Here is a 71210-nt window from a genome sequence, read left to right on the forward strand (position 1 = left end):
CTTAACTAGGGTGACCAGACGTCCTCTTTTACCCGGACATGTCCTCTTTTTTAGACTTGAAAAAATGTCCGGCCGGAATTTCACAAACGTCCGGGATTTTGTTTTTCTAGATCTTACATAGAACTTCGAGAAGTTTCGTTCACAAACTAGTCCCGCTCTCCCCTACTCCGATTGGTTCGCTTGAATGAGAAGGGGGGGCGTGGTGAAGTAGCCTAAAATCTTCTGATTGGACGGTCTGACTGTAGAGCTACCGTTATTGGTTGATAACCTTCTCTGTAAACATTTAATTGGTCAGTCTGCACGTCAGTAGTCCTTGTTTACCTCAGGCAAAGCTCATGTACCTACCCTCATCTCGAGCAGCTATGCCGAAACGTAAATGTAAGTTCTCGGATGAATTAAAAAAAGAAATTCCCATTTTTGTGTAGCACATAAAAGTGTAAAGGACCTAAAAGCACACAAAGGGGCACTGCATAATATATATTTTCTCAACTTATCTGGCTTTTAAAAACCATAACAAAATAGTCAGGAAAGCATCACATTATGCAGGGCACCCCCTACGATGTCAGTGTCACTGCTGAGCTGAAAATGATTACCACCCAAATGAGATCTGCTCATAGGTGGCCCTCGAACCTTCCACTGATTAGCTCCTATATTTAGCTTAACAAAGTACAATATGGTTGGTTTCCTCTGTGCTCTTCAAACGTGGGGGACCTCAGTAACTTTATTATGATGCAAGCTCACTGCAATCAGAGATTTTAAACAGCAAATATTCATCATTCATGCATAGTATGATCATACAGTTGATTATATATTTATAGCATGATGGCTGTCACGTTTTTATTTACAAACTTAAATAAAATTCTAACTAATATTTACATGAACATGGACTGCGTTCAGTACGTTGCCTCAAATGCGTAAACACTCTTAAAACACTGAAGTTTAGAGACTGAGGAAGATACAGCTGTTGCCACGTCATAAAATCAGTTCATTCAAATTGGGGTATTTTTGTTTTAATGGCAGCTTAGGTTATATAAACGTACTGTATGGTTATATAAATGTACTACATTCTGAAACTCAACATTTACTAAGCTATGTTCAGAGGAATAATCTGAAGTATCTGTATAAATAAAATAATGAAAACTAAATTATTTACAAAGAATAGTTCAAATATATTAATCTTTCCTTTCAGATATTTTCCTTCCAATGTTAAGACTGACTGCTGAAAAATGACTCATTTAAGTGGCTGCTTCTATCATTTAGAACAAGAAATGCCCCGATTATATTATAGATGCTCAATTAAAAGGTATGATCGTCTTTCTTTTCGGTTCCTTGTTCCATTGAATCTGACTCTCTGCATCTATGGCTTCCTGGCTTAGCTCTTTTCTTCATCTCCATCCATGCCTCCTCCCTCCCTCACGTACAGTGCAGTTTGTGTGTGAGTGTGTGTGTGTGTGTGAGGTCGTGGTGCGGTCAGTGCACACAGCCGGGTCGCATTGTGACTCGGAGCTGCAGAATGTGCCAGGGTGCATTAGTGTAGGGTTGAGTAGAAAGAGAGAGAGAGAGAGAGAGAGGGGGGGGGGGGGCAAACAAATTTAAAAGAAATTGAGATAAACCGAAAGAAAAATAGATGAATAAACAAAGATAAAGCGAGAAATCTAGAAAGGAAAACAAGCATAGGAGTTGAAGAAAAGGAGAGAGAAGTAAGAGGAAAGGAGAGAGAATGAGCTAAATAAGAGAGAGCAAGCAAGAGAGAGAGAGAGAGAGAGAGAGAGATATCAGCGCACTTACACTAACACAGCTTAGGAGTCTCCAGAGCCTGAGGTCCTCATGAGGTAGCTCATCAAATATGAAAGAGCTATGAGGATTGTACGCCTCTCCTGCTCTCTTTCTCTGTGTCTCTCTCTCTTACTCTCTCTCTCTCTCTTCTCTTTTTTTCCTTGGGTTCACAGAACAGTCATCCTTCAGCTTGGGTTTAGCTTTAGAACACAAATGGGTTTGCCATTAGGAAAGAGAATATTTCGCCTGGTTTCTCCTCTGCCTCGTGTGACCTTATTCATGGAGATCATCTGCTCATGTGACTGTGCTTACAGCACATACAAAGGGATGGAACATGAGATTATTTGAGCATATGAGGGCATGAAGTATGTATGTGGATATGTGCATATGTAGAGAGAGAGAGAGAGAGAGAGAGAGAGAGTGACGTCAGGCATGCCTCGTGTTTGTTACCATTGTTTTTATATTCAATGTGACTTTCTGACTGGTCACTCATGAAGTGACTCTAATAATAACTCCGCCCCCACTCTCCACATTGGTCCTTTGCTCAGCCAATGGACAGACACTTGGCCACCATGATCTCATTTTCATGCCTGCCTTGAGCAAGCTTCACAAGCCATTGTCAGCTCTTTTGTAATCCTACATTCCACTGCCCACTGGTTTAATCCCTTTGCTTTTTGACCTGGGGTCAGCTTAATGTTTCTTTTGGGTTTCAAATTCATCAGAAAGTGCGGAAATCAGGACAGTGGGGGCAGAGGGAAGGCCTTGACCCAGAGCTAGTCTTGGAGCTTATGCTGGAACCACACATGTCCTCATAGTTACAATCAAGGGCAGAGAAAGTTCAGAGATGGGACATAGTCGGGTGGAGGGGGGCGTTGTTGTGCACTTATGCAAACAAATACTGATCTCATGACAGGTTTTCCTGGTATTAGTGGCCCACAGGCAGCATTTCTAGTTGAAACTTTCAGTGTGCTCTCTGAGTCGAGGTTATAGGAGACATTAAAAGGAGACGTTATACATTTCAGTTTAAGTTTATGATTTAAAAATAAACACTCATTTTCACTGTCAAACTAATAATTGATTGGGCATAAACAGTTTTGAAAATTACCCCATCAATGTGGCTCAGTCTCTCCCAGTTCAAGAGTTCACACAGTCAATGTCCGCCATTTGATACTTCCCAACTAATTAACGTATTGACTGTTCACGCTTGACAGAGACATTGAGAAAATAACCATGATCCATATCATCTCCAGTCATGCTTTCTGCCCATCTAGAAAGGCGCCACTACCAATGGGTGAGTGATCGATTATTATTGATCACACTCCAGTATGCCCTCAGGCTTGTGATGCATTGGTGCACAGTAACGGGAGTCAGATGCAGTAAGCGTGCAAAGCCAGTAAGGAAGTACACCTAAAAATGGCTTGAAATAGTACGTTAATATTAGGGCAAATTTGTTTTGATAGTCTATACCCTTATACGGTCTTTACCTGTGTCCTTTTCAGATTCTTTAGTAAAGGCATTTAAATAAGTCAAAGAATCATAATGAATTTCACAGGAAATAATACATAATAAAGTTGGAGGTCCACTAGTGTTTTACACAGTGTTTTCTGGGCGGACCGCTGGTGATTAAACAGAGTTTTAGACAAAATGCCACACTTTAGCACTTTTCCATTCACAGTCCAATTTACATTTTTTTCCTTCATTAGGTTCTTTTTGTTATTCTTTATAAATAAGATAAATAAGTAAAAAATTTTAATCAGCACAGTGTCAACTTTTTCAGCATTTAATCATTTTATATCAGGTTTATACTCATTATTATATCTCTCATAGTTGTTGCTAATATTTGTATTAGGTTGTTTTTCAGAATAAAAGTCTCTATGAATGTAAAATCTGTTTGAGGAGATTATATATGAGCTATATCCTGTACAGGACAGTAATCTGAGTGGTCCGATGGTGGCCAGTGGACATATATATATAAATGCTCGCTGTCTGGGTGAGTAAAGGTATATTTTCAATTTGGACAAATCTATCAGTTCCTGCTCATTCTTTAACTAAGAAAGAGTCTGTGAATTAAGTGACTTTTTGGATTCGAGCAGTGACCACAAAAATTAACAGGGCGTGGGTCTCTTAAAGTGTATCTGAATTGTGTTATTTCGGAACCATTAATGTGCACTAAATCACTACTAACAGTGTTTTAAATTATATTTATTATGCTACATCTAATGAGTGTACTAGACATGTTATTTTGGCCACCCTTCTAATACAATTTAAATATATTTACATGGTTAGTAGCATAAGTCATATGTCACTGTCATTTTATTAGTGACTATTTAGGCATGTTCTGTTCATTTGTGTTAGTGAAATGTATTTTTTATTTATATTTTAGTAGTACTTTTCACACAATGTACAGTTCAGTCAGGCAGCTCAGAGAGACTTCAATTGTATGAGTGGTGAAAACAGCATATGAATATTATACATAGTAGTGTATATTAAGTGTAAGTTAATACCATTTCATTTATATATTAATAGGGACTTAGTACAAATTAATGGTTTCAAAATTACATATTTTAAGCACCCGTTTTTCTATGAGGGGCACAAGTGTCTGCGACCACTGCGACTGAGGTACTGCAGATTCCTGATGGCGCCATCTACAGGCCGAGGAGTTAACGAGCTGTACACCCAACATTCAAATCAAGGCTTTGGATTATCTGAGTAACTGTGGACCAGAAAGGTGGGTAATGACATGTACTATACGTCTGAGGATCTGTTTACAATGTATTTACTTGTGTTTTTGACAGCATCTTGCTTTGATACTGGGCACTTATTTGCATATGAGTTTATATGGTTTAATCTATGTGGTAAATACAAGTTTACAAACGTAATTTCCTACCTTTATTTTACCTTTTAACCGGTTTTGGGTACTTAATATTTGTTATTTTGCAGAGGCGACACTTTTGAGGATATCTGCAGTGTTATATTTTTATATATATTTAATCTAGGTTCGTGTATTAATGGGAGTCGTCATGACAACAGTGCAATCCGTCAACAAACGCTGGTCATGGCAGGCGTGAGGTGAGCCTCGGGAAATGTTCAACTTATTTTAGCGTGACTTTTAAAGTTGGTTTAAAATATGAATGACCTCACAGCTGATGGGGACTGGTTCTCAAAATGTCAGCATAAAGTTGTTGTTAAGAGCTAAAGAATGTATTCCAGAGTGTTACGGAATGAGTTTTAAAGACATTTAGGCTGAGTGCTAAATACATAGCGATAGCTATATAGTGTACACTACACCGAGGGTTTCATGACTTCCTTAAAATGCAGCGACCGTTAACCAGTTAGCAGTGAAGTGTTCTCAACACTAGCTAACGTCACCGGACAAATGTTTTAACGGTAATACTCAAACAGAGAAATGCTTTTAAATTTAAATACATGTAGCTGAATAATTATTTAAAGGAAGATGTCACATTAAAAACACAGGAGGAACATTTAGAAGAAAGTTCAGGGGAAAACACACACACACACTTCCCACTTAAACACAGCAGATATTCCCAGGATGTTTTAGAGCTAAACGTTTCTAGCCGGGGAGTTCGGGACACATGGCCAAATAAAAAACAACTTTTATTAGAAATTTAATGCATGATTCGTGTATGAGGTCGTTACTGCACGTGCCCTGCGTAGGGAGTAGTTGGCTATTTGAGATACAGCCTTTTATCTATTTATACATCATCCTTATATTTCTGTGGTGCTTTAGGTGGCCAGAGAAGTGATTAATGACAGTGACATATGACTTATGATACTAACCATGTAAATATATTTAAATTGTATTAGAAGGGTGGCCAAAATAACATATGCCTAGAACACTTATTATATATGAAGCATAATAAATATCATTTAAAATATTTATTAGTAGTGATTAAGTGTACATTAGTGGTTCAGAAATAACACACATTTGATCTCCTACCCTATGTTTGTGAAGTGTGGCTGTGCGTAAGGGCCGGTGTCTGCAGAGAGCTCCACCAGAAGGTGATATCTTTCAGGCTGCTGTGTGTGGGGATGAGGAATGGTTGCGTTTCAGTCTAAAGAGAACACGGTCTCCTTTACAGCCAAACAAACAGGTGAGCTGCTCTTTCACACACACGACTTTAGGTCTTGGCTAAAATGGCAAGTTAATTCATTTGTGTATTTTAAGACAGTGTGACTGGAGTCTATTGGCCCATAATACTTGAGTTTGCTCTGCTTGAACATAGAGGAACACAGGCGTTGGAGGTTATACAGAGAGTTTGTTTTGGTTTGTAAATATTTAAAACAGGTTTAATACATAACCTCTGACGCATCCAAGCCTCTAGGTGTCAGTGTAATGGTGATTTCATAACATGAATATGACTGAGTGGTCCTTTTAAACTTTTTACATTTGTGTCTGTGTGTGTGTGTGTGTGTGTGTGTGTGTCAGGGTCTCACTGTATTTCATGTCGCTGCTCAGCATGGCCAGCTGGACTGCATGAAGCTGCTTTTGGCATCCTGTTGTGTTGATGTGAACGCTGGTTGTCCGCATGGGTGGAGACCCCTGCACATGCTGCTCAGTCCGATGAGCAAACCTCACACACACATCTGTCTCACGTACCTGCTAAAAAACGGAGCCCAGCACAATGTGTACAACCCATTTTCTGCTTTTCTGTAGAAAAAACAAACAAACTGCTGTTATGTCATTATAGTTAGAGTTAGTAAAACTTGATAAGCATGTGTTTTCCTTTTTAAATCCCATGATACATTAGTTACATAAACAAATGTACAGGAAGTTGTTCATTATGGTTATGATTACTGTACTTAGATCCACAGATGAAGGACTTACCCCTCTGCATATGGCTGCAGCTGAAGGATTGAAAGAATGTGTGGAAACACTGGTTGAGGTTGGAGCAGACGCACGTGCATGTGACAACAGAGGACACACACCTCTTGACCTTGCTCGCATCTGGGGTCACAGGGTCATTGCCAGGTAAAGCCCTTTAATAGCTGTTTTTAATACAGCATTGGTTTGGGGATATTGTATTATTATATAAATATTAATAGATGTTTGGAAAGGTTTACCTTAATTCTTACAGATGTAACAGGTTGGTATAGCATGGGCTGGGTCTAGCAGGATGTCATAATACAGTGATGATATGAGATGCAGATGTGGACAGATTTATCAGGGGTTGCAGAGTTGCCACAGATGCAGAAGTTGGGTAGTTGTCGCTGCCAGGGAAAATGTCAGAAAGATGTCAAGTGCACAGAGCAGCGGGTTGTGAGTGGCAGGTGGGCAGAGGCCAGTAGAGTAGCAAGTGGTCTTTGTGAATCGTGATACACGGGCACTCTAAAACAAAGTTTCCCAAAGATATCCATATGTAAATATTTTCTTAATACTACATTTACATTTTCTTTCCAAATGTGTGTAGGCATTCACTAATCAGTGAGATCAGATATTGCATGTATTAAATAAAATGATCATTGTGATTGGCAAGTTTCTGCCTATTTCCCAAAATACACTGTTTGTGGATTTATGCTGATATTATTAAACATTAAAATGTGTATTTGTATATTTCTCAGGTATCTAAGACATATCATTTGGCAAGAGGACAAGAAGAATTATGTGGAGGGAAAAAAGCACTGCAGAATCTCAGACAGAAACTGATCTGCATGCAGAGGAATGCAGAGGACAAGGAGAAGGTACATTAGATAATTTCACACTGTTTTCACTAAGGGTGGCACGGTGGCGCAGCAGGTAGTGTCGCAGTCACACAGCTCCAGCTTCCAGCTTGTGGGTTCGGTTCCCGCGCCGGGTGTCTGTGAGAAGTGTGGTGTGTTCTCCCTGTGTCTGCGTGGGTTTCCTCCGGGTGACTGTCTGTGAGAAGTGTGGTGTGTTCTCCCTGTGTCTGCGTGGTTTTCCTCCGGGTGACTGTCTGTGAGGTGTGTGGTCTGTTCTCTCTGTGTCTGCGTGGGTTTCCTCCGGGTGACTGTCTGTGAGGAGTATGGTGCGTTCTCCGTGTCTACGTGGGTTTCCTCCGGGTGACTGTCTTTGAGGAGTGTGGTGTGTTCTCCCTGTGTCTGCGTGGGTTTCCTCCGGGTGACTGTCTGTGAGGAGTGTGGTGTGTTCTCTCTGTGTCTGCGTGGGTTTCCTCCGGGTGACTGTTTGTGAGGAGTATGGTGTGTTCTCTCTGTGCCTGCATGGGTTTCCTCCGGGTGACTGTCTGTGAGGAGTGTGGTGTGTTCTCCCCATGTCTGCGTGGGTTTCCTCCGGGTGACTGTCTGTGAGGAGTATGGTGTGTTCTCCGTGTCTGCGTGGGTTTCCTCCGGGTGACTGTCTTTGAGGAGTGTGGTGTGTTCTCCCTGTGTCTGCGTGGGTTCCCTCCGGGTGACTGTCTGTGAGGAGTGTGGTGTGTTCTCTCTGTGTCTGCGTGGGTTTCCTCCGGGTGACTGTCTGTGAGGAGTGTGGTGTGTTCTCTCTGTGTCTGCGTGGGTTTCCTCCGGGTGACTGTTTGTGAGGAGTATGGTGTGTTCTCTCTGTGCCTGTGTGGGTTTCCTCCGGGTGACTGTCTGTGAGGAGTGTGGTGTGTTCTCCCCATGTCTGCGTGGGTTTCCTCCGGGTGACTGTTTGTGAGGAGTATGGTGTGTTCTCTCTGTGTCTGCGTGGGTTTCCTCCGGGTGCTCCGTTTTCCTCTTACAGTCCAAAAACACACGTTGGTAGGTGGATTGGAGACTCAAAAGTGTCAGTAGGTGTGAGTGTGCGAATGTTTGTAGCCCTTTGAATGACTGATGCCCCCTCCAGGGTGTATTCCTGCCTTGTGCCCAATGATTCCAGGTAGGCTCTGGACCCACCGTGACCCTGAACTCGATAAGGGTTACAGATAATTAATGAACTTAACATTATGTGGTTCTTAAAACAATTCCAAAACTCTTTGAACTCACACTGGAATTAAAAAATGGTTCTTCTGTACTATATGTGCACAGAACACTTTTTGTTGCCTTTCTTGTACATCAAAATGTACTTTTTATACATCATCCTTATATTTCTGTGGTGCTTTAGGAGGCCAGAGAAGTGATTAACGAGCAGAAAATTTCTGAGTGGGCTGAGAAGAAGCGTCTTCCTTTGCTCTTGACTCCTCTGAGGGCCTCATGGACATCGAGTCATGATTGCTGCCAGCCAACGGAGCCTACTAAAACCAAGAGCAGAAAGAAATGCAAGCCAAGTCCAACAACAGAACTGTGGAACATCTCGTCAAACCCCTGCAAACCTCCTCCGGCTAGTGTCAGCAGGCCACAAGAGGCGAGAATGGGAATTCATCCAGAGGAAGCTCCAGTAGAGCCAGATCTGCATCAGTGTGTGACACTGGGGTGTTTTGAGGATGGGCGCCCGTGCTACACAGCATCATGGGATGGTATTCCACATCAAGTTCCTACCCTGCCACCTGATGTCATCCAGAGGGGCCTGTTTCCGGCCTGTTTTCCCTCCCGTATCTCTTCTCCACTTCACTTCCAGACCAAAAGTGTGCTGGACCTGCCACACCGAGGCTGCACTGCTGGACCAGGAGCCTCACCATGGACTGAAGTGGCCATGCACCTGGCAGAGGAACTGAAACCAGGCCATTATTAAACAATAAAGGAAAGTAAAATGGCAATGCAGCTTTAATTTAGATAAGTCTCCTCACTCTACAAATAACCTTAACCTCTGCATCAAATGCAACTACCCCAAAGGTACCTGATGTACCTGTCATACTCCCTTGCTTCACAGCCCAGTGCTGAAAGGCTTTATAACATTTCAGCCAACTTCTAAAATGTCAAATAATTTTTATAGAGATTAAACAAGCTGTGTGTCCACAAGGGGTGCACTTTAAAATATGAATGTATATAAAAAAGGTACTCAGTGACAGCAATGGAGAGTGAAAAATAGACATTTGGCTCAAAATTTAAAAAACCTGAATGTATTCATCCATCCAAATCATTAAATTCAGGTGTTCCAATCACTTCCATGACCCCAGGTGTTTTAGAAACCAAGCACTTAGGCATTCAGACTCCTCCTACAAACATTTGTGAAAGAATGGTTCACTCATTATATTCTAGCATGGTACTGTGAAAGGATGCCACCTGTGCTAAATACTACTAAATATTCCAGTCAACTGTCCTTGGTATTATAACAACGTAGAACTGACTGGGAACGACAGCAACTCGGCCACAAATTGGTAGGTCACAAAAAATGACAGAAAGGGGTCAGCGGATGCTGAGGCGCATATTGCGCAGGGGTTGCCAATCAGTACAGACTTCTAAACTTAATGTGGCCTTCAAATTAGCCCAAGAAAAGTGCACAGCTTCATTAAATGGGTTTCCATGGCCATGCAGCTGCATCCAAGCATTACACCACCAAGCACATTTCAAAGTGCTGGATGCTTTGGTGTAAAGCACGGTGCCTCTGGACTCTAAAGCAGTGGAGACATGTTCTCTGGAGTGAGGAATCACACTTCTGAGTGAGAATGACATTTGTCTTACTGCATTATGCCAAGTGTAAGGTTTTGTGAAGGGAGGGATTATGGTGTGGGGTTGTGAAGAGTTGGGCTTGGCCCTTTTTTTCAAGTGTAAGGAACTCTTACAGCTACATTCCTATCTTTGTGGGGACAGTTTGGAGTTGCTATTTCCTGTTCCAACATGACTGTACTCCAGTGCACAAAGCAAGGTCCAGAAAGACAGGGATGAGCAAGTTGGCTGTGGAAGAACTTGCCTGTCCTGCACAGAGCCCTGACCTCAACCTGATAGAACACCTTTGGGATGAATTAGAGCTGAGATTGCAAGCCAGGCCTTCTCACAAAAGTAGCTCAGAAATGTGTTTCTGAAAGAATGGTCATGAATTCCTATAAATAGACTCCTAAACCTTGTGGAAAGCTTTCCCAGAAGAGTTGAAGTTGTTGTAGCTGCAAAAGATGGGCCAACATCTTATTAAACCCTATGGATTAAGAATGGAATGTCACTCAAATTCATATATGTGCGAAGGTAGTAGTATTTTCATAGTTTGTCCATTCTCCAATATCCAATCTAACAGATGAAACAGTAACATCTTTGTGGCTGGATCTTCGCTGTATTAAGTGGATAAGACTGAACCTTTTTAATCCCATTAATGGTAGAGGTGCACCCACTGTTAAAACACATTCATTTGCAGACATACAGCTTGTGTAATCTCAATAGAAAACTGCGAAAAAAATGGAATGCTCTGTAGAATCTTAAATTCATCATCCCCAGTGCTGAGCAACGGTTTAAAAGGTTTAAACACCTCAGTATTTGGCTGTGAAAGGCGTTTATGAATAGTTAGTGTCTTTTTTGATCCAACATCAATAGTCAACCCATGGCACTCTTAAATGTGATCATGTACTCACAGAAAATATTCCAAAATCTAGTGTAAATTCTTCCCATAAAATCAAAAGCTGATACTGCAGCTGAATAGGGGCAAAGTCTTTGTTAACACCTTTGATTTTGAAAGGAACCTTGGTTGAGCAGATGTCTACAGAGATGTAGATAAACGAGCAATTACGAAATATGATATGTCCAAAACATTCATTTTTAATTAGCTTTGAACACTGTGTCTGTAATGTGTGGTGGTGGTTGGGGCGAGGGGTGCAAACTCACGGATGAGTGTTTTATACGCTGTTGACACCTTACTTGTGTTACTGAGGGACACTGACTGAAGACATGGGGGATGAATTTTGTGATAATGCAAAGAAAAATACAATAAGTATCTGTTTGACCAAATTAAAACCTGACATCGGCAGCTCATCTCCCTGCCTCTGCTCATGTCCCAGATTATAGAAACACTGGAGACTACAGGAAATGGAGAAGATACTAAGGGAAAAAGTCAAACTGTGCCTAGTACATATACTTGTACTGCACATAAGAGGAACTAATATAGCGTATTACCGTCCTGCTCCAGAAAACAAACACCCCTTTGTTGGATTACTGATTAGGTTACTTTCGTTTTAGAGTGGCAAAGGCTAATATTGGAATATGTCCCTTTGGACTATACGAATGCCAATATGATTTTATATGTGTGTGTATATATATATATATATATGTATATGTGTGTGTTGGGAGGGGGTGCAGCAGGTAGTGTTGCAGTCACACAAGCATTACTTAGTTACAGCCAAAAGTTTACTTATAGGTTTACTGTGGAACAAGTATTTTAATTCACTTGTACCTTTTTTTTTTTTTAGAGGAGGAGTTGGTGTGTTCTCCCTGTGTCCGCGTGGGTTTCCTCCGGGTGCTCCAGTTTCCTCCCACAGTCCAAAAACACACGTTGGTAGGTGGATTGGTGATTCAAAATTGTTCATGTGTGTCTGTGTTGCCCTGTGAAGGACTGGCGCCCCCTCCAGGGTGTATTCCTGCCTTGCGCCCAATGATTCCAGGTAGATCTTGTATTGATTGCAGGAGCATTGAACAACTTTGTAATTTCTTACACAGCACATCCCAAAGGACACTGTCATTCTGGAATGTGCCGTCAGTTGAGGTTTCTACGTTACGCAAAAGTCTTTTGATTCAAAGAACAGATTATTGGTTCCAACAATTCCTCAAACCAATCACTTTAACACACTGTCTGATGTCTCCACATTGTACACGCCCACAAGAGACATCAGCCATGAGCACACCCACAAAACACAAACATGGGGGACAACGAGCAACTTGGCACCATCTACTGTGAACATAGAGTAAGAAATAAAACGCTAGTCACTGCACTGGGGTGAAAAGAACTGATTACATATTCATCACTGCACTAATTTGCCAATCACAGGCTCTTAAGTGATTGCTAATTTAAATCTAAAGCGTGATTATTTTGGGGGATGGGGCAGGCAGTGCAGTTTCACTGAAGCAAGATTGTGTACAAGTGTTTTTGTCTGTTGAGCATTTACGAAATGCTCCTATCCCAAGTCAAGAGGAACAGTGAAGATGTTTGCATAAAATATTAAACCATGCTAAAAGCTTTGATAAATGCTGCCTATCGAGTGCAAACATAAGAACACAGCTGACCATGCCCTCTCTACAGATCATCGCTGAAGTAAATAATAAAAAAATAAATAAACGTTGGGGGGGCAATAAAAGCAAAAGCAGACTTTGCCTCTTTGGGGACACTATATTTTAGTTACAGCAGTGATGTTGTGTGGTTGGCTGTCAGGGGCATGACCACGGTGACCTAGGTCACTGTGCACGTAACAGCCCTGCTGTTGTCTCTCCTCCCCCGAGAATCCCTTGCTTCTGCTCATACTCTGAAAAAAGCTTAGCATTTTACACTGCTCTCAGACCAGCTACAGCAACCTTGACAGAGCTCTTATCCTTGATAAGAAACCAAGCAAAAACAGATTCCAACTCAGCTGCACTGAGGTTATATTACCAACACGTTCCCTCTCGCTCCCAAAAGTGACTTATTCCCCAGGTGAAGGCTTGCTAAAGTGAGTGTATGTGTTAGAGAGTGTTGGAGAGTGTTAGAGAGATTGTGCTGACCCCTCAGCAACCTCACACTTCAAGAGATAACCTCCAGGTGCCCCCACATAAAGGGCAACCAATCACAGACGTGAGGGTGAGTTCATCACACCTCAGAATGAAATAAAACAACCATCAGGAAATGATCATTTCAGCCATTGGAAACTGGACGTATATTTTTTGGAGAATCAATAACGATTTACTTCCGTTTTATTAGAAATTCTGCACATGAGCCGTATGTGTGAAAAATGGCTAAAGAAAAAGCATTGTGGTCAGTGTCAGTTTAGTTTTAAAATGAACAGAAACCCAATTGCTTTGATGTAATGAACAACGTGAGGAAGTTGACCACAGTTTTACTGATGCCTGCAACAATATGCATCAAACACCTGAGAGATTGTGTCTAATACATTAAAGAATACTTAAACTTAAGAATATTTATTATTATTATTACTCAGAGATGTTTGGTACATATTGCTGCTTCTATGGGTTTTCAAATAACGTACTTAGATCTGAAAAGTCTGTACAAACACCTTTGATCTTTACAACACACAAATAATAAAAAGCAGGGCCAAAATATTAGCCTCGGTGACTGTGGTATGACAATTAAAATATTCACAACACCCCCCAACATTCAACCATGTGTTCATTCATTCATTCTAGGAGAGTCACGTATGCACTAATTGTGTGGCTCACACTAGGCAATTACATGATGATCATGAGAAACTGCTGTCACGTGTTTACTGCACCATCAATCATCCTACTACAGACAGAGCATCGAATGTCTATTAATCAAGCCTTTAGAATTGAAAGACTTTCTAAACAGGTTTTCAGACACAGATTAAATCCTAGGTCTAGACTAAACTGAATGCAGCCTCGTAGATTGTAGAATTTTAGTCCAAAACCAGGCTTAATCCCTGCCATAAAAACCAAAGCCTGAAGTTACTCCAAGGCTGAGGGCTGCTTAAAGAGCGTTAGTTGGCAGAGCTCACTTCGTTTAAAGTCAGAGAGAGTCAGTCATGTACGTTCAGCTAAGGACACTGAATGTTCACAGCAGGGTGTGCATCCTTTCCACGCGTCACCCTCTACAATCATTACTTTGTAAGTCCTTTCATCTCTGGGACAAGCCCCAAAAACATCCCCATTCCCTCCATCCCTTACACCAGTCCTCCAAGGCAGCTGGACACAGCAACCCTGCCCTTAACCCGTCTCTCAGTCCCACCGATCTCTCCGTCTGTCCTCTAGCCTGTCCATTGGCGATTCAGTACATTTTTTGTCGGCTTGGCAAAACGGCCTCCTTCAGGAAAGAGAAGATCAGCAGGATCCCCGAGCGTTTGCCTCTTTTTCCTTTCGTGAAGTAGTTAGACACCACATCGTCTGAAGACACAAAACAAACAAACGAAAAACTTTAATAAAATATATTAATATGCATTGGACAGATCAATACAGTCAAGGTTCTGAAACAAAAAATAAAATAATTTTAAAATCGGCTGATACCCATTTTGGTGTCAGATTGGAAAATCAACTTCAAGCAGCTTTGGTTAAGACATAAATTACATGTAAACATTATTATGTTTTAGTCTGGGTTTTGGTGGCGTATTTCATGAAATATAAGCCTCTTAATTCCCTCCATGTTTCTTGCATCTTGTTGTTGGCACAGGATTTTATCACTGCACATTTATTCTTAATCTTAAATATATAATTACCATGATTCCACATGTAAAGCTGGAAATATATAAGTTCTTACTGAATTTCTCTGGAAAGTCTTTATACCATCAGCCTGAAATCTATCACCATGCATGGTTTATGTCTGTCTTTATAAACCTCACATGACCAATAAGCTTTGAGAACCATGATTGTGATTCCCAATATTAAGTAGAATATAACACTGAAGTTACCCATTAAGAGAATCTCCGGGTGAGTGTCAATGTCTTATCACATGAAATGTTATTAAAACCAATAGGAAACACAAAATGTATTAGACACAGAGTTAAAAGCTACACAAAAATCACTGACCACCTTGCTGTATGGTGGATGGAAGAACGTTTTCTCCTGCTGACAAGGACACAAAGAAGGAGAAGGGTATCACCCACAGGCAAATTGTGAAGTATGCCAGGACCTGAAAATAACAATGTTAAAAATGTAAATTCAGAATAATAAGCTTTCAAACCATACTGTTATGTCATGTTATCTAAAATAACTGTATTTTCACTGATTCATCTTCTTTAACCACTTCTTCCTGATCAGGGTCATAGTGAGCCAGAGCCTACACAGAGATATTGGGCCTAAGGCAGGAATACACCCTGTAGAAGGTGCCAGTCCATCCCAGGGGATCACACGCTCACCATGTTACTACACCTGCGAGCAATTTCACACAGCCAATCCATCCACACACTGGGGTCACTGGACTGTGGAAGGAAACCAGAGCATCTGGAGGAAACCCATGCAGACATGAGGAGAACAAACCAAGCTCTTCACAGACTATAATCTGAAGTGGAGTATAAACCCTGGAGCTGTTTGGCAGTAATGCTATCTGCAGCGTCACAGTGGCACAGGCAGTGGTTGTGTGTTTAGGTATTTTTAAATGTTTCTCACCTCTGAAAAAGCATAGTATTCTTCTGCAAAATACTGGAAAGCCATGTAGTGATTTATCACCACCAGTACTGACAAAAGAAAAGGTCAAAAAAAGAGAGAGAGTGTCTGAGAAAACAAGTAGTATTTTAAATAATAATAATCATTATTATTACTACTATTATTATTATTATCATCACCATTGTAATGTCCCTGGTCTGACCACATTTTACATTAAGGCATATGTACAGTAGCCCTTAAAGTAAAATACAGGGGGTCCTCGACTTACGACGTTGATCCGTTCCTACGTCGCGTAAACCGATTTTCGGTGTAAGTCGGAACATACTGTACGTAAATAACATACCGTAAGCACTGATCCTAATCCTAACACCTATCCTCCACGGTCCCGAGCCAAACACGAAGTTCACGTTACGACATTTACGACGCAAAACCACGTAAGTCGAAACAACCCAGTAAACATTTAGCCGTTGATTCAATGTTGAAATAACGTAATGACTGCCGTCTAATCAATGTTTTCTTAAGGCTGAAAATGAAAGTTGAAAAGACGTCCAAACACAGACATTGAAAAGACGACTATTAGATGTATTTTGGACGTCCATTGACGTTATTAATTAGTCACGAAAAAAATTACTTGTATAAAACGCATTTTGGACGTCCACTGGCGTTATCGATTGGTCACCACTTAACTAACTTATTAATATTGACCTTTAAATTACGTCCTTGACGGACAGACTACTTTTAGACCTATTTTGAACGTCCAAGGACATCCCTTGTTTACTGGGAAGGCTTTATACAGTAAATGGGAGATGTGTCATAACCACGAAACATCGTAACTCAGGACTGACGTAACCCGAGGACCTCCTGTAATTGAGACATTTTTTAAAAACTTTTATGAGACTTATGTGATTGAAAATTCAGGCATACTTACTACAGGACAAGATAAAATTTGGTGAGCTGAGCATGATGTAGGGGAAGGTCTGCAACAGGCCAAAGTAAACAAGATTGGTGAAGAGACCAACTCCAATCATCAGAGTAGGGAAGCCTTCAAACAGGTACAACCCTGCCAACACACCTGTGGAAGCCTGTGGGGGAAAGAGAGGCTCAGTGACCGAGGGAAAGCAGCAGATCCAAAGTCAGACAAAACCAAATCCTTTATAAAACAATGAGGACTTACCAGTATCATGTACTTTATTATACGACTGGTGGCAACTGTGTACTCCTCTATCAGCTCGGCCAGGTAATACAGTCCTGCAGCTGCACAGAAAGAAAAGGGCTTTAGAAAATAATGCACATGAACAAAAATGAATAAAAAAAAGTAATAAATAAAATATCAAATACGTGTTCATATCCCATGTTACCTATACATGCCTACGGAAGCCCAGTTAGGGAGAACCTACATACATGTTACTGGTTGTTAAAGATAATACGCAGTTTATCAGAGCGTGAAAAACTAAAAACAGAGCAGTGGAGTGGGGAAATTATGTGCAGTAATGTTAGAAATATCAAACATCTGATAGCACGCTGTGCCTTGGCACACAGGAAGCACTGCTGGTCATCTCACATGAAGCCACATAACCACAGCATGTGCTGCTCAGAAGAGAATGGTCGGTGGGGGAATCCTGAACTTTTGAACCACAAGAAAGTTCCATCAAAAGTGTATAACAAGGCCTGACATCCAGACGTCATGCTGAACTTTTCAGTTATCCGACCCTGTCCACAGAGGTGGTTAAAGCAGCCTAAAAGCATTCTCAAGTAAACATATTACTATTGACTAGTGCAGAAACACAACCAGATACAAAAAAAAACACCTCAGTAAAAAAAAATTTAAAAAAAAGTTCAGGTCAAAATTCAAATTAAAATACCATGTCCCCTAGAACCGGAGTGCAACTTCTATGCAGCATCTTTAAGTGAAGTTTGTTCATCTGTCCTGACCCACTTTCTTATTGACATTCATTCATTCATTATCTGTAACCCTTATCCAGTTCAGGGTCGCGGTGGGTCCAGAGCCTACCTGGAATCATTGGGCGCAAGGCAGGAACATACACTGGAGGGGGCGCCAGTCCTTCACAGGTCAATACAGACACACACACATTCACTCACACCTACGGACACTTTTGAGTCGCCAATTCACCTACCAACGTGTGTTTTTGGACTGTGGGAGGAAACCCACATGGACACAGGGAGAACATACCACACTCCTCACAGTCACCCGGAAGAAACTCACAAAGACACAGAGAGAACACACCACACTCCTCACAGACAGTCACCCAGAGGAAACCCACGCAGACACAGAGAGAACACACCACACTCCTCACAGACAGTCACCCGGAAGAAACCCACGCAGACACAGGGAGAACACACCACACCCCTCACAGACAGTCACCCGGAGGAAACCCACGCAGACAGAGAGAACACACCAACTCCTCACAGACAGTCACCCGGAAGAAACCCACGCAGACACAGGGAGAACACACCAACTCCTCACAGACAGTCACCCGGAGCGGGATTCGAACCCACAACCTCCAGGTCCCTGGAGCTGTGTGACTGCGACAACTACCTGCTGCGCCACTGTGACGCCCCTCTTTTGTGTAAGGATAAGTAAAGAAAACATAACATTGGTTGTAGGAGCTACATGTGAAGGACTAAGATGGATCTGAAGAAAAGTGCCTTGACATTTATGAAATATAGCAGGCTCTTGTACCCAGAGTCAAATGTGCTCAGCTTTAGCTCAGAAAGATACTGATAACCTAAGACGTGAAGTTCACTCCTTGATGAACCATATATCGTTAATTTGCCTTCAAGTTTTGGCATATTATAATACAGTAAACAAACATTCCGTCATGGAAGTCTGCATACAGGGTGTTGTAGAATGGGCTGAAGTGAAGACCTGAAAATCTGTGACATTGGCTCTAATTTGCGAGGCGTGTGGAGTAACATCACGAAGCAGTGGTGAGCAATGGTGCTCAAAAGTATTGGTGAGCATCTCACAGATGCACAGTGGCAACAAACCAATTCATCTGGTCTGAACCAACAGAAGGACGGCTGTGAAACAAGTAGCACAATTTTTAATGGTTGTTAGGAGAGGAATATGTCAGAACACACACCTGCAGTCTGTGTATGTTCAGTCACTGACCAATTAGCATGGCTAAGCCCTGTCCACTGTCAAAATTGCATACAAAGTGGGCCTTGGTGCACCTGAAAATAAGTCGCCTGATCAGTTTAAGTCACAGGCACTTGTGTGCTGTTTACCTGGGGGAAGTGTTGGTACCAGGATGTCCCCAACTAATTCACATAGGTTAAATATGATAGCCACCTTAAACTAAGACTCTGTCAGGCTTTCATAACAAAGCCATACTCTTCTCACAAAAACTTGCTTATGAACTTAAAAATATGTAAATCAACCTGGTTTGTTTGACGCTTCCTGCCATTCTGCTCTGTGGTAATTGGGCAAGTTGACCTCTATAGGGATGTCATGAAATGTTTTGTGATTGTGGGGTATATTTAACATCATTTTAAATTTTATTTTCATCGTTTTAATCATATATTTTTTAGCATTTTTATAACTGTGTATAATAAGTTAATCATGCATTCATTGTCTGTAAGCTTATCCAGTTCAGGGTCACGGTGGGAGCCAATTCAGAATCTCTGGGCGCAAGGCAAGAACACACCCTGGAGGGGGGCCAGTCCTTAACAGGGCGACACACACGGACACTTTTTGAGTTACCAATCCAACGTGTGTTTTTGGACCATGGGTGGAAACCCACATGGAGACAGTAAGAACACACCACACTCCTCACAGACAGTCACCCGGAGGAAACCCACGCAGACGCAGGGAGAACACACCACACTCCTCACAGACAGTCACCCGGAGGAAACCCACGCAGACACAAGGAGAGCACACCACACTCCTCACAGACAGTCACCCGGAGGAAACCCACGCAGACACAAGGAGAGCACACCACACTCCTCACAGACAGTCACCCGGAAAAAACCCACGCAGACACAAGGAGAGCACACCACACTCCTCACAGATAGTCACCCGGAGGAAACCCACGCAGACACAAGGAGAGCACACCACACTCCTCACAGACAGTCACCCGGAGGAAACCCACGCAGACACAAGGAGAGCACACCACACTCCTCACAAACAGTCACCCGGAAAAAACCCACACAGACGCAGGGAGAACACACCACACTCCTCACAGACAGTCACCCGGAGGAAACCCACACAGACACAGGGAGAACACACCACACTCCTCACAGACAGTCACCCGGAGGAAACCCACGCAGACACAAGGAGAGCACACCACACTCCTCACAGACAGTCACCCGGAGGAAACCCACACAGACACAGGGAGAACACACCACACTCCTCACAGACAGTCACCCGGAGGAAACCCACACAGACACAGGGAGAACACACCACACTCCTCACAGACAGTCACCCGGAGGAAACCCACGCAGACACAAGGAGAGCACACCACACTCCTCACAGACAGTCACCCGGAGGAAACCCACGCAGACACAAGGAGAGCACACCACACTCCTCACAGACAGTCACCCGGAAAAAACCCACACAGACGCAGGGAGAACACACCACACTCCTCACAGACAGTCACCCGGAGGAAACCCACACAGACACAGGGAGAACACACCAAACTCCTCACAGACAGTCTAAGTTAATCATATTCCTGTAAAATACATATTAGAAAACTAAAAACAAGGAACAGTAATTAACTAAATATTAGGATTTATTAATAAACCCAGTTGTAAACCAAGTGAACAACACATTGTCTCACTCCGTAGTTTGGAACCCCTGGGTCGTTTTTTGAGCAAATATAATCCATATTCATAATTGATTAATGCGCTCCTGCACCGTCTGCCACAGATTATATACACAACCTGTGTCCTCATGCATAACTGTCACAAGAATTGTTGCCAGCATTAACTGGTTCTTGCCAAAGGGTGGAGCTATAGCAGGTAAAATACTGCAGGTAAAGTGTGGCGCCCATAGCGTGTGAACATGACTGATAGAGCTGCCAACGTGGACAGAGCTGCTACCGCCCATTCCCTAGTGTAAATACAGATACAACCGTACACCGCTGTCGGTCCACAGCACGTCTAAACACATACTTACTGAACTGCAGTGCCAATTGTTTACAAATGAGACTTTGACGGTTTAATAAAAGGAGACTATTGCCATTTCTTAATTTAGCAAATAGCCGTTAAACACCGCAGACCAAAGCTAGCAAGCTAAACCCAGCGGGTCACCTTTTCAAATTATGTATGCGTTAAACTGGACTAAATACCATTTTAATTATAAAACGCCACGGAAAACACAACCGAAACCCAATACTAGCCTTAATTACCATATTCAGTCCCTGAATATTTCTGCCGTTTCTCTTTTTTAAAGCGAAAAAGCAAACTGCTAAAGACGTAGCCTTGTACTAACCTTAAAAAACTCGGACAAGCTAGCGATATTTAGCCACTGGACACCATAAACGCGAGGCTTGTTAAATACTACGTACATTAAAGTTTCAATGATATAATTTATTTTTCTAATTAAGTCCTTTTTAACATAAATAATGCCGCAATACTGAAGCTGAATGTTGTTAGCCAGAGTCTCGTGCTGAGCTCTATTTATTGACACTGTATCTTCAAATGGGGAAAACTCATTAAAGCAGAGCAAATAAACTTAACATTACAAGACTTTAAATTCTCATTAATGATATCGCAATACCCCTATGAAGTCAATGTGTGATATTTTACGGTACTATCCCTGAAAAGGCTTAACGTAAAAAGCTCTACGTGGCTTGAGGTTCTAAAACTCAGTAACGCTACATCTCTCATATTATTGTTCATTGGTGCCCTGTACTAGAAAATGGGCAAAGCCCTAATTTAAATACAGCCAAGGGGTTAATCCAAAGCGCTGACGGACGAGTGTGGAACAGAATATCCAAATCCTGTAATAAGTTTTGGATTCCTGACAGGGTTCTGCAAACAGGGTAAAGTTAATATAAATATCAGAGGCGTTAAAAAGCCCTCTGAAGCGCAGTGTATGATTTTACTGCAAAGCAGCCGTGTAAATACGTGCCTAGTGTTCAACAACTTAGAAGAAACGAGTTAACAAAACGAGCTTAACAACCTCATAATAAAATGAGGCGATTATTTCAAGTTGTGATTCTCACAATAAACAATTCTTTCTCTCAGTCGTTTAACGAAACCTAAAGAAACGGTGATGTGTCTGAGGAGCGAGTGAGAGCTAAAGTTAAAGCTGAGCTCGTCCCCTTACAGAGGACCGGTCCAGTCCACAGCAACCCATCCGAAGCAGAAACTCACCAATAGCGAGGGTCACGAAGGAGATCTGTATCACCAGCGACAACCAGCTCAGCACATAAATAAACCACATTTTTAAAGTGATCAGCACCCGCTTATAAAAACACACACCATAAACAAACACAGGGAGAAGTATCTGTGCAGCTAAAGCACTCAAGTGGACAAAGTTCAGGAAGCGTTTCCTTAACCGCAGGGAACAATGAAAAAGAGAACAGCGCCTCCTCCACCTGGAGGAGAAACTGCACCCTTACACCGCACCTACCCATTTATTTACTGCAGACTGACCCAAAAACATAACTAACTCAACCTTAAAATAGCTAACTCACCTAATAGCTAATGATTTACGTTGTGGATTAGTCTGTGTTGAAAGTCCCTTGAAATTTTGGTCAGATGTTCTGTTATTTTTAGTTAGCAACCCATCATCTTAAAAAAAACATTCATGTTGCTGTGAAGATTTATGGTTATAGTTAGCTAGGTGACCAGACGTCCTCTTTTTCCCGGACATGTCCTCTTTTTTAGACTTAAAAAAATGTCCGGGCGGAATTTCACAAACGTCCGGGATGTTGTTTTTCTAGAGCTTACATAGAACTTCGAGAAGTTTCGTTCACAAACTAGTCCCGCCCTCCCCTACTCCGATTGGTTCGCTTGAGTGAGAAGGGGGCGTGGTGAAGTAGCCTAAAATCTTCTGATTGGACGGTCTGACTGTAGAGCTACCGTTATTGGTCGATAACCTTCTCTGTAAACATTTAATTGGTCAGTCTGCACGTCAGTAGTCCTTGTTTACCTCAGGCAAAGCTCATGTACCTTTCCTCATTTCGAGCAGCAATGCAGAAACGTAAATGTAAATTAATGTAATTTAATGTAATTAAAAAAGAAATTCCCATGTTTCCCCATGTGTAGCAAATAAAGGTAGTATATAAAGGTGTAAAGGACCTAGAATAGGCGTGTCTGGCATTTTAACAGTGTTCCCCTGAGTATGGTAATTATAAATTAGCAGAAAACTTTTATACTTTAGCTTGGAAATCTCTCTAAAGCAGCTAAATAAATGCAGTTTTCATTCTAATACAATGTATGTAAGAATAAAATAATTGTTTTAATTTTAAATATTTGAAGTGGTTGAAGTTAATCAGAGTGGTCTGGATGTGCAGATGGAAAGACATTTTCCAATTCATTATTGTCACAGTGATTGTGTTAGAATTAAGACATCTCAAGCAATGTAGGCCCCTTATGGCTCCCTGACAAAACCACAAGTGAACAGATTTATGACAGTTCATTTATGGTAGTTTTAGATCATAAACCAAATATTATAGACATTGTGAACCCTGTTCCTATCGTAACTACCGTGATGTTTGTAAGTCTCTCTGTAAAATGGAGGAATTCAACCTGTATTTGAACATTTCTGCTTAGATCAGTGATTGAGATGAAAACAAAATCATTTAGAGCTGTTTGCCGTGAAGATGTTCCTTTTAGAGATTAAAAAAACAGTTAATTTAAGGCTATTATGAAAGATCTGTTGTATAATTTACATTTCATATTTTACACATTTTGATTTCAGACAGCCACATTTAGCACTTCAAAGAACTCAGAACAAAGAACATTACAAATGTAGAAATAGCAAGAGACACTTTTTTTCTTGTTTTTTTCCCCTTGCCCATTGACTTACAGTGAATTTCTTGTTTTTATACAGTATCCACATTCATAACTCGACCTACAGTAGTTTCTCCAACGTTTTTCAAATGTCAACAGTGTATTCAATTAAACCTCTCTCTGAATTACAATTTTTAAATTAATTTTAAGTATGTTTATGATAACAACCTTCACTTCCTGTGCTGAGAGACGTTAGATCCTGCAGATTTCAGTTGCAGTTCTGTACAAAACTCTAAACGTCCACATTTATCTGACCTGCTACTTTTGTAGCTCACCTGTAGTTTGTATTTGAAAAATGTAATAGGACGATTAGTTAAAACATTATTTCACAAAAGTAACAGCTCGAGTGAGGGCTAAGACTCTACACACATCTGCATTTTTCACACGTAGCATCGTTGTCAAGAGCAAGGGAAAGAAAAAGCTTTAAAGGCCGTAGTGCTTTTTTAGCTTTTCCTCCTGAGATATACGCATGTGTTTTGTAATTTCAGTGTGGATCCACAATAATCTCCGTGTTTTCAATTATGCATGCATCCTTAACCCAAACCACATCACCACACATCCACACCCACTGACATAAAGAGACAGGAATCAGACACATTACAATTCCTGGGGCAAGACATGAATTCTTTATAATGTTTTGTAGATAAAGGGCTCTCTCCAGGGAGTAAAGAATCCTTATAGAATAAATTGGTTTTAAAAGCAGAAGGCCAAGAGCTGCTACCGTGCAAATAATTCCCCTCCATTTAAAATGCTTTTATCAAAAGACGGTAGTGCGGAGGTGTGAGGACAAAAAGCACCTCTCTCTTTTCTCAGATGCTTCTTGCTGAGCGAATGAACTCACCTAAAGGCTTTTATGCAGACACACACACACACACACACACACACACACACACACACACACACACACACACACACACAGTAATCTCAAGGCTTCCAGTGAAAGTCTTGGAACTGAAGGATTCATTCCTTAGAAGAAGAATCTATTAAGTACGATTGAGAGCAGGAAATTGGACAGTAAACGAAAGAGTGTGTTTTATTTCTTCCTTAACTCTCCTGAATGTTCTTGAGGTCCTTGGAGGTTTTTTTTTTTAATTTAGCCATTGCTGCTGAAGACTGAATATCTTTTCCTTGAAATAAAAACCTTTGTATGGAACCATTGTCCAGCATGAGTAGCCTTGACATTACATTTAATTCAGCTGAGCAGTTGGTTAAAATGAGAAATACAAATTTGAACTGTATACTTTAGACGCATTTTCTATAGGATAATGTGCATGAACCTCATATTTGTTCTTTTTATAATCACAATTCACCTTCAACACAGGCATGGACGCTTGAATATGTGTTCTTATAACTACGGCGGCTAAGTCATTTAACTGCATATATAACATTACGACTACCGCAGAAGGACTCTCTTCTTCTTCACTTGTCCTCCCAGATGATGCACTCTGATGCCCTGATGCGTGAGGTCCTCTTCTCCTTGTTCTGATTCAGTCTCCGGAGGACAGGGGCGCTGCTTCCTTCTGAAAGCCAATTAGATGAGTTTGGGGCTGGAGCAGAAGGAGCTGGGTCTGGGGGATGGAAGGACACACTATGATACCCATAAGAAAGTGATCATCGTTATTTGAAGACTTTAAACCAGGGGTGAATAATCAAAATCCATCAAGGTCCAGAATATTTTCTCAAGCCAAGGTCTGGAGCATAATGTATAACCTGCATATGATCAGTGCCATGTCCTGCATACTGAAGTAGCCTTGTAGTTATAGAAACATTTTATGTGGTTAACAGTGGAATTTCAAATCATATTACCCTTTCAAGTACAGTGGTTGGACAATGAAAGTGAAACACCTGGTTTTAGACCACAGTAATGTATTAGTACGGTGTAGGGCCTCCTTTTGCGGCCGATACAGCGTCAGTTCGTCTTGGGAATGACATACACAAGTCCTGCACAGTGGTCAGAGGGATTTGAAGCCATTCTTCTTGCAGGATAGTGGCCAGGTCTCTATGTGATGCTGGTGGAGGAAAACGTTTCCTGACTCTCTCCTCCAAAACACCCCAAAGTGGCTCAATAATATTTAGATCTGGTGACTGTGCAGGCCATGGGAGATGTTCAACTTCACTTTCATGTTCATCAAACCAGTCTTTCACCAGTCTCGCTGTGTGTATTGGTGCATTGTCGTCCTGATACACGGCACCGCCTTCAGGACACAATGTTTGAACCATTGGATGCACATGGTCTTACTGGTGCAGTGTGGAGTTAATGAAGATTGTCCACCAGGCTGCTCCAATTTAGCCATGACACCTCCCACACTACAATGACAGGTGTTTCACTTTCATTGTCCAACCCCTGTCCTTTTCAATATATTTCAATAAGTAATTTATAAATATTATAAATAAAAAATACACTAAATAAAATGTCCTTTTCTCATTTCAAATAAAATTTACAAATCAAACAATGATTTTGAAAAATAAATGCATATGTAAATAAAGACCCTAATGACTTGTAGTTGCAGTTAACTTACTGCTTTACACAAGCAGCAATCTGATTGGTCCTTATTGCTGGAGAGCGGGACTTTATCCATTAACAGTTAGCTGATTGGCTCTTTATACTGAAGGACAGGAATGTATGCTCAGCACAATGAGAATTTTAACCTGTAACTGTTCCCTTATTTTTAAAGTTTCTGGTTTTAACTCACACAACACTGTCATCTGGAAAGTGTCGCAAAAGAGCTTTTATTACATCCCTTGGGCTGTTTTTACTGGCCCCAGGACAGCGATGTCTGGAGTCCTGTGCTGTGAATGCCACTCATTGGAGTCACAGCGCTCGTCATAATGCATTGATCTGATTGGCTGAGTAGTCTTACGTATGATATAAAGAAACGCATGTGATTAGTCTGGTAATTTCCTTTGTTAAAAACGAAACAGCCCTTAACATGTTATCAGTTACAGGTCCAGGTCCAGATCGCACAGCGTCTAGGTCCGGACTCTGACCGCGGGCCGTCTATTCATGATCCCTGCTTTAAACCATTAACACACGGATGTTTTAAAACAACTAGGAGCTCTGAGATGTCGAAACCACGCTGAGATATTTCCATGGAGACTTCTCATTGACTGAATGGGCTGTGGATGAATAGAGGCAGAATACAACAATATGTAGTCTCCCATTGAAAAATATTAATATTACATTTTCAAGATCTAAGCCAGAACCTAGTCCCGCCCTAACGTTTACTCCTTTCACGTCTCTGGCCATTTCTACCTGTCTGTTGTGTTAAACTGGATAATTTTAAAGTCAGACACCACCTTTAACTTAATACATTTCCAATCAAGACTGCGTAACAGATACAAAAACATCTGGAGAAAATCAAGCACTGCTCTTGTTCCAGAGCTGAACAAATCCACATGTTTATGTTCCTCCTGCCACTTTGAGAACCCAAATCAGTGCTATGGGTATGAAAGTACATGTAGCTGTTAAGAACCCGGAATAAGATGCTCTACCTTGGGTATTTTCTACTTTGGGAGGAGAGGATTTCTCATCACCAATCGCACGTCTCCGCCTCTGCAAGACCAGCTGAAGCTCCGCCTCTCCAACATTACGACTGATCCTCTTTCTGGACATTGTTCGTCTGTGACCTGGCCTCTTCATGGAATCCTAAGAGAGAATCCACCATTCAGATCGTACTAACTCTCGGATGAATATTGTTTCAGGATTTCTAGTCTATAGGACTACATGTATTTGTAGGGAGAAAATTCTAAATGGTTCATACGTCTAAGTACACTTTCAATAAATTCATTTATTTAAACAATTTTAAGAAGTGAAGAAGTAGTTTATTGTGTTGTACTTTTCATTTGTCATTATCTGTCCACCACTTTCTTTAATCACAGCTGGAATTTTGCTTTAAAATATCAGTCATTCAGTGCTGTTAAATTAAAAGATATTATAGATAACAGCCTCTGCTAATATTGGAAGGCTTTAGACTAGATGTTGTAACATTGCTCCATAAAACTGAACAAATTCAACCCAAAGGTGTTGTATGATGCTCCATCGTTCCAGCAGTTCCACTGTTCCACAGCCCAAAGCTGAGGCTCTTTATGCCCCTTTAGCCGATGCATGTTATAGGGCATGCTGACCTTAGGCTCATGTGCAGCTGCTCTAGCTATGGAGAGTATAGAAGTTGTGCATATCAACATTCACTCATTATAAGGGTGTGCATACAAACATTTGGACATAGAGTAAATTAACTGGGGGGACTGAGTTAAAGTAGGGGGCAGAAAGACGACACAGGCTGTAAAGAGTGTAAGAGTTCTAATTTTACCAGCATTCCCTGTAACTCGAGCACTGCAGATTTCCTCTTCTCGGTTCTTTGGTCCTGTCAAAGTAAATGTGTTGGATTCAGTTACTGAATGATACAACAGTCACGCGAACAGCTGCCAAGCTTTAAAATGTCTCTTAGGTGACTACGCAACTTTTTTTTTTCCCCGGGTTTCCTCCGGGTGACTGTCTGTGAGGAGTGTGGTGTGTTCTCCATGTGTCTGCGTGGGTTTCCTCCGGGTGACTGTCTCTGAGGAGTGTGGTGTGTTCTCCCTGTGTCTGCGTGGGTTTCCTCTGGGTGACTGTCTGTGAGAAGTTGGTGTGTTCTCGCTGTGTCCGCGTGGGGTTCCTCCGGGTGACTGTCTGTGAGCAGTTGGTCTGTTCTCCCTGTGTCTGCGTGGGTTTCCTCTGGGTGATTGTCTGTGAGGAGTGTGGTGTGTTCTCCCTGTGTCTGCGTGGGTTTCCTCCGGGTGACTGTCTGTGAGGAGTGTGGTGTGTTCTCTCTGTGTCTGCGTGGGTTTCCTCCGGGTGACTGTCTGTGAGGAGTGTGGTGTGTTCTCTCTGTGTCTGCGTGGGTTTCCTCCGGGTGACTGTCTGTGAGGAGTGTGGTGTGTTCTCTCTGTGTCTGCGTGGGTTTCCTCCGGGTGACTGTCTGTGAGGAGTGTGGTGTGTTCTCTCTGTGTCTGCGTGGGTTTCCTCCGGGTGACTGTTTGTGAGGAGTGTGGTGTGTTCTCCCTGTGTCTGCGTGGGTTTCCTCCGGGTGACTGTCTGTGAGGAGTGTGGTGTGTTCTCCCTGTGTCTGCGTGGGTTTCCTCCAGGTGCTCCGGTTTCCTCCCACAGTCCAAAAACACACGTTGGTAGGTGGATTGTGTGTGTGATTCCCTGTGAAGGACTGGCGCCCCCTCCAGGGTGTATTCCTGCCTTGCACCCAGTGATTCCGGGTAGGCTCTGGACCCACCATGACCCTGTACTGGATAAGCGGTTGTGGATAATGAATGAATGAATGAACATTTGTGACTGTAATTAAACACATTACTAACCTTCCATGAGCTTTCTTCCTCTGGACCAGCCTGTAAAGTTAAAAGATTAGAAAATGATAACCTGCTTTAGCTCTCTCATTTAAAGATGACCTTGGCTATCAGGCGTCACTGAACTGCTTCAAGACTTTAAAAAGCTTATTATGCAGTTATTAATATTTAGGTATCTTTACAATAATAAAAAAAACTAATAATTATTCTGTGAAACAAATGCATAAGTAATATAAGTGTGAAAGTGTGAAATAACAGTATATTTATGTGGTTTAAAGGGTGACACTGAAGCCTAATTGTAAGGTTTATTAAGATTATGTTATGCAATATTCATAGCATTATGTCCACCAATCTCATCACCCTGATAAAGTACACAATCTCCTTATTTCAACTTTGAATAATATAGTTTTCTTCCAAGCAGTGTTGGCTATCTACCTGTCTTCTGCATTAATGCACACAATGAAAACAGAAATCCACACTTAGTGTTGCCTCCTTCAAAATGCATCATTAGCATCATAAACTGGAATATTTCACTCTAGAGATTACGGTGGCACCACAGTAAAAAGCTACTGGTGAGGTTCATAATATACACTGTGGTGGTCACTTTTTATTTGGCTGTAGTGTCCACAGTGGTTCATTCTGTTCACCTGTGGGGGCTTCTGGGTGGGTTTCAGAATGATCCCTTTCTTAATTCTCTCCATCATTTCATCCACTGCCCTGGCTTTTATGTCTACTGAGATGACGGGTTCTGTGACATCAAAATAACAGAAAAAATATAAGTCACAAAGTCAAACCAAGCATATTATGACATTACATAATAGTTATCTGTAACCTTTCATATACATCATATATATATATTATATGACATTACATATAGTTCTAACAGTTACCTACGAGAAACTTACTCTTAGATTCAGTGGTGCTTCCAGTTTTCTTTCTGTTCCTCAAAACGTCAAGTGGGCTAGGGGTATATCAAAGGCTTTATTATATAATGCATTTAGAGTGCTGTATTAAGGGAGTGTACTGTATATTTATGAGTGCAGATATGTATCAGGAGTATGGATATAATGAGTGAACTCATCTTACTCAGCAGGAGTTGAAGAGAGAACAGGAGGAGGAGGAGGAGGAGGAGGAGGAGGAGGAGGTGGTGGTGGCGGTGGAGGAGGTGGAGAACCCAGAGCGGGGTCTCCCTCATTTGTTTGTCCACATTCAATGTGAGTATTCTCTTTCTGCGCACCTTGAAGTTGCTTAACTTATAAAGAAACATGACACATACAAATCTGAAATCCCTTCTGTTTTTATCATTCATTAATAAAGCAGATAACATGGTGTTATTTATTGTATTTTTATTGTAACTGTCATTTTATAAAACGTGTCTTAAACCGACCCCTATCACATTAACTTCTTTGAAAACCTGAAAGTCAGATATAAATACAATTTATGACAAGACCATTTTAAAGTTTGCAACATTAAAGGAACACTAGGTAGTATTTGTACCTTAAAATTACAGCTTCAAATTCTTAGTGATGCTCCACTGACCTGTAACAAGGGGAATATAGCTTCTGTCATTTCTATTCCAGGCTCAGCACTGCAGAAACTGCATTATGGAACTTTTGGAGGAGGGTCAGAAACTCCCCTTTTTTTCAGGACAGTCCTGTAAATGTCAATTACATTCTGCTGCTGTAGGGGGAGCCCTGGAGCAGAATGATCAAATCTTACGTAGTGTTCCTTTCATGTGATGATGATCCATCATAAAGTTTTCACACAATGTAAAGGCCAGCTTGTATATTCATGGTGTAATAAAATAAATGATTAAATAATTATAATTTTAATAATTCTAATATTATAAATAAAAAAGGAGGCATAAAGCCCCCAGCTCTGGGCTGTGGAGCAGCAGTACTGTGTTCTCCAAAGTGATGGATCTCCATTCAATACTTCTAAGATGAATCAGAGAGCCATTTGTAATCCAGAACTGATCGTCCAATATTGGCACATGCCATAAAAAACTCTCAGCATTGTTGCATTCATCCAGTGGCCACTTTTCTCATAGGGGACAGTGGTTGCGATGGCGGCTTGTTCAGTGGGTAAGTTAAAATCCATCTAGAAAACTGGCACACATTAATCAGGAATCTAAGTTGACAGTGTCATGTAATTTCTGTGGTCACCTCATGTAGAAATACCCTCATTAACCACTAGATTCTTAAAGCTTTTTCTTTATCTACATACTGTACAGCATTCGTGGAGAGCTTTATCCAGGAGTTTATTATAATGGTCTTCTTTATTAAAGTTATTTTGCCTCAAAAATGAATCATCAATCAACTGTGTTCATAAACTTATAAACTGCCATTAAGTCGCCCTCACAGATATTTTGAAGAGAGTCCAGATTTATGTACTTTAGGGAAGTCGTAAAGTCAGATCGCAAGCTGCACGGCTCTACTCTAGTGGTTGGTGTAGTACAATGGCTAACGTCACTGGCTCCAATGTGAGAGACATAGGTGCCCTCTCGGGACCCACTGAGGATCTAGTGAAGGGTCTACAGCTCGAAAAAAGAGCCTTAACATGAGAGGGTGTGAGAGGAGACTGGGGCATTTTTCCACCATCTTGAAATTGCCCAAAAAATAGGTGGGAGTGTACAAAACAAAACCTAGTCCATTTATTGGACTGAGAGACTAAGGCGGGACAAGCCGTCTGCCAGAACATGGTTAATACAGGGCCTTGTGTTTTTACTGTAGTAGAATTGAAGGAAAAAATGCCTTCCTTGTCCTTTTGGAGATGTGTCGCCCCCATCGCTCTAATGAATGAACCGCCCCCTGCATTTCTCTAAAGTAAAACCTTCCAAAAAGGTATGATAATAGAGCAAGATAGGACTAACTCTCTTTTAAAGCTGCTGAAGAAATGTCAGAATCAATATTAGCTAAAGTGAGTGTTTAATTTAACCAAGTACAAAGATCACTTGCCTTTTTCACTGTGTGAAGGTTTAATTATAAATGGACCATTAGAGAGCTCTTAAATCACACACACACAATGACCACACCTTCCTCCTGCAGTGCTGTGAGAGTTCTTTGTGAAACTCTTAGCTGATTCTCCATCTTCAGTCGCTCTTTCTCACTGGTCTCTAACTGAGCTCTGACCATCTGCAGCTCTGCCAGAACATTAAACTCCTCCATAGCTGACTGAGACTTACTCCTCTACAGAACACAGAGACACACATCAGTTCAAACCCTGAGACCGCAGGCAGAGACTTCAGCTTGGAAATGAACTCACTGTGATTTAGAAAATAAAGCTATATTTGACAGTAAACAAGCCATAAACACACAGATCTCAACACACACACACACAAACACACACACACACACACACACACACAAAACACATACACACACACTCACACACACACACATAAACACACACACACACACACACCTGTTGTTGTTGATGGAGCCGTATCTCCTCCAGTGCTTTGCTGATTTGAGCCACCTGCTCCAAGGCCTGCTTAAGCTGTGTATCTGTCTCTGCCGTCTGCACAATGGCCATGCTCTGTCTATGACTCTCCCTCTGCTTCACCAGCACCTAAATACACACACAATCAAACAAGCAGTTTCAATAAACCCCCTTTAAACTGGTCAAATTGTTTATATTTTCCCTTTATTTTAAATGTAGTCAAAGGGCCAAGACATTTTTGTTGTCCAAAGCTCATTCTGCAGAAGGCTAACGTATCTAACGTGCAATGATAGCTCACGCACACTCGTCATCATTGTACACATCTGCCTCAGACCACACTGAACAGTTTCGTGTAATCTCAAACAGACCGTGGTTTCTCACACTGTGTGACTTATAGTTATCTACAAACATGAACAAATGTACAGACGAAAGGGGGCTGCTATTGTTGTATTTATCTTTGTTACATACCCATGTCACTAGGAGTTAGGAATTCCACAAGTGAATGTAACTTACATCAGATCAATTCACAATTTGGCATCCTGCTTGGTTTAAAGAGAATCAAAATTCACAAAGCAAGTGAATAAAATGAATTAATTCCTTTTTAATATCAGTTTTAAAAATGGAAGCATATCATACAAGAATAGGTCGTGAAATAGACTGGTTGACTGTGTAAATTAAGGATGTATGTGTTTGCTTTACTTAAATAAAGACATCAGGAGGGAACTCCCATCAGATAAAACCACAGCCGGACTCCACCCTCAGAAAATCACATGCTCTGCGTATAACACTCCTATAGTGATTCATCTGAAAAGAGGGAAGTGAGGGTAGCCCCTGGAAGTGAATCTTTGATGGGTTTTGGATTACGGTTCATTTCATTTCTTACACGAACAGCCCTTGGTTTGCCTCATGCCACTAGAGTTACAGCGGTCAAGCTCCTCCCTCAGCATCACCGCCACAGATAAATAGCACAGTTTTGACAAGTGAATAGTTGTGATTCTTTGTGCTCAGAAAGGCCTGTACTTGCGTGCTGTTTGAGTTGAGCCATCATTAGACTCTTTGTGACAGGGGAAAAAAAATACATGTAAGAAAATGAATGTGTTTTGAAAACAGAGGAAAACAGATAAATGGACAGGGCCCACGATAAAGAGCCTCATTCAAGCTGTTTGGTGTGTGGCCGGCCATTGAGAGTGAGACTGAGTGGGGTGTGAACAGTAGGGGTCTCTTTCACAGGTGAAGACCCCCTGTGGGGTCCCCATTATGCCATTTGCAAATGGTGAACAATATGGACAAAGGCGACAATGATGGTGGCGGATATAAAGTGTCAGCCAAGGACAGGGGTTTAAATCGCTGCTGTTTTCAAACTGCCATCTTGATGGGTGCTAATTATGGAGGGGCGGAGGTGGTGGGCGGGTGGGGCAGCTTCTATACTGAGATGCTCAGAGTGAGAATAAATACCAAAACAACTGGCCTTAAAAGAGGCAGGCAGCTGCAGAAGGCCCTGCCTTGTGTGTGTGTGTGTGTGTGTGTGTGTGTGTGTGTGTGTGTTAGTGTGTTTCGCAGTGTCCTCTTTGTTTAGTGTTTGTTTGACCGTTTGAGCTCCACAGTATCAGTGGGTAATGAGTAGAACCCTACAAAACATCTTGTCACTTGTCTCTACCCACTCAACTGAATGAAAGACACCATGCTTCATTTCGACTAATATACATCTTTTGAACAGACACACTAATGACCAGGGACATTTCCCCGGTCCCCACACTGAACGCACAACAAGTGGAACAAGTAAGGGATTAGAAAGAGGTGTGAATACACACAGTTCTACAAGAATCCACCACTGGTCAGTGTCAGAGTCTCAATACATCGTCACTGTCAGGACAAAGGTGTATTTCTCGGTTGGTGTTTTTATCTTTTTGTCATAACTGGAAAACGCCAGATGACAGTAAAATATACTTGTTATACAATTCCTTCTTAGTCCTTCCAAAATAACCATTTTTTGTGGTCGATATATTGTCCCAGAAATAACTGTGATATACTGTAATTTAACATCCTTTTAGGCCACCATTGGAGAGAGCAATGACACACACAATGGGCAATATTGAGGTCAGCTACGAATTAGTGTGGAAATGTGCACATATTATACGTCATGTCAATGATATGGACAACAACCAGATTTTTGGTTTTTTTGTTTTGTCTTAAAAATGAACCCCCAGCAACCCCCACCCCCCCTCGACACAATTAGGGGAGGATGCTATCAGCACAAACGATTAACAGATACATAGACTACAGCATGTATTTGGTGGTGAGAACTGTGCATGAGCAGATGCCCCAGTTACACTTAACATACAATGAAAATCCATTTAAATAGGCAAGAAAAACCCAAACACAGCCCACACAGAGATCAGACCAGAAGAGGTAATGGAAACTGACAGTACCTGGTGTGCAAAAACCTCAGCATGATGCCTGAGCCCTTGCTCAATTTCCAGCTTCTGTGACATCTCAGTGAACTCTTCTGTAATAAGCTGAGACACTACAAGAACACACACATACATAACCAGAGAAAGTCAGAAAGGAAACATCAACAACACATTTTATATTTTTAAAGGTGTAACATATTATATACTTTACTATTCAGTAAATACACATAAAACCATGAGTCATGAGGTTCTATGGGGTTCATTTTGTTTGGTATACTGAAGCGGACAACACCGCTGGCCTACGCTGTGGAGTAGTATGTAGCCCTATGAACCCTATGTATATAGCTATTAAAGATAAAAATACACAATAAAGAATTATTTAAGCTTTTTAGTTTATATTTGTTGATCTAATGCATTATTATTTGATGTGAAACCTACAAAAACCTTGAAAACCTATAAATCAATAATAGGAATATGTTTTTGCTGATGACTCATAGTTTTCCGCCCAGAGACAGCGTGAGATGACGTCATTTGAGTCAAAACGAAACTGAAAGTAAACGCCGTCTTTCTTGTTCCTTTGCAGCATCTTTATTTCTGATTATAGCGAATATCATTAGAATCTTTCATGACGAACATGACACACAAATTTTGAAGGAGCACCTTGATTTTTAGGTGGTTTTTCACACTGGATTACTCCCAGAGGCTTCACAGCACCGCGATAAGAGTGCTATTTTTAGAAACTGTAGGATATGCGCTTTCTAACGGTATACGGAGCTCACAGACGCATTCAGACATTCAAGACTTACAAAGCTGATTATATAAGGTGTGTTTCTACCCCGCAGAATGCGGGGTTAGGGTTGATTTTAATTCCCATCTCTGTCCGGGAGTCTTTGGGGAAGACTCCTTTTCCTTCATTAGTCACATTTTTTGTCTAGAAACCACATGGAAATCAGTGAATAGTGGCTCATTAAAATGTTTATAGTAGTGAGGCATGGAAATCTGGATCTGTCATCAGTTCTTGGCCGTCTAAGAAGTTAACAGAGGTGTGTTTTAACTCACCCCTTTTTATTTTGTTCACCGTCCTGCTTTGCTTAGTTAGTTTCCGCAAAATGGCTTCCTTCTCCTCAACCTCCACTGTAAGCTAGTACAATGACAGCAAATAAACACGTTAAAATTCTCACACCACACTTCACTTCCTCAGGGATTATAAAGTTCTCATAGTTTTAGTAATAACTCATTCAACACAGGACATGTTTCCACTATCTTTCAGCACGCTTCTGTACCTGTTCTTTCAGTTCCTTCTTTTCTTTTTTCAAAGCCTCTATTTGCTCACACAGCTGCATCTTCTCACCCAAGAGGCGATCCACTGAAGACTGTAGCTCTGACAAAAAGGGACATATAAGGGTTAAACTTAAGAAGTCAGTTCTCTGAAACATTTACAGTTGTTCTATGTAAATGCAACTGCAAACTGCCTCCTGTGTGGTGAGCAACTAAAAGATTACCTCTGATATGGGCCTGGCTTTTAATTAGGGGTTCTTCCTCAGCTTCTGCTGAAGTGCTAAGGTCAGGACCAGGGTCATCTTCCAGGTCAACACTGAGAGCAGCCAGATTATCAGGCAGCTCAGGAATCAGCGGCAGGAGAGCCTGACTTTTCCTCTTTAGGACTTTGTTCTCCTTTGTGACCTGTAAGTTCAAAGGTTATATGTTTTCGTTAAGATATGAAGTGTACAGATCGCAGCTACAGTGCATGCTCACGCAGTTACATTCAGCGCTCAAAGAGTGGCTCCTGAGTTTGAAGGGCTCAAAGGAGAAGAGGATCACAGCATGACTCTATATTGAAAATGCCATAATAGAGGCAATGCTCTGGGTTATTGAAATAATATAGTTGTTCAGGAGACTTGTGCTTAAGATATCTCAGAAGAGCGTGCTAAATAAACTCTTTTGTAATTGTCTTGTCCTATTGACCCTGCAATCCCACAATGCAGTTTCTTTATATATGTCATATAAGCATATATATTATAACCTACACAAATACATTCTCTGTTAATAGGAAGCATATGCTGTAAAATAATAAGAAACACAATTTGCCATAGATTACTGCAAGCTGTGTAGACAGCAGTGAATTGAAACCTAAAAATGAGGGTACTTTATAAAAGGTCATGGTTCTAAATAGAACCTTGAACACTTGAAAAAGCTTTAAAGGGTTCTTTGCATCAAGAAAGGGTTCTTCAGATTGTTGCAGAATGTGCTATAAATGGTTCTATAACACTTGACATTGCAACACTAGAGGAACCCTGTTTGGTGCCATATACCCTCGGTAACTTTCATGATGCAAAGAAACATTTAACCATGCAAAGGGTTCTTCACATGTTCACGGTTATATGTAGAACCCTTTTCTTTACTAAAGACATCATTTTTAAGTTTGTAGAATTCAAACTCTTTTCATCTTTGTGTTCTTTACTGTCATCAGTTGCTGGCGGCACAAACATAGGGATTTATAACTGGATGGAGGCCCAAATTTTGTACAACATATAACAACACTCTAGGCATAACTGAACCACCCTACTGTTCCACTGTGTCTATATATCTACACTCTACTGATCCACTGTGTCTATATATCTACACTCTACTGATCCACTGTGTCTATATATCTACACTCTACTGATCCACTGTGTCTATATATCTACACTCTACTGATCCACTGTGTCTATATATCTACACTCTACTGATCCACTGTGTCTATATATCTATACTCTACTGATCCACTGTGTCTATATATCTATACTCTACTGATCCACTGTGTCTATATATCTATACTCTACTGATCCACTGTGTCTATATATCTATACTCTACTGATCCACTGTGTCTATATATCTACACTCTACTGATCCACTGTGTCTATATATCTATACTCTACTGATCCACTGTGTCTATATATCTATACTCTACTGATCCACTGTGTCTATATATCTACACTCTACTGATCCACTGTGTCTATATATCTATACTGATCCACTGTGTCTATATATCTATACTGATCCACTGTGTCTATATATCTATACTCTACTGATCCACTGTGTCTATATATCTATTCTGATCCACTGTGTCTATATATCTATACTGATCCACTGTGTCTATATATCTACACTCTACTGATCCACTGTGTCTATATATCTATACTCTACTGATCCACTGTGTCTATATATCTATACTCTACTGATCCACTGTGTCTATATATCTATACTCTACTGATCCACTGTGTCTATATATCTATACTCTACTGATTCACTGTGTCTATATATCTATACTCCACTGATGCACATGACTACCTAAGGATTCACTGACTCCATCTCTTACAAATATACAGCGTGAGTCAAAAGTTGCAGGTCACTCTTTTATGTTTTTTTAAATGCTACATGACCACGTTCACACTGGAAAAACTTGCCCTTGATCCAATATGGCGGCTTTCAAGGTAGTTGCCATGTTCTGGGCATAGCCTAAAGAATAGGCCCCCTCGCTCATTACTCGCTGGGGTATTCATATAAAAGTGTGTCCTGTGATTTTGACTCATCCCGTGCGTTATCAGCCCGTATCTGATTCATTCATTTCTAAGTAGAATGATGTAGAATTAAGTCTGTGTATATCAACACTCCCCCTTTATTAATGTGCTTCTCCAAAACTGCAACATTTATGGATAGATATCAATTCCCAGAATTCATAACATAAGACCGTTCCTTATTCTGCAGTAACTAAAAATATACTATGGTAAATATTCACTGTACTATTACAGCAACTGCTTTTCTTTAACTATAGTAGAGGGGCAAGCTCACCTTTAAAGCAAAGGCTTCAGCATTCTCTCTGCAAGAGCGTTCAATCTGAAACTGCATCTCCAGCATGTCTATCTCCTTCAGCAGCTGTGAGGATGCTGTTGGGAAGAGGTGCAGCAGAGCAAAAACTGGACATAAGGTTTGTCCATAGATTCACAGGGTAGTTTTGGTGAATAGGTTAAAATATCGCAGCTTTACAATCATGCAAACTAATTATGAGGCCAGCTGAGGCAGTAGTGTTTGAGCAGGGAAGAACCTTAGGCAGGAAGGGGACTGGAAACTGACACCAACTTTATCACCCATTAAATAAAGAATTTGCATTTTTACTTTCAATTATTCATGTCCGAAAAACCTTGTCCCACCTTCTTCTATTTCAGAAAGCTTCTGATTGGCGTCATCTCGCTGCTTCTCCAAAATCTCCAACTACAACAGATATTTAGTAACAAGTAAGAAAGTGCTGATATCACATTTAAAGTATGTTGTATTGCACCTGCATATGAATATGGTCCATAGGATTATTTCATTTTAAAAGTGCATAAACAGTCAATTCAGTAGCAATATAAATAACGTAGTTATATACAAGTTTACAGAAATAATATGTTAAGCACCTGAATATCCCGCTCATCATCTGAAGAGGTGACAATCTCATCCTCTTCTGGGTCTTTGGGGAAAAGGAAAAAAGTTTTAAAAACTAAAAAATGAAAATCTCTATAATGTAAACTCCAAACGGTTGATCAGTAGGAAGCATATGACCAGCAACAAAAGGGAAACTTTTTTTTTCCTTTTTTCAAAACTACAGTTCCCAAATATTTTGAGAGTGTTCTTAAAAGAAGAGGTGATGCAACACAATGATACATGCCCTTTCCCTATTTTTGTAATGTTTTGCTGGCATTAAATCCAAAATGGACAAATGTTTTAAATACATTAAATACATTTTAAATACATTTTCTAGTTTTCAACAATTAAAATAGCATCTGTGTATTATTTTCAGTAAAATTTAGTGTTTTTTAAATTATTTTTCGCCATTTTGTTTTTGTTAACATGTTTTGTTAACAGCATTCCAACTTCTTTGGGAATGAGGTTGGTATTCAACTAGAAAATTAACATAAATATGATCATTTATATATTTATTCCATGAAAAACAATACAGCACAATCATATTTTGGTTAAAATAATTTAAAATACCAATAATTATAGATCCACTATTAATACATTCAAGTACATTATAACAATGCATGTTCAACTAGTCCTGAGATATATACATAATCATTCATTGTACAGGAGCTGAGGAAATGAAACCAAAAAGTCTTGTAGATTTTCAGTCGCAGATGTTTTGAGTTTGCTTAATGCCAGTAAACAAAGACAGAAAGCTAAGGCAGCTTGTTCCATCCAGAGTCTCCTCTAATGCTTCTTCGCATGTTGCATTATTCAACATACATAATTAGTATAGTTTCCAAAATGACAAAATAAAACCATTTCTGTACAAAAAAAAAGAGACTTGAAACAACCCCTGAACTGAAATGTCTGTTCATTTATCCTGCATTTTAATCAGGCCATCACAGGCCACATTTCACAGACATGACTGCACTAATGGAATTAATTTTAACACATTTTTTACACTTAAAAAGCATATATTATTTGTGACAGACCATACAAACTGCATGTCAGTATATTACAATGCAAATTGATACAGGTATCACTGGAAATAAAATGCATTAATGGAACAGTATGTTTTCTGTAAATTTTACACATTTTTACAGTGGAACGTTTTCCAGTTTACTGAAAGATACTGAAAATGAACAGCACTGATCTTACCTAAGATTTTGATTTCTATCTCTGGGCTCCACATCTTCGTTACTGTTCAAAGGACCTGAGAGAAGTGACCCCAAGACAAACTGTTTACAGACACACTTACAGGAAAAGAAGAAGGAGAACTGAAATTTTGGAGTGATGAAGGCCCTCCCAGTTTTGTCAATATATGTATTGTCCCTGTCAGAACAAAGCCTTGTATCTCCAAATCTGCAACGTAAAGGGAGAAAGTAAAAACCTCCAGATTCAGCGAAAGGTTATACAACAAGAGTATACTCCAAGTAGTTTTTGAGGTTTCTATTGTTCCATATATTATTAAATTTGTGCGTATGATATTTTAAAAACATGACAGAAAATACAATTTGAAAAATGAAACATGCAACATTAAAGCAAACTGATTAACTGTAAATGGGGTGCTCAGTTGTCAAAGTTAAAGAAGTGTTTACTTCGTAAATTCTTCTGCTCACGACTTTCAGAAAGAGGGCAAAATTCATTACTGTGCCTAGCTTTCCTCTACATTTACCAATGTATTCCTCGAAGTTTTTTAATTAGATAAAGCCAATGGCTTAAATTAATACTATTGCAACTGGAGAGTGATAAATGATTAACTAAAATGAATGTACCTAATTTGGTTAAATCTTATTCATCTCCTGTCTACATTAGATTTCCTGTTTGCCTCAGACTAATTAGACATTAGTCACGCTACACTAATAATGCTAAAGTATATTAAGACTATGCATATATTTATTTGTGCTTAGCTGTTTAATGGCACTGCCCATCTAAATAGTAGCAAAGATTCCCAAGGACCCCTTTATGTAGTATATACAAATCCAGCTAAATCTCTATATGGAAGGGACAAGCCCAAACTAGCATTGGCTAGTGACCCTCAGGCTGTGACCCTCAGGCCTTCAGCTCTCGCTGCGTTAAAAACAGGCATGATTTGGTGTTCATGTTATTACTTACACAAGGTAAGTAATAACACTTACACCACCCTACTCTGGGTCTGAGCTGATTTATAATGGACTGTGGCGAATTAGACAAGTGTGGTGTTTCCTGTGCTAGCATTATGCTATTTCAACTAGTGCGTCAGTGGCGTTCAATTAATGTTTTTTCTCACTACACCACACCTCAGCTAATAGGCTAACGGCTAACCATCAGACAGACGAGGTGGCCGAGTGGTTAAGGCGATGGACTGCTAATCCATTGTGCTCTGCACGCGTGGGTTCGAATCCCATCCTCGTCGACTCCTTTAAGGGCTATATCCTTATGAGTACTTGCTTTTCAGTCACTTCTTGTACTTAAGATAATTACTTCTTGTACTTAAACACAGAAAAGTGGCATTATGTCTGGCCTGAAAAGCTCATGTTTGAGTCAAATCCTATCCAATCCCAATCAAGTATTCACTGCTCGAACTGTAGGAATGGAATTCTACAACCACACCTTCATGGACGAGACATGCCTTTGTCACAGATAACGGTGGATGGTGGAGAGGTTTTGGATAAACTGTGAAGCTCAGAATTTATGGAATCAGATTTGTGCCAAAAAGAATCGCACAAAAATAATAATCTCAAACATAAAACTTATAACTTGCAAACAAAATATCCAGCTCTGACATTTGTGCTTCATGACTTTTGCGCGTGCTCTCTCAGTTTTTGTGCGAGAGTGCTTCGAGTTCTGCGCGTGCTCTCTGAGTTCTGTGCGCGAGCTGCACGAGTTCTGTGTGCGAGCTCTCTCAGATTTTTGCGCCTGATCCCTGAGTTTTGCGAGCACATGGTTTTCTTAGGGGTACGTTCCCATTGGCTAATGAGTTTTTAAGTGACAATTCAGTGTCAAGGTATTTTGGACTGCGCATGCGTACTCCACGTTGCAGCTCAGCAGTGGGGAGACACAGCGGGGATTTTACATAAACACGAATACTCTCTGTGATTTACTGTTTAAAAACGCTGAAATACCTGCGAAGTCCGACGATATCAATGTAGATATTGAGGTAGTTTCGTCTAAAAAATGAATAAATAGATACATTTACTGTGATCTGAGGTAAATGCACAGTGATGTCTGTGTTTACTCAGGATAAAACTGAAAAAATTAGCATTTATTTCTATTTATTTGTTAAATATTTGTATATGAGTGCTTGAGCTCCTGCTCAGAATCCCGCGTACTAAGGTATTGAACCTATTCCACAACGGCTATTATGATTTAACACGTCAGTGCACTGAGTTGTCACTCAAAAACTCATTAGCCAATGGGAAGGCACCCCTGAGAAAACCCGCCCACGCGAGAAGTCTGTGCCAAAAATGCTCGCAAAACTTATGGGTCAGACGCACAAAACTGAGAGAGCACCCGCAGAACTCAGAGCTCACGCACAAATGTCAGAGCTGGATATTTTGTTTGCAAGTTATAAGTTTTATGTTTGAGACTAATTTTTTTGTGCGATTATTTTTGGCACAAATCTAATTCCATAAGAATTAAGCCATTATCATGACTTAAAGAATTGTAACTTTTTATAACATTTTAAGTTGTTTTAAATTTATATTGGATTTCTTATCAACTGTGATATACAGCTGGATTTAAATCTACTCGTGCTGAATACATTAAAATTCCTATATTTCAGCACTTCGGTACTGTTTCTGTACATGGGCTGTAATATTAATCAGTGTTTCTTAAATCCTGCAGCATGGCATGGCTTCAAGTGTTACTTGAGTCAACAAACCTGATCCAGCTCATCAACTGATTACAGAGCCCTTCATGATCAGGTGTGATGAAGCATGTTGCCATTCCCAGTAAACAAGGAACGTCCCTGGACGTTCACAATATGCCTAAAAGTAGTCTGTCCGTCAAGGACATATTTTGAACGTCAATGGACGTCCAAAATCCATCTTAATAAGTTAGTTAAGTGGTGACCAATCGATAACGTCAGTGGACGTCCAAAATGCGTTTTATACAAGTAATTTATTTCGAGACCAATAAATAACGTCAATGGACGTCCAAAATACGTCTAATAGTCGTCTTTTCAATGTCTGTGTTTGGACGTCTTTTCAACTTTCATTTTCAACCTTAAGAGAACGTTGATTAGACGGCAATCATTACGTTATTTCAACGTTGAATCAACGGCTAAATGTTTACTGGGTTGTGAAAAAGAATCAGAAATCAGTGGAAATGCCAAAAAGATCATATTTGACCATAGAAAAACCTTTCTTTCATGTCTTTGAGCTAATATAGGAAAGACAACGTTTAATCTGCACAAGCATAAAAACTAATTGTGTCAAGTGCCCCTTTAAAAGCCAAAGAAACCATGTGATTAAGTGCAGAGAAGCAATGAACTATAAATCCATTGACCTGTGTTAGACTCAAATCGGCTGAAGAGACTAGTGTCCTCTTTCAGATCTTGGCATCGGACAGTCTTGGGTCTGATGACTTATAAAAGTAAAGACAGTTTACCTTTGTGAGATGTGGAAACACAGTTGGCCTGCTTGCACTTTCATGTCATCTGTGGTAGTTTTAATTCCTGATTCTGTCAGAAATAAAACTTTAATTTTACAACTTTAAAAAAAATGTTTTTTAAAGAAATATTTTTTATTTAAGTTGTCACAGGTTTTTTAGCGAGTTTCAGTCATCAGATGTTGTTATGAGGTTAAAGCATAAATAAATTATATCTTTCACAGGGACAGAAGTGACAGTGCTTTAATGGTATTTCAAATACATCATTTTCTAAATATGATATTTTCCTAGTCCTATAAAACTATTTAATGTACTTTCGCACTTGCCTTTAGTTTAAAAGACATTTTAATTTTGTTTAAATATAGAAAACCCGTTATTAAACCAACTGATATGTTCCCTGTGCCGCAGCCTGGGACGAGGTGGCCGAGTGGTTAAGGCGATGGACTGCTAATCCATTGTGCTCTGCACGCCGGGTTCGAATCCCATCATCGTTGACAGTTTTTATGGCCCTTTAAACCCCCCTTGCTTCAGTCCATATTTGCTCTTTGTAACACAAAATGAATTGGTGCCCGGTGAGCGACACTCACAAAGCAGGATTTCTCCGTGTGACCAGATAAATACAGCCCTTTGTCAAACGTGTCAAATAAAGTATGTGTCTATTAAATGGATTACCCAATAAAAGATAATTAAAAAAATACATGTTTTATTTACGATTAATTATTTGTATTTGTAATATACACAGTTATAACGTCAGGAAAGGACATAAACATCAATTCAGGCTTAATGAGTAACTGTAGTTGTTAAGGACAGATCAGATCACCTTAGTGTTGAGGTGTAGGATTCAACAGAAGTGTAGCTGCAGGTAGAAAGAGAGAGGGTGGGCCCTATGTGAAACTCTAATGAATTGGCATTGCATATTTTACATATTATCCTGTGTATGAATCATTCATTCATTCATTATTTGTAACCTTTATCCAGTTCAGGGTCGCGGTGGGTCCAGAGCCTACCTGGAATCATTGGGCGCAAGGCAGGAATACACCCTGGAGGGGGCGCCAGTCCTTCACAGGGCAACACGCACTCACACATTCACACCTACGGACACTACTGAGTCGCCAATCCAACTACCAACGTGTGTTTTTTGACTGTGGGAGGAAACCGGAGCACCCGGAGGAAACCCACGCAGACACAGAGAGAACACACCACACTCCTCACAGACAGTCACCCGGAGGAAACCCACGCAGACACAGGGAGAACACACCACACTCCTCACAGACAGTCACCCGGATTTAAAGTCACCACCGTCCGTGGTGAAACAGGAAGACGAGGTGGCCGAGTGGTTAAGGCGATGGACTGCTAATCCATTGTGCTCTGCACGCGTGGGTTCGAATCCCATCCTCGTCGGTGAGTTTTGAGTACGATTTAACAATCCAGTCACGAGATGATAAATCCGAGATACAAGAGCGTTTATTACAGTCAGAGCCTTCTGGGGAGAGGTAGTAAAGAACATATAGGGGCTACAGTCCCACTGAAACAGGTCTAACGACGTCCATGTTTATTTGTACGACAAAGATTAGTCTCTGTGTGTTTACTGATCTCTTTGCAATTTGGGGGTGTGGTTTGGAAAGAGAACTGAAAGAATGGGGTGGGACTTTTTAAGTAGCTTTTCTTTCCAACCCCACCCACACCGAAGCAAATACACACAACCAACATTAATAATTTTGTATTTTATAAATTAGGATTTAAATGAATGTGTGATTTTATTTTCCTTTCTGGCAGAACACGTCTCCCAGCTACACTTCCACATACATGAGTCACAGTAAATATGTGAAATCCGGGTCTAGGTTTTCTGCTGGTCATTATTAAAAAGTAAAATGTCTCATTTTATTTATAATGTTTAATTTTAAAAAAATCAGTAAAAATAATGTCTAATAAGGAAGCATGTCATGGGAAGTTTACTCTATCCCTAATAAAGAGAGAGTCAATCAGGCAGACGAGGTGGCCGAGTGGTTAAGGCGATGGACTGCTAATCCATTGTGCTCTGCACGCGTGGGTTCGAATCCCATCCTCGTCGATCCGCTCAGTTTTGAGTACAGCTTCCTACTGGACCTCCACCAGCACTGGAAAACAAAACACACTGAACGATTTAACAATCCAGTCACGAGATGGTAAATCCGAGTAACAGAAGTGTTTTTATACGCATTTACCAGAAAAAAATATCAAATGAACTTGTGAATTCAGAAACCTGCAAAGGCTATCCTCTTTCAGAGATGTTATTTTATGTCTCGACTATGATATAATAAATCCAGATGTAGCTCCAGTGGGCTGTGGGTGTGAACACAGGTGCACACAGTTTGTATAAATCTGAACTGCACAGAAAGTAAAGGTCAGTGAGCGGCTTGAACTTCCCAGAACTGAGCTGTTCATCCAGCTGCAACTGTTAACTGCGTAAAAGAGGAACAATCTCCCTATTAATAGCCTTACTCTCAGAAAACTGCAGAATGAGCAGTTTTCTACAATCTTTTGACCCTTGTATCCTATACACACTTTCCCTAAACTTTACATTAAGCTAAATAAACACAAAAAACTAAGAAAACTATGTAACTGTTATGGGGGACAATTATGTTGTTTTATCAAAAGTACATATATAAAAAAAATATATATATATAATTTTATATATATTTATATATACATATTTATTACTTAATTACTGTGGACTGTCAAAGAAGGCGATGAAAACATATGTGGATTTTTTTATTTTTATTTTTTTAAATATTCGCAAGCCATCTTATTTTGAGAAGTGGTCTATTTCAATGACAAAAATCAGAAGAAAGCTCATTAGTTCTTGTTTTTACTCACTTTTTGTCAATTACAAATACATGACTATGCAAATTAAGCGATTACGTCATTTAGCGACTTCTCGCGATGGTTTTATGACACCCAACATCACTGAGGGGTTGGCAACACTGGTTTAGACGTCGCTTTAAATATTTCACTGTAAAAGGTGTTCTCACACAGAGCAGTGGAAACGTCTGACTCTACTGCTGTTTAATTAACTCACAGTCGCTGAGACCGAGCCACAGCCCGTGGCCGATAGATCCCTCCGCGTTAGCGCCGTGTTGTTAAGAAGGATTAATTTAATTGAAACATAGCGTTAAAAGAAGAAAACAACAGATACGTACACGTGTAACTAATCACCAGTCCTCAAAACACAAATAATCGGAGATTAGCCGAACACACACCAGCGCAGTAACGTTCAGAAGACGCGTGAAAGCACAAACGCAGCTGCGCCAAAAAAAACACCATCGAGGTTCAATTCTCTCACAAATACAGGCGATAATACAAAGATGGGTTAAACATTATTTAGCTCCACAGTTACTATGCTGCCCTTAAACACTTTTAGAATAGGCCGCAGGATAGTGAAGTTAACAAGTGAATTGTATTTAACCCAAAAAGCTAGTGACGTATAACACTAGCAAAGCGAGACACTAACTTATCGCTAACTCTCGGTTAGCTTCTAAGAAAATGTCGAGTATAAGATATGAGCCCACTTTTGGACAGCAGTGATCATAAAAAACGTGATAAAAACCAAGAGCCTTTACATTTTTAAGACCTTCATTTATAATTTCCACATTTCCGTTAAAATCCTATCTTCAGTTACAGTAGTTCAGGTTTATATTTGACTGGCAAAATGTGTCTAGTCTTTTCTGCGAGACAAAAAACTGTTTAGCCAAAGTTAGTTTGAACCCCATAATTTGGTCCATGATTTCACTTTCCAAAGTTTCTTCACAAACATGTAAATTTCTACGTACTAACTTTTCTCATAAAAGTGAAAGCATAGAGGAATGTCTTTAATGAACTAAGAATACACTCAAAATAAATGTTTAGTTTCATTTTACATTTAATTTGTAATTCACTTTAGGAGATAACTGTCTACATTGCCGTCATACTTCTGAGCAACTTGCAAGAAACTTCTCTGTTTTTTGTGTTGTCCCAATACACACAAAGGAAATAAATAAGTGTATAACAAAACATGTGTAACTGCAATAATTTTCAGGGAGAAATGCTTCATTTTCTGGTCAATTTCAGGGGTGCCATCACTTTCTGCCATGACTACATATGAGGATCATTCTCAGTGCTCCAGAAATGCTGATGTGGTGGTGATGCTAATATGTGTTGTGTTGTTAGGAATGGATGAGACACAGCAGCGCTACATGAGTTTTTATAAACCATGTCCACTTACTGTCTGCTCTGTTAGACACACATCATTTGTCAACTTTATACATAAAATCAGAGAGTTGCTGCACAGTTTTTACTGGTCGTCTGTATTCTTTTTTACCAGTGGTCACTGGATGCTGTTGACTGGATTATTTATGTATTTATTTATTTATGTATTGATTGGTGGGCTATTCTCAGTCCAGCAGAAAGTTTTAAAAAATCCAACAGCTCTGCTGTGTATGATCCACTTGTACCAGCACCACCATGTCAATCACTGCAGTGTTGAGTATGATCCACCATAAAAATGATACCTGTTCAGTGGTGGTCCCGATCATTGAAGAATGTGGTGAAAATATACAAAGCCACAGACTGCCTACAGTTTGTAATTGTAGAACTAAAATGTCCTCTTGTGGGGTCAGTGGAGGTGAGTGAATGGATAGTGAGTGCGAAGTGGAGGTGGTCATAATTTGACCAGAAATTGACCAGAAAATGAAGCATTTCTCCCTGAAAATTATTGCAGTTACACATGTTTTGTTATACACTTATTTATTTCCTTTGTGTGTATTGGGACAACACAAAAAACAGAGAAGTTTCTTGCAAGTTGCTCAGAAGTATGACGGCAATGTAGACAGTTATCTCCTAAAGTGAATTACAAATTAAATGTAAAATGAAACTAAACATTTATTTTGAGTGTATTCTTAGTTCATTAAAGACATTCCTCTATGCTTTCACTTTTATGAGAAAAGTTAGTACGTAGAAATTTACATGTTTGTGAAGAAACTTCTAAAAAAAATCCAACAGCTCTGCTGTGTATGATCCACTTGTACCAGCACCACCATGTCAATCACTGCAGTGTTGAGTATGATCCACCATAAAAATGATACCTGTTCAGTGGTGGTCCCGATCATTGAAGAATGTGGTGAAAATATACAAAGCCACAGACTGCCTACAGTTTGTAATTGTAGAACTAAAATGTCCTCTTGTGGGGTCAGTGGAGGTGAGTGAATGGATAGTGAGTGCGAAGTGGAGGTGGTCATAATTTTATGGTTGATTGGTGTATATAATGTGTGTGTGTGTGTGTTTCTTTGCATCACACATTTTTTAAACTTTTCTTTTTTGTTCTGAAATATTTAAACACGATGAAGCATTAATGATCACATTTCAATGTAGCATTACACTGATCTAGATTATAGTGAAAGTGAAAGCAGATATTCATTGAGAATCTGCAGGATTTATCCAGAGCTGCTAGAGTAGAAATGTGTGAGAGACTACAGCAGCTGTGTATTTATAGACTCAGTGGTGTGACGAGGGGTTTTGCTGGTTTTGAATGACGATGATCTCGTGCTTTGCTGAGATAAACTGCAGCATCTGTTGTTTACACTTTGTTTATGGATTGGCGTGGCCAGACGGGAGCAACATCATAAGATGATGCCACAACTGTTGCCTAGAGCAGGCTGGTGATATTCATAGACACTGAACTGGCCTGGGTTTACAGCGGTGAGGCTGGGATCAGAGATCTCAATTAACAGTACTTACTGTATTACTTAGTATATACTTGAAATAATTACAGCACCACTTTCATTTGGGTGTGAATCGTTGTGTTAAAGTTTCACAAAACATATATTTATATAATAACCTTATGAGCTCATTTTTTAAGTACGTGAACTGCGATTTTTTAAAATAAAAACAATGATGGTCAAAGCCTTAATTGCTGTAGTTTCTCTATAAATATGTAGCAATGTGGATGATCATATTTCCAGGTCAAACAATACAATAAAGGCTATTGAAGAGGAGTTTGACCCCATTTGCTGCATAACAACTTTTTAACTCTCCTGAGAAAGCTTTACACTCGGTTCTGGAACTGGAGTTGATTACATTTAGCCACAAGAGGTCATACAGCACAGGTCAGGAACCGCAGATGATTTGTTCTGGATTATTCCTAACTCCATGAAAAATTACTGAATGTATCTCCATCACTTACACTGCTTCATCGTGTGATACTGGGGTGCGCTGTATCCATCAAACTGACAACTGATGTTTCTGGAGACCACACAAAAACGTTGGTGCAGTTTATAAACGTGTTCACAAAAAATACCCCACGTAAAAAAACAAAAAATTAACTAATTAGAAGAGTCTGTAAAGGTTTGAACATATAGCAGATGCACGTTCTGCTGTTTTCTCCAAGTATAGAATGTCACTACACTGCACTAAAACAGATATTGTGAGAGATATGGTATAGACAGAGACATGAAAGTTAAAATAGCTCTCAGACATGTGACATTTCATAATAATCTGTGTCCTTTATCATTGCAAATTTTACACAAAACAATATTTATTCGTGAATGAAGCACAAAAGCTTTCACATAAACAAACGCAACATGATAACGCACCTAACACACACTCTTCATTACGGTAATAACACTGTGACAGGATTAAGCACAGCTTAGTGAGAGGCTGCCTAATAGAGGTCAGTGCTGGGTCAGCGGGTCACAAGTGCTCAGAGCTGGCTGAGGCAGTGTCAGAGCACAAGGTGATTGTGGATAGAGACCCACGTGGAAGAGGAAGAGACTAGCACATGAGAATGACAAAAAGGGCTTTAGGTCACAGTGAAAGCAAATTGGGCAGTTTGAGCTGCAGTACAGTATGAAATAGAAGGGTGTGTGGGGGGGGGGGGGGGGGTGATGGGAGAGATGCTATGTGATCTGACAGAGCTGCCTTGCAGTCGTGAGTCGCCCCTCATTGACACACCACGTTATGCAAACAAAAATAAAACTGGGCCGAAGATGATGCCGCAAGGACGGGTTTCTCCAGCACACATTTCTCGCTGCGCTCTAAATACATCCTGTGTGTGTGTGTGTGTGAGTATTTGCACTTTTACAGTTTAAGCAATCAGAGATAGAGTAATAAACAAACAAGCCTAATCAGCAATTTCCTGCTGTATATTAGAAGATTGGAAAATGACAACATGACATCATATGATATCAAGATGAAACTTCAGATATAATTTGTTATGGTTGTATTTTAGAATTCTAGTGTTTCACAACATAAAAATAAAGCATAGCATATTGAGTCTTTCATATACACTCGCCTATTGATAAAAAAATAAAAGCACTGTTTATAGTGTATTTCTGAAGTTATACATTTTCTTTCCATTTGTTATTTTAATACATAATCAATGGGGATTGTAGATCTTTATATAAGAACATAACTGTCAAAGCCTGTTATTTTATAAGGAACTTTAATATGTTCCACTTTGCTGCAGCCCGAGTTTGACTCCCGCAGGTGGCTCTGTATGGCCTCAAGGTGGCGCCCTGACTCTGTCTACAGCAACCTGTTGCTTCACTTCCTGTTAACCACGACTGAAGTCAACACAGGAGAGCACTCGTTAGGACCCCTTTGTTAAAACACAGGTGATGTGTGATACGTTAAGGTCTACTTTATTAAATTCTGAATAGCAGTGTGTTTTCAAAACTTCCTTGCTATTCTGTTGTTAGCCATGTTTCCAGTCAAACGTTTTCAAAATGTTATTTGCAACTATGGCGTTTTGACAGAAAAGAAGTCATGTTCCCACCCCCTACATTTATATGAAGAAAATTTAGATGATATTATTATGATTAGGAGTGGCATTGAAACAAACAGCATTTTTTCCTTTTCTCTTGAAACATTTGTGTATTTTGTTGTAGCTTTCCACTCAGTATTGTCTTTAACTTAAACTTATGCTATTCTCCTCTTCAGTCAACTCCTCTCATGAGGGCATGTCTTTTGTCTGATACTGTCTATGATGTTATACAACTTGAAACTTCATTGCTCATTCAAACATCCCCTTTTCCATCACATTGTCACATAATGGCTTTAGTGATATTGTAACTTTTGCACCTCATCCTAACATTACAATGTATTATTATTTATTCATTCATTCATTATCTGTAACCCTTATCCAGTTCAGGGTCGCGGTGGGTCCAGAGCCTACCTGGAATCATTGGTCGCAAGGCAGGAATACACCCTGGAGGGGGCGCCAGTCCTTCACAGGGCAACACACACTCACACCTACAGACACTTTTGAGTCGCCAATCCATCTACCAACATGTGTTTTTGGACTGTGGGAGGTAACCGGAGCACCCGGAGGAAACCCACGCAGACACAGAGCGAACACACCACACTCCACACAGACAGTCACCCGGAAGAAACCCACACAGACACAGGGAGAACACACCACACTCCTCACAGACAGTCACCCGGAGGAAACCCACACAGACACAGGGAGAACACACCACACTCCTCACAGACAGTCACCCGGAGGAAACCCACGCAGACACAGGGAGAACACACCACACTCTTCACAGACAGTCACCCGGAGGAAACCCACGCAGACACAGGGAGAACACACCACACTCTTCACAGACAGTCACCCGGAGGAAACCTACACAGACACAGGGAGAACACACCACACTCCTCACAGACAGTCACCCGGAGCGGGAATCGAACCCACAACCCCCCTGAAGCTGTGTGACTGTGACACCTACCTGCTGCTCCACCATGCCGCCCTCATTCATTCATGAATGAATGAATGAACTTCTTAAATTCAGGTGTTTTTGTGGATGGAAATTCCACTACTGAGACTTTCATCAGTGTCAGGTTTCTTTACAGTGGTGGTGATAGAAACCAGGAGCCACAATGTCTACATCACAGTTAGATTTCATTAACGTTATCTAATAACCAGTCAAATTACATTCACATTCAAAGATTTATATGTCATTACTGTATAGACATATCAACAACAACGTTATGATCACCTCCTTGTTTCTAAATTTACTGTCAGTTAACTCCACTGACCACACAAGAGCACTTTATAATTCTACAGTTTCAGACTGTAGTCCACAGTAATGTGTCTGATTCACTCGTACTGATGCAACACCAGCACCACGTCAGTGTCGTTGCGGTGCAGAGAATGATCCACCACCTAAATCACACCTACTCTACGGGTCCTTTGGGGGCCATGACCATTGAAGCAGAGCAACAGATTAAGTACAGTCTGTAACTGTGGAACCACTGTGGAATTGTGTGTATAAGTAATGTAATTTAAAGTGTAAAATAGTCGTAAATCAGGGTTAAAAACACCCTAAGACAGACCTCTCCTGATTGGAACTTGTTAGGCTAAAAGCTTATATTTTGGGGCATTATGAAGTATATTTGCAACAAATATTTTTAAAACCAAGAAATTAAACGCATTCAACATTGAACCATTTCATATTTAAACCGCTCCGAAGTGTTTACATTTAAAGGAATGAAATAGAAGTTAAATATGAGTTTCACTATAAGGTACTGATTATATAAATGCATATTCTGGTAATCCTACATTAAAGGGTATTTGGTGCCGTGTGCTTAACTGTAAAAATAAATAAATGAATAAATAGTTGTTACATAAATACATTAACCACGGCTTTGTGTTGTTGACCCTGTAAAGTGCACATTGTCTTTCTGTTTTCTTCAGGATTAAAAGTGGTTTCTCACCTTGAAAATGATTGTTTTTACTCAAAATGAAGCGGAACACCTACATTGTAACACATCACTGTGCGTCTCAGCAGCAACCTGTGGCTTCTCCGTCAGGAACCCAGACACCACACGCTGTTTTATAATTCCAGTTTGATCAGCATGGGTTTTGTTTCTTATCTGTTTATAGAATCATGGCTCTAACATCGGTGTGCATCACGCTACAGTTTGTTTCTGTAAATATGATGGAACAGTGGAAGCAATCTAGACTGCCGTGTTGTGCCAGTCTACAACACTTCCTCTGTTGTATTATCTAGACTGCTGCTTGTGCCAGTGTAGATGATGGAACGGAGGAAACGATCTAGACTGGCACATCACGGCCTGCACAAAGACGTTTTGTTTTCCCATTGACGATACCACAGGAAGCCCCAGTCTGGCCTGCCACACAGTGGTACAGTGAACAGACAGCTGTGTCTTTGGGGCCGGTCGCTCTGTGGAAGAAACGGGAGCGAGACGGTCGTTGGGTTAAAACGTGAACTCATACGGGTTTCTGTCTGAAGCCTTGGAAGGAGTGAGTGACAATGATTCTTCTTGACAGTTGCTTAGTTGTATGTGATGTAGCACCTGTTTGAGTTTGTGTTTAAGCCCCAACAGCTCTCTTTTCTGACATCCGCTCACTGTGAGCCCATACACCTGCACACTGAGGCTATTTCCCAATCAACTGGGGAGAACCCCTTACCCTCTGTTTTAATCCCCCCTCTCTCCCTCTGCTGGGATCCGGAAGACCTGCATTAGTTCTGACATGCAGAAGCACTGATTCTGTAAGGGTTGCGACCCTGCACAGCAGGCCTTGGCAAGGTTTTAGTCCGCTGCATCACACATCTGCACGTCCCGGCCTAGCACTACCCACTGGACTCTACCCCCCCCACCCCCCTCCTTGCATTCAGTGCACATGCCTACCACATCTTCAGTTCATTAGGGGATTCACAATCCTTTTATCTTCTTTTTATAAAGTACAGATTGTCTTCAATTTTAGCCCAGTGTAACACTGATGGACACAAGCTGTAGTTATTTATTCCTACATAAAGTTACACTACAATGAAACATGGACACTTTTAGTTACTTCCTCCGCTACTGAGCGTAGTGGAGTGTGGATTTACCCTTTGTAGTCCAAAGATTGAAATAAAACTAGATTATCTGAATAGATGCATATTTTGGATGCTGTTAGCTGCCAGTTGATCTTATTAAACACTGTAAAAGGCAATTTCTTTGAGAAAAGACACACAATACGTTCTGAGCCGTGTTGATTGTAAAAGTGTCCTTGGTGATCTAGAAAGGCACTATATAAGTGTAACAATAAAACAAGTCATTTTCTCTAATTTTCCTTTGTACTACTCGAGTTTACATATTACAACATATTGGATATTTCATAGAAAATATAATTAACCGGGCAGTGACTTATTACTATGATCTATGCGCATATTACTGCAATTTGTTTAGTGCTGTTTTGTTTAAGGTCATTTAGCAACTGGACTGATACCATAGTGTTTCTGTCTGAAACTATTGATGCTTCACAAGCTCAAATTACATATCTACAAAAATGCAAAAAATCATTGTTGTTGAAACATTGATATTCTATCTATCCATCTATCTATCTATCTATATACCCTTTCCGTACCTATCTTTGGGAGACCCGTACCTATCCCGCACCCTTCTCGTACCTAGGGCGCAGTGCCCTATGCTGAGACAGTCTGAAAATGGCGGCCGCAGGCACAGTGTGTATACATATATATACACACACACACACACACACTAAAACTGTCACTAAATTTTTACTGAGAGCTGCAGTGACTGAGAGTGGTCAGTCTAGCGAACAGAAGTAAATAAAGTGAAAGTGTATAACTCTAGCAGGTAAGAATAAGGCAACAGAGTGCAAATAAGGGCATTTTAATATACCGTATATATGGAGCTGTATGGTGTAACTTATTACAGTTCAGACAGCAGTAAACAGACATTCGTTACATTGGAGAGGGCAAAAAGATCTCACATGGTGCTCTTTAACACAACACAGCTGCATCAGTCTTCCTGCTCAATGTGCTTCTCTCTGTTTTCACTGCTGTGTGTAGGGAGTTTGACACAATGTACACGGTGGCAAGCAGCTTACTGCAGCAGAGCCAGCACTGATCAGTTGTTCAGAGCACTATTGTTGATGCTCTTGCCCCAGTACACAACAGTATGGAATACAGCACTAGCAGCAGCAGGAGTTTAATGCACACCCCAAAAAACACTTTCATACACACAGCTCTGTCATTTCTTAAACGCTGCATAGGCTTTAGAATCCAGTCCAGTACGATGTCCATGTGCACAGCCACCTCCACCTCCACTCCGTTTATTGGCGACTGGTTACAGGGGGAGGTCTGACAAGTCCACAACCATCTCCTTCATATTACAGATGAAAAAAGTGTCCCTTTCCTCGTATTGTGTGTGTGACTGACATCTCAGGATGGAACTGCTGCCCAGCAGACGGACAGTTGTGTGACCCCACAAAACATCAGAAACACTCAGCTCAGTATACATGAGAGCAAAAACGGTGTGCTCTTGAGTTGCTTTCAATTGTTTTTGATTGGGGAAATAGGACACACACACACACACACACACACACACACACACACACACTCTAACTTGCCCCACTGTGTCATTCCTCTCCTTTCCCACTCCAGCCACCTGCATTCTCGCAGATGTTGCCAAGTTTGGATCATGTGATTCCTTCCTGCCGGCCAATCAGAGGTCATTGTGCAAAGATGAGGAAGCTTGTATTTGGATGGATTTCTGAAATAACTATTAAGGTATTTATTATATTTAACTGAATTTACTGGGTTTTTTTTATGTAGATTTCCTCTCATTTCTGCTTGGTGCAACAGCACAGTGCAATAAAATTAATTGATTTTATTAAGCGATAAAGGTAACTCTATGGAGCAGTAATGAACATAAATTGTAGCTGACCAAGTGTAGCTTGTGTAGTCGGAGTGGGATTTTAGCCAGTGTCCTCTACAGTCTGTCCAGCTGCGCAGCTTTGTCCTGCAACGAATTCTACAGAAGAATGCCTTGTGGAGCTATTGCCATTTTGATATTTTTAGGTTTCATTTATTTAGAGTCTGAATTTTAATACAGTGGATTTGCTTTGTATCACAGAGATACTGTAAATGTTTTTCAGAGTAATCTGATTATCGCAGAGTGTTTCTCCCACTTTCTGAAACTACCCAGAGCTTGAAGTTGTTTCCTATGGTATAAGGTGTTTTGTGCCCCTTCTCCAGGCCGGTTCTTTGCAGGACAGGGGGCTGTTATTGCCTGCCAGGCCCTCCTGCCTTCCTTTGTGGCCGCGGACAAAGGGCGCCACTGCCCTCTCGCAGGCTATGTTACAGTCTGTCACATGAGGCGGACACTCTGGATCAGCCGCTCTTTATCTGCTGTGACACATCAGATTACTTCCACAGCCTCTGTCTGCCCGGCACATCCAATTCAATTAGGCCTTATTAGTCCTGCTCTCATCCCTCCGCCTCCCCCAGCTCCAGTCTTCCTTCTCTCACTCTACATCTTCTCTCTCCATCCTACATTCCCCTCACTTTTTTTTTGCACTCTACAACACTCCCCCCGTCCTCCCCACACTCACACACACTCTCTCGGTTTTCCCTTAACTCCTCTATCATCTACTGGTTCAGTCCATCAGCTCGGACGGTGCGCATCACTGCCCCCTGGCATGGTTTCGGTCTCCATTGTCTGTCCACTGCCCCTCCTCACTCTCTTCCAACACTTCTCTCGTTCTCTGCAACCCCCCCCCCCTCCCCTTATCCCCGGCCTCTGCACACCTGGTCTTCGCAAATGAGAGGCCGTGACAAGCAGGCAGGGGAAGAATGGGAGGAGGGGGTGACTGGGCTGGGTCTTTTCGCATTCCCATGGAGCAAAAAGTTAATGATGGCCCTTTGTGGCGCTGGCAGCGGAAAAGAAAAAAAAAAGTTTATTTCCCCCAGTGCCAATGAGCAAAAACAAAAGGCACAACAAACCGTAGAAAAACTCGATAAGGGCTTTTTAATCACTTGTTTTAGACTTTTCCATGTCCTTCTGCATGTTTATTTGTTTATTAATCTATTTATTCCAACATTTTATAAAGTCGTGTGGTTACGAGTGCGAGGAACTGAAATCCGGACGGAGATATAGACCTATAGTGTCAGTTCCTCAAACTCCCGGGGGGTTAAGACTAGCTCTGCACTCTGAATGGATATTTCCCATTTAAAGGAGAATGCAGTCCAGCACTACGTATGAATTATAACTTTATTATTCAGTAACAATCGCTATGAATTATTATATAAGATCCTTTACGTAATTATCAGCGAGGGGAACATCGGACCAACACACGACCCTCATAAAATACACACATTAAAATAGCCTCGCCGCCAAAAAAGTTGAACAGTTTGAGCATGACCCATTGTATTATACCATATATGAATGTGAATGACTTACTCAGGTGTTATCACTTTTATAACCCAACGTTAAAGGATTCAGACCCTCTCCCACTAATAATTCTTTCTCTCGTCCTCTAATAAAAGCCGCTCATACACCCGCCCAGCGCACTGGCTCTAATCTGGGCTGACAGCTTCCTCCCATAATTGGTGCTAACACCCAGATGGACGGGGCCCTAATTTGCTGTTCCCAATAAAGCGAGGTGGCTGAGGGGCGGCAGCGAGGGGGAAGGCGTGATTTGTTGGTTATAGATACAGAAGCCGTAAACACCCCAGGCTTCAGGCCCGACAGTTTGAGCAGCCTTTTGTTCACACATTCATTCAAAAGGGTTCCCCTCTCTCCCTCCCTTTCTGTTCTTCACTACACCATGCTTCTCTCTCTCTCTCTCTCTCTCTCTCTCTCTTCTTTCAAAGTCTTTCCTTTCTGTAAACGTTGGCTTAGTTGAGGCATGCACACTTATGCTCGTGTCTGAGTGGTCATGCATATGCACTTGTTGCGTGAAGTGTCTGAGTGTGTACAGTTATATTTAGCTTTTGAAAAACAACAGGACAGTTTTGTAGATATTCGCACATTTTGCTTTTCCACCCAAAAAAAATGGCTAATTTTTTCCAAGAACGCAGACAAATGTGTAACGTCTGTCACAGAGCTGTGGTTTAGATTTTACTCTTGTGTGCTCAGCACTGTTCAGCTGCAGTATGAAATGATTCAGATGGAGTGCTCACAAACAGTATCAGGAAGAGGCCAATGCAGTGTTTTTCTTGTAGATTCTTTTCTTCGCTTTAAAGAAATACGTTGCAGTCTTCATTGCTGCAATTCGCTCAGTTTTTCATGTTCTTTTTTGTAAGATAAGTGATTTATTACTAACTTAAAGGATATTAGAGCTTTGCAAGTTGCATACAGATAAACTACACAAGTGTAAAAGCCAAATAAAATCAAAAGGAATAAAATACATCAAATAGAAATGTAATTAATGCACATGATTTATAAGGTTATTAACACAGCTGCAGTAGCACCACTCTTGATATGTTTGATTATAGAGATCTATGAATAATGATCTGTAATATTAAATACTTCCAGAAACACTGGGCTTGTATCACGTCGTACTGCCTCACGCCAAAGGTTAATAACTAAGCATTGTGTACGAACGTAAGTGTGGATGCGTCCCTAATGTGGAGCGATAAGCTCGGCAGCCGAAGCTGGGTGGTCAGAGTGGGGCGTTGTTCGAGGAAGGCTGCTTGACGTCTTAGTAGTAATGAGGCTGCAGGTTGTGACCCCACAGCTAAAGAAAAGCGAGGGAGGAGGAAGTCAGAGTGTTTGACTATTACTGAGCACACCTGTAAACACCAGCCATTCTCTAGACCTAGCAATTAGTTCAAAACGGCACTGTTATGTTCCCACAAAGATATACGTCGAGTAGTTAATGGTAATTAAGCAAATCAAGTGCAGGAATATTCACCTTCCTTCAGATTCTTACAGAAATGTTGAACTGTGTGTTTGTATACATTTATGGAGGTCACAGAAGGAAAGTGAAGGGTCTGTTTACACCAGCGCGTGTGTGTAATGAAATCATTAAAAGAGTGCATTCTTTTTCTTAAATGTTTTGAACTGTAAGTTAACCTTCTTAGCCGTCAACACTCTGTTCTTCTGGTAGAATTAGAAGTCGTTGACCATAGTGACACAGAACTAGCAAATTATATACGCTATTCTCTGACTGCGGGTATTTAAGTGACTGATTTAAATCTAACTGCCAGCTAATTAAACCCATTTTACCACAAGTAGTAGGTCACATGGTCTACCAAAACAGTTCGGTTTCTACAGAAGCTGTGGTAAGGGCTATGAAATATTTTGTATATACATATATACGCTTGCATATACCAGATAGATGTTGCTAAGTGGGAAGATGTATGGACGTGCGGTTGGCGGATGCATATATGAATAAATGCAGGACCCAGGTCAATGTGCACTGCGTGCAGTATAAAGCATTCCAATCACTCTGCTTCAAAGGTGGCTGCTCAAACTTTGAGTTGAGTTTCACAGCTGAACACCGAGTGACAGCCAGTGCGTGTGTCCTTGAAAGTGAAGTCTTTCTATGAATATAAACCCTGTTTATACTTTAATGTTTGTCCACAGAATAAAATCCACAGTGGGTCCAAGCTACAAAGTCACCATGGCCCTAACCCAGACCAGCCCACAGAATACCATACAAGGTGACAAAAACCAAGTCAATATTTTTCATATGGCTGTGGCTTAATGTCACAAGTCCAGTAGTGCGCAGTATTGTGCCTGGCTAGAAGAAACGCTGGAGTCCACAGGGACACAGGGGGTTAATTGATTCTGAACAGAGATGAGCAGAAACAAAACACATTCACTGTTAGTGTGTAGGAGTCCCGGTACATGGGCAAAAAAAAAGCAAAAGAGATAAAGAAGCAAGTTGTCCTTGGGTGGGGGAATGGAACTAGATGTGAAAATTGGGGTCAGTAGGTCCAGCAATAAGGAGGTGGGTTTAGCTGGGGAGTCTGCTCAGTTCTCATAGAGAAAGGTGAGCCTTCACACATCATTCAGCGCCATCACAGCAACATTTTCTCTCCAAAAGGGACAGGCCCATGCAATCTTAACTTTTTTTTTTTTTTCTTCATCTTTTAGTTGGCTTTCATGGAGCTTGAATATGCGTTCATTATAGTAATGTGAAAGAAACATGGCTGGAAAAGTTAAATGTAAAAATGAAATAGATTATTGGTAAAATACACGTGGAGGAATTTTAGCATCAGACCAAATTAGTATCTTTCATTCTGTCATTTGAAAAAGATAAAAAACCTTTGCCACATTTATGGACTCTATCATGGACACCATCACAGATCAGCTATTAGACGTGAACACAGAAACAGTATTTTGACCTCCATACTCCATTTAAATAGCAGTGGTGGTAATAGCTAAAGTGATAAAAGTGGCGAATGCAGACTACAGAAATTGTCAATGCTGTATACATCACAGTTTCACATCTCAATATTCATTGCTTTAACATCATTAGATTCCCTCTTGCAGCCCCAAGAGAGTTTTCGCAACACTGCCATGAAACTGAATCTAATCGCTTGGGCTTCTGCTGTTTTTTTTTTTAATCAGTGCTATATCTAAATTACGAGAGTTGTTTGGTTTGTCTTGCTATACTGCTATAAACTGCTGTAAATACTCTGCCACAGAGAGCAGAGAGTGAGGGCCAGAGCCTACCTGGAATCATTGGGCACAAGGCGGGAATACACCCTGGAGGGGGCACCAGTCCTTCACAGGGCAACACACACACACACACACACACACACATTCACTCACATATTCACACCTACAGACACTTTTGAGTCACCAATCCACCTACCAACGTGTGTGTTTTTGGAGCGTGGGAGCAAACCGGAGCACCCGGAGGAAACCCACGCAGACACAGGGAAAACACACCACACTCCTCACAGACAGTCACCCGGAGGAAACAGACACAGGGAGAACACACCACACTCCTCACAGACAGTCACCCGGAGGAAACCCACGCAGACACAGGGAGAACACACCACACTCCTCACAGACAGTCACCCGGAGGAAACCCACACAGACACAGAGAAAACACACCACACTCCTCACAGACAGTCACCCGGAGGAAACCCACGCGGACACAGGGAGAACACACCACACTCCTCACAGACAGTCACCCGGAGGAAACCCACGCAGACACAGGGAGAACACACCACACTCCTCACAGACAGTCACCCGGAGGAAACCCATGCAGACACAGGGAGAACACACCACACTCCTCACAGACAGTCACCCGGAGGAAACCCACGCAGACACAGGGAGAACACACCACAGACAGTCACCCGGAGGAAACCCACACAGACACAGAGAGAACACTATTTATATTTGATTTATAATTTATATGATTATGTGCAAGATCTGTACCAAAAAAAACTTTCTTCCCAGAGGTACATGTCGTAGCATAGAATCATTCAGGAACCTTTTATTTTGAATAAACAAATGCAGAGAACACATTATTCCAAGTGTTAATCCTGTTATTTTCGGGGAGAGTTTATTTTGACTAATGAGACATTCTTGAGGTCTCCCCCTCTTCAGGTTAATTGTAGTGAACCCTTTGTCTTTGATTCCCTCTGCAGCCTTGTTGTCATCACTGCTGTCTGAAAGAACAGCTGTCCATACCTCTATAGAACCCATTCTTTCTCATTCTCAGCTCACACTTCCTGAAAACCCATCAGGATAAGAAGAGGCAGAGAGGGCACAGAGAGAAAGGAAGTATAGATCTCAGCTTTGTCTGCACCGTCCCCCTTAAGCTAAGCAAACACATTTACGTCATCCGCACTTCAATGCGCTGTGTAAACGTGTTTGAATGGAAAGAGAGTGAACTGCAACTTCTAATGCTGGCCTCTATTTACCCCTCCCTCGGCTCTTTCCTGCCCGTTTGAGATGAAATGCAGATATCAGTGTAGGTTCTGTTGATCTCCCTCGTTGCTCCTTGTCATTTTCTAAGTTTAATGCTACATTCCTCAAAGGTTCTTTTATAGCATCACTGTCCAGAGAAAAATATCCATCTCCAAACATAGCATCTTAACAGGAGACAGGAGAGGAAAAGCACCTTAACTTCAGTGTAATTCTGGAGCGTTTCTATTGGTCAATTCTTCACGAATTTATCACAAAACCTGGAGGACAGCCGCTGTGTTCAAATGATCTTTAAATCAGAAAAAAATGGCGGTGGGTGGCTTTCTTTGCACAATGAGAAATGTAACAGAGACCACTGATGATATAAAATCCATCCATCCATCCATTATCTGTAACCGCTTATCCAATTTAGGGTCGCGGGGGGTCCAGAGCCTACCTGGAATCATCGGGCGCAAGGCGGGAATACACCCTGGAGGGGACGCCAGTCCTTCACAGGGCAACACAGACACGCACACATTCACGGACACTTTCGAGTCGCCAATCCACCTGCAACGTGTGTTTTTGGACCGTGGGAGGAAACCGGAGCACCCGGAGGAAACCCACGCGGACACGGGGAGAACACACCAACTCCTCACAGACAGTCACCCGGAGCTGGAATCGAACCCACAACCTCCAGGCCCCTGGAGCTGTGTGACTGCGACACTACCTGCTGCGCCACCGTGCCGCCCTGATATAAAATCAGATGAGCTTTATTTATTAATTCAATCATTTGGTTGATTATGACACTAAAGTCTTTGATGTTGTTAGATGTTTTAGAATTTTTCTTTGATCCTGTGTGAATTTGTCTTATTTACATTAGTGATGAAAACAATGAGTTATTATGTTGTAATTAATGCCTGATTACTGAAGTTATCTGTGATGCAGTCGTTCATTTATCGTTATTCTTTGTTGCTCTGTATCATGGCTTTAAAATGATAAACAGGGGAATGTGAAAGTCTTGGTTTCTGTTTATTTAACTTTATTTAGCGTATTTAAGGTCACGGTTCCTGTAAGTTGTCTGGGTGCTCTCTTTGTACACATTAACTCTTTATACATTTTGGGAAGTGGAGCTTCTCTGCCCTCTCTGCTTCTTTCTTTCTCCTCCGCTCTTCTCTGAGGAATGCCAAGCAGTTCCTTAATGGCGGAGTCAGCAGCTTGTGTAAAGCGTGTCAAAACAAGCCGACTTCATCTCGCCCCGGCTGAGAAAAGCAGGCCTAGGCGAGGGAGCTCCACCGAGGCCATTGGCCGCAGGGGGCAGCCTGCAATTAACCCCTGAGGGGCCATGCCTGAACCCGGCCCACCTCTTGCTCGCCGCCCCCCCCCCCCACCTTCTTCCTTGTCCTCTCCCTCGCTAATCCTGCACACACCCAGCTGATCCAGACCCCCACGCCCCCCTGCTGGATGACCCATGGCCCTGCGCACCTCACAGTAGGTCACATGACTTGTGCAGGTGTGGAGGGGACCCTCAGCCCCGTCACCCCCCAATTAGCGACCCTAATTAGTGAAGAGGCCTCCTGCAGGGTCACTGAACAAGGTCCAGCCGGAGAGATAGAGCGGATGGAGGAAGAAAAGAGAAGCAGAGCGACGGAGGGGTGGACGGGAGGGAGGGAAGCTGCAGTACAGCGATGTGCGGCAAAAAAAAATAAAAGCACCCGGCCCGGCACCAGTACGACAGGCTTAAGACTGATTACTTCACCTCAAACAAGTCAAAGAGGAAATGAAGCACTCAGAAGTTGTTACCTCTTCAAATAGGAGTTGCTCAGTAGTTATTTTCCTTTCCCAAATTTCTTACTGAAGTGATGCCATTCATCAAAAAAGCTGCCCTCGATTACAAAGCAACATATTTGCAATTAGTGCGCAGATACCTGTATAAAATTGTGCAGTCTGTTTTCATAACTGTGTTCTACATTGTCTTTTCTATAAGCAGCAGTTTCATATCCCAGTAACTTCATGTGCGAGAGCAGATTGCATAATTTTGAACATCTCCAGCATCTTAAATGTTGCCCAATTCCGTCTCTGACTCTCAATACACTTTGGTTGAAAAATCTCTCAAATGGAGAGAGGTGTTGCCCTTGTTGTTCTCCAGCTGTCGCCTTCACTTGAGTCCTGCACCCCTATCCACTGCTCCTCCACACACAAACCAACAGGCCACCCATTTAGCGCTCCCTCTCCACAGCCGTCCACTCCCTCCAAGAAAAGACGCCAATCATTTTAATTGGCACCCTGGAGCTGATTGTCCCAGCAAGCTTCAGAAAGAGTGCAGCTCCGAGAGGAAGGAGGGCACCAAACCATGTGGTTAAACATATTGTGGCCGTTTGGCTAGCCTTTCCCGCAAAATAACTCCGGCCTCTTTCTTTTGCGAGACGTAAAAGGATTTGATGTTTTCACGGACTTGGCAATAGACAGAAGAACATGGCCGAGGACATAAACGCTCAGATGATTGGAAAGACTATCAGAGGCGAGATACTTTGCTCAACTTTTGATTCGTAGCAGCAAATACACTGTATATTTGTAATTCAATTTCTGTTTACGGACCGTTAACAAACTGCTGCCCATGAAAACTACAGATTGCTGTTTGTGTAAAGGTGTTTAAGAGTGTTTAAAAACATAAAAACAGTAAAAGATATAGAAATAATGGGATGCCTAACAACTTCCAGAGCACCTCATTTGTGTTTGAAAGAACGTGATTGTTTTTGTCCAATCCTTCTACTGATTGATGCTAATAAGAAAGAGAAGAACACTTCTGGCTTCTCAAATCGCAACCAACTTCAAAGACGCAACTTTTAAAAGGGAATATATCGACATCTGAGTTAAAGGCAGGGGGGAGACACACCACATATAAATATATATAAATACATATGTCTCATGACAAGCTGTAAAACGTTTTTGCGGAATTCACTGGACGATAAAATAGCTTCATGCTGTGTTTTTCTTTAAAAAATATTGAAAATGTTCTTTATTTTTACACCCACTAAAGAACCCGAGAAAGTAATGAGGGAAGTTCATGTTTGTTTCACATCTTCACTTTTTTATTCAAACTTTTAAAGAAAGTTTTTTTTACTTTTTTAATTGAGACCCCACTGATCATCTTTCGTAAAGAAGGATGTGTAAGAAAATCCATTAATTCTGCTAACGATGAATGGAGAGTGAGAATATTATTGTACAGTAGTTCACTAAACTTTGAATCTCCTTCAGAACACAAAGCAAAGGAGGGTGTGTGATTATCTGATGGATGAAGAAACACTGGAGTGATTAACAGGAAAGTGCCCAACACTTAGTCCGGGTGTCGCAGTCAAATAACGTTTAAACTGTACGTGAAAATACGTGCCCTACAGAGAAAACCTTTTTTATTTTTTTGCACAATTATGTGTTTTTTTACGTGTAGTGTGTTGTACTTTGTAACTCGTGTTTTACGTCTGATTAGACGTTAAAATAGAACATCAAAAAAAGACACGTACAAAGAGGCAAATTACATAGACATATATTTATATGCATATGAATAAAAATACATATACATATTGTACAATATCTTGGCCTGCGCAGCCCGAGCATCAAAACAGCTCTTTCACCAGAAAACACAAAGAAACTTATTTCTTTTAAATAAGTGCAAATTGTTAATAAGACAAGGAATTGTAAAGCATTTATAAAGTTTTTTTTTTTTTCTTTTTTTTTACGTCATTCCTTCCTCCGTTCTTCGTCGACTGTAAGATCACATGATACCAACATGAAAGTACTGTGCAAAGACTCATACAGTATATTTACATACAGTTCATTTGAACATTTTCTTTTCTTTATTTGTGAAAAGCTGGTGCCAGTTATGTCTTAACATGGTTTCACAAGATTTACTGCCAAAAAAAAACCCATTATGGCTTACTTTCACGTATATTCTGTCTGTGTAAGAACAAGAACACTAATGTTTTGTTTTGTTTTTTTTGTTTTAAAGAAAGAAAGAAAGAAAGAAGTCACACAGTTACATCAAACAATCGTTTCTGAAGTAAAAGCTCGCATTACTGTCGCTTCATGGTGAATAATTGTATATGAATCTTTATTGTATTCAATTACTCTTCCAAATGCAGCATGTTTCACAGTGTTCTCAGAGTGTTGAAGTGTGTTTACGGTTTCGAGAGGATAGATGGTGTTTATTTAAAAGTTTTGAGGATATTTTGTCATCAGTGCAGTCTCTGATTGTGTCATTGGCCCCGAGCCTCATAAGAATTCAAATACTTCGCTAGGTGTTTTTTGTTCTTTTGCTGGTCACATTGTGGTTGCCCATAGGTTTCTCTCTTATTCGTTCATTCATGTTCACACACACACACACACACACCTGTATGACACTGATTGCTATGCAGTTAATTAGCTGCTGTAATTAGAGTTGGTTGGGGATTAGCCTGCGTTTCTCCCAGTGGCAAGCGTTTCCTAAATATAAAAATAAATTCCGTTAAATTTGCGTAAGCATTAATTCTAAGCCATTTCACGGTTGTATCACCATGAAAACTCCTTACGGATATTTTTTAAATCTGTTAAAGAGCATTGGAAAGGGGGTTATATTTGAAGGTTCAGTACATTTCATATTTGGGAAATAAGAAGAGAAGTAGAGAAAAGAGTGGAAGTGTAAAGTAAGAATGGATGCGTTGCCTGTCAGTCATGTTCAACACTGGAGTAATAATTTAATGAGAGCACTTGAAAATAATAAATGCTGCTTATTGAGAGTAACACAGTGTGTGACAACTGTGCAGAAAATAAACAATTTGACAGTTTTTTCTTGAAAATGGAGCGTCCAATAGGATTTACACTGGACAACAGTGACAAAGGTACAATAGGGTCACACAGGAGAGTGGGATGGAACCCTCTGTAGGTTTTTCCTCATTTATCAGGGTCAGGGGTTTATTCTCAAGACCTCTGAAGACACACTGTTGCCCTGAAGGAATTACTCCACTCAAAGACTGCTTCCAGTAAGAACACACACACACACACACACACACACAGGTCAGGGTCAGACGTTCTTCTTTGTTTGTCTTTAAAAAAAAAGGTGAATAAATATGACCTATATCGCTTAATTAGCGTCATAATGAGGACTTTTTCTGACAGGTGACTGCACAGGCCACAACATGCAGGCTGATTAGTGAGTGTAATAAGCTTCATGAATTCATCAGTGTTACACTGAGACTGAGGTCAAACTGCATTGAGTTAAAAGCTGCGATTAAATTAACAGCAACAATAGAGAAATATTGCGACCATGAGCTTTTCAAAAGCAGTTTTTGATGTGGAATGGAACAACAGTGACTTCTGCCAGGGCCTCGGTCTTTGTTTCTGACGCTCGGGATTTGTTCGTGACTTTCGGAAAACTATAGTTTATTAAAAAAGAAACAATCAAAATCAATAGAGCTTATGAAAACGCAACGGCGAAGTCCGAAGGACCTTGAAAAAGAAATAAAGTGCTTAGGTTTCAAAGTAAAAAATATGAGGAGGGCTGTGTATGGCCATTAAAACCTTTAAACAAACAGAAATGGCAACTCATCCTGAAGTTTACTTCCCTGTTTTCCGCCAGTTACGGTCTAAATTCAAACAAGGGATACACTACTTTGTGGTTCTGACATTATATAATAGTAGTGTGTATTAAATCCAGAGTTGTCATGAAAACATACCTTTGAAAGAACAGCATAAAAAAAAGAACTTCAGTGAATGTGTAACTATTGATTCACAGGAAAACTGGCTTTTTTTATTTATTTATTTATTTTTAAATGGTAAACGAAAAAAACAGAAGTTGAAGAAATGTTTGATTTTGATAAGATTCCTAAATAAATCACTTAAAGTTGCAGCTCCTGTTTGTTCAAACCCAAACTGTTACTGATATTAACGCTCCTTTTTAAATATATTCTGCATTCCAACTTTATTTTTTGAGACATTATTATTAACCAATCACATTGCTTCTCCTCTTGAGTGCCTTGGATAACAACGATAACGTGTGACTGGAGACTAAACAGAACGAGAAGGTAACTTTACATGATTTGTTTCTGGCTTTAAGTTGGAGAAGGAAAATAGTTCTGAAAAGAAAACGCTTAGATGAATGTGTTATTGAAATTCTAACTTTTTAGAAGCCAACATGAGCCTTCATTCCAAACTATTCCCCAGTGTTATTACAGAACGTTGCGTGGTAGAAAGCGATATTTAGTCTGTTCGTGATTGTCATAGTTTTTAGATGGCATCTTATTTTACAGTGCATCAGTTACTAAACACACTGTTTCACTAAAGTTACATAAACAATGCAAGGACTCCCAACTCAGACTTTTCTGTTTTGTCTCAGGAAGTAAATCTGTTGTTGATATTAAAACAACTGGTGGATTTAAAAAAAGGAGCAAAGTTTGTGAATGCTCTATTAGCACTGAATGCCTTTGTAGATTAAAGGATCCCCAAAAGGCCAGAGCAAGCTATGGTTATACGCTATGAAGCAGAAATGATCAGAAAAGCTTACTGAAGGAATACAGTGTAGTGAATATAACGCAGAAGAACAATGCCGTACTGGGTGCGTAGCCAGGGCAACAAACACACCCAGGGCTAACGAGGCTAATCACTGAGCCTTCAGCCACACTGAATCAGACGAGGAGAAGACACCATCATTAAAAAAACAAAACAGTTTGAGCAGACGGCTAATCACTGCATCATGACACGAGTTCGACTACTAATTAAACACAAACAATTTCGCCCGGTTCTATTTGAACTTCATTCATCGGTTTCATTAAATAAGTTAGCACTGCACAAGCCCAGAAAATGTGAGAAACTGTCAACTGTACTATGGACCCAGTGCAAAGCATAGTCTGACAGACAACCAGAAGAGAGTCCTAATTAGCTTCGTACGCTTACATTTGGAAAAACGTTGCTAGCTAGGAACACATCATTGACTGTAATGAGGGCGGGAAGATTGACCTGCTACATTTCCATTTGTGCTCAAGTGGAAATTTTTAAAAACAAAGTTAAGTGAGAACATACAAAAGTGTAATACAAATTTACTGTAAAAAAAAAAGCCAATTTTATTGACTGTGTTACAAATAAGCTTCACTTTGACATTCATCAGTTCATTTTTGAGTGAAACACACTGGGGACCTGTCACTAGTCCTAGGTTTAAGGTACAATCAACATTTTTCCTCAAAAATCTTTTTTTCCCCCCGTTTAAAGCTCTTTTTTAAAGATGTTTTATTATTAAACAGTTGAATGAAAATAGTGTTACTGTGTGAACCATGAATGAACATTTTAACATTCATCCAAAAAGATAATAATAATAAAATGTGCAAAGTCATTATTTACCAGTTAGCTTCATAGCTAGCTTTTTGGCTACGCTAGCTTAAGTTATGTGTGTTCCTCTGCTCTAGACAAAGGAAAGTGGAAAGTGTTGACATATCACTACCCACAACATTCAAACAGAGTCCAATACTCTCATAAGTAACAGAGTTTCGTTCTTTATGTCGTTACATGGAAATGGAGAGTATTGCATTAATCATTAGCAGAGGTTATAAAGACAAAGTTCTATGTCCTGTGTAAGTTTATGACGGCTTTAGAATAGGGTATTTTTTTTTTTAAATGAATGAATTTTTGAGGAGAAATGTGGATCTATGTTTATAGAGCTGGTTGAATTTGCGACTTGACCAGTTGTGTTCATTAGGGTTTTGAGAAGCACTCAAAAAAAATAAAAAATAAATAAATAAAAGAAAAAAAATCTCACACACTCACTTTCACAAAATATACAATGATGAAAAGCTCCCAGACGAAGACAATTCTATTTAAAAGCAGCATTAGAAACATACCACAAGGTTCATGTAACACTGACAGGACTCATTCAGGTTTTTTTCTCTCTCTTTTTTTTTGAAACACCCATTTGGATACAACATCTGTCATAAAGCAATTTGGCCTTCACAAACACAGTAACAATGTTTGATTTTTTTGTTTTTACTCACAGAGACTACGCCTGAGGCTGTTTGCAACACACACACACACACACACACACACACACACAGAAGAAATTCAAAAATGGAAGAAAGTTTCAAAACGCTTAAGTACTGTATGCAGTTGCGGTTAATTACAGGGGTATCCTTCGGGTTTTCACACACACATACGCACCTCTCTAGTGCATCCTCACTGCAAAGAAACGGTCTCCTGCGTTCTCAGTGTGGTGGACAACACCAGCACGTCTCGAAGACAAAGGCGAGGGATCTGAAATCAGAGGTGAATGCTCTCTCTCCGTCTCATTCTGTTCATTATTAGTCCTAGAGCAACCTTTTCCTCCATAATGCCCTCCTTATTTGAGCAGTAAACAGGGTCGCACCCACCAGGGCGAGGGAGAAGGACAAGTTCCAGTCAGCGGCTCAGTCCTGTTCGTAAGCTGAATAACTCTTTTGATCAGTGGTTCTCAACTCCAGCCTAGGGGGCTCA

At 40.7% G+C, this 71210-nt stretch overlaps 3 protein-coding genes and 4 non-coding genes across 9 annotated transcripts; 5 read left to right on the forward strand and 2 right to left on the reverse strand.

Annotated features, from left to right (window-relative positions):
• Positions 1-3672: 3672 nt before the first annotated feature.
• On the forward strand, positions 3673-9667 carry ankrd53 (ankyrin repeat domain 53). Its single transcript, XM_066680425.1, is given in 9 exon segments — positions 3673-3766; positions 4346-4504; positions 4773-4845; positions 5750-5888; positions 6224-6423; positions 6602-6766; positions 7357-7403; positions 7406-7476; positions 8834-9667. Coding segments are annotated over 7 exon segments (1203 nt in total). The 5' UTR covers positions 3673-3766; positions 4346-4504; positions 4773-4831; the 3' UTR covers positions 9401-9667.
• A 1918-nt stretch (positions 9668-11585) lies between these two features.
• On the reverse strand, positions 11586-22406 carry tex261 (testis expressed 261). 2 transcript variants are annotated; one of them, XM_066680431.1, is made up of 6 exons: positions 22189-22406; positions 17024-17103; positions 16778-16931; positions 15853-15920; positions 15274-15376; positions 11586-14634 (listed from the first exon to the last, which is right to left on the reverse strand). In XM_066680431.1, exons 1-6 carry the CDS (start codon positions 22256-22258, stop codon positions 14519-14521), a joined length of 591 nt encoding a protein of 196 aa, XP_066536528.1. In that variant the 5' UTR covers positions 22259-22406; the 3' UTR covers positions 11586-14518. The 2 variants fall into 2 exon arrangements, with proteins under 2 accessions (XP_066536528.1, XP_066536529.1); XM_066680432.1 differs by having other exon boundaries at positions 11589-14634; positions 15277-15376.
• Positions 22407-23515: 1109 nt separating this feature from the next.
• Positions 23516-41372, reverse strand: shtn2 (shootin 2). 2 transcript variants are annotated; one of them, XM_066680419.1, is made up of 18 exons: positions 41279-41364; positions 40662-40865; positions 39455-39507; positions 39209-39269; positions 38850-38944; positions 36521-36701; positions 36302-36399; positions 36078-36159; positions 35037-35131; positions 32590-32736; positions 32201-32354; positions 30253-30418; positions 30072-30127; positions 29814-29914; positions 29179-29208; positions 28143-28196; positions 27325-27478; positions 23516-25400 (listed from the first exon to the last, which is right to left on the reverse strand). In XM_066680419.1, exons 2-18 carry the CDS (start codon positions 40693-40695, stop codon positions 25252-25254), a joined length of 1710 nt encoding a protein of 569 aa, XP_066536516.1. In that variant the 5' UTR covers positions 40696-40865; positions 41279-41364; the 3' UTR covers positions 23516-25251. The 2 variants fall into 2 exon arrangements, 1 of the variants encoding a protein (XP_066536516.1); XR_010804149.1 differs by lacking the exon at positions 23516-25400 and adding an exon at positions 27848-27983 and having other exon boundaries at positions 27368-27478; positions 41279-41372.
• Positions 41373-41816: 444 nt separating this feature from the next.
• On the forward strand, positions 41817-41898 carry trnas-gcu (transfer RNA serine (anticodon GCU)). The gene has a single exon. It is a non-coding gene; the product is annotated as a tRNA-Ser (tRNA).
• A 2608-nt stretch (positions 41899-44506) lies between these two features.
• Positions 44507-44587, forward strand: trnas-gcu (transfer RNA serine (anticodon GCU)). Its single transcript has one exon. It is a non-coding gene; the product is annotated as a tRNA-Ser (tRNA).
• An 825-nt stretch (positions 44588-45412) lies between these two features.
• On the forward strand, positions 45413-45494 carry trnas-gcu (transfer RNA serine (anticodon GCU)). Its single transcript has one exon. It is a non-coding gene; the product is annotated as a tRNA-Ser (tRNA).
• Positions 45495-46082: 588 nt separating this feature from the next.
• trnas-gcu (transfer RNA serine (anticodon GCU)) lies at positions 46083-46164 on the forward strand. Its single transcript has one exon. It is a non-coding gene; the product is annotated as a tRNA-Ser (tRNA).
• Positions 46165-71210: the final 25046 nt, after the last annotated feature.

Source organism: Hoplias malabaricus, chromosome 9 (assembly GCF_029633855.1).
Source record: "Hoplias malabaricus isolate fHopMal1 chromosome 9, fHopMal1.hap1, whole genome shotgun sequence".
NCBI lineage: Eukaryota > Metazoa > Chordata > Actinopteri > Characiformes > Erythrinidae > Hoplias > Hoplias malabaricus.

Excerpts from the sequence above, each read along its gene's own strand:
- tex261 (XM_066680431.1), bottom strand. The coding sequence starts at position 22,258 with ATGTGGTTTATTTATGTGCTGAGCTGGTTGTCGCTGGTGATACAGATC. Across the intron at positions 16,932-17,023 it reads TAATAAAGTACATGATACTG|GCTTCCACAGGTGTGTTGGC; the intron begins GTAAGTCCTCAT and ends TTTCCCCCACAG. Across the intron at positions 15,377-15,852 it reads AATACTATGCTTTTTCAGAG|GTCCTGGCATACTTCACAAT; the intron begins GTGAGAAACATT and ends TGTTATTTTCAG.
- shtn2 (XM_066680419.1), bottom strand. The coding sequence starts at position 40,695 with ATGTGGAGCCCAGAGATAGAAATCAAAATCTTAG. Across the intron at positions 38,945-39,208 it reads GCTTTCTGAAATAGAAGAAG|CATCCTCACAGCTGCTGAAG; the intron begins GTGGGACAAGGT and ends TCTTCCCAACAG. Across the intron at positions 32,737-35,036 it reads CTGAGGTTTTTGCACACCAG|GTGCTGGTGAAGCAGAGGGA; the intron begins GTACTGTCAGTT and ends GTGTGTATTTAG.